Source organism: Alosa pseudoharengus, unplaced genomic scaffold (genome assembly GCF_046254945.1).
Source record: "Alosa pseudoharengus isolate Yale_2024_CS ecotype anadromous, Long Island Sound unplaced genomic scaffold, YU_APseudo_1.1 YU_APseudo_1.1_scf_12, whole genome shotgun sequence".
Classification (NCBI taxonomy): Eukaryota; Metazoa; Chordata; class Actinopteri; order Clupeiformes; family Clupeidae; genus Alosa; species Alosa pseudoharengus.
Genome location: NW_027468587.1, coordinates 18,562,495 through 18,623,442, shown reverse-complemented (window position 1 = coordinate 18,623,442; position 60,948 = coordinate 18,562,495). Strand labels below are relative to the sequence as shown.

Genomic DNA, 60,948 nt, shown 5'->3' with positions numbered 1-60,948 from the left:
ATCGAAAGTGACAGCTAGGCCTACTGTCTCATCAGGGGAGAGTGAGAAAAAAAGACACGCCTGTCCTAGTGACAGACGGCCAGGCTACAGGTAGACAGTAAGATGCAGCTGTTTTCTCATTGATGTTAGTTTGTGGTGCTTGTGTTCCTAGGCGATTAAATTCAACATCAAACACATCCTATGTGCTTTGGTGGTTGAAGTTAAAGTTCATGGTGCTGTGATGTCTTGCACTCTGGTTAAAGTGCAGGTATGAAGGTGGTAAAACGACTGACAGACAATACCACTGCCTTCTCTGTCGTTATCCCTCTCTTTCTCTCTGCAACTTTGCCTTATAGGTTTAACATGTTGCTGCTCTTCAACTTCTTGGTCTCTTTGCCTCACTCTCTCTAAAATTAGGGTTCATTTGCTCCACCGATAAATCAATGTTTTGGTCTGAGCTGTTAGTTGTGTTTAGCTTTTCAGTTGTTAGTGGCTGGCACTATGGTATGTGGTCTCACTGCCATAACACTCTATTCTTCACTCAACACACAACAAAACACATATCAAAATAAACAGCAGACCTTGCCAAATACAAAAAATATAAAGCCATTCTCAAGTAATTATTAGCCGAAGTTGTCCAGTTTTGAAATTGCAGCACATTTCTACATGGTCTCCAACATTGGGGTGAAATTCTAATGTTCTAATGTCTAATGTTGCTGCTTCTGTTTATCACAATAAGTTTTGGTTTCGTCTTCCCCTCTCATCGCTGATTGGCCTGACATTTTTTCTTGTCTGAGGGAAACAGTTATGAATTATGGTGTTCCAGACTAGATCTCCATGAAAGAAGATCTATGGGCGGGGCCAGGCTAGGGGCATGCTGCCCCGTAACAAAAATGTGAAAAAGAGCCCCTTAAATGATGACTTCTGACGAGTTTTGTGGAAAGAGAAGGGTAGAGAGCATAGTAGCGACTTCACACAGAAGCATGAGCTTCAGGGCCCCCTGACCCTGGGTCCAGTAGGCACTTTCAGTGATCTGTCCCTGGGGTTAAGTGCCTTGCTCAAGGGCACAACGGTGGAATCTGGGATTTGAACCCACAACTTTTCAGGGTACTACTAACCCAGATCCTTAGCCACTACACCACCACCGCCCCAATGTGACCAATTAACGCTATATTGCCAACCCAATATTTCTACCAGCCCACCTATGCTTGAACCAGCCCTGGTAGAAAGAATGCTAGTAAGTCACAATCTGAAATGGCTGGGATTAGCCTCGTGAGACCATCCTGATCTCGCGAGCTTCAGGGTTTCACTCGCAGATCAGTCTGGATACTTTCCGTTAAAGAGAATTTGGAGCAGTTCACCAAACGAACGTCCAATCAGCGTTGGCTTTGAGGCGGGTTGAGGTGTGACGCAACGAACAACATGACGGCATCCACAGAGATGAGCAGCTATCGCGCAAGTTTTATTCAAATTAGAAAGTATTCCTGGGTAAGCTGTGAAGCTATGAGTCTCAGCCATGCAGCTGGGAGGAATGAACGACACAGACATCCTCCACTGCTGATTCCAGTTCATAATGGAGGAATATACTTTCTTCAGAAGTGTAGGGCCTACCGTGAAAACTTGACGGGTTGTCGTTGATTAGGTTCATGTCACATACAAATGGTAAGTTAAAACATCTTAACGTTAGTCACGTTCCCTAACTTAATTGTATGTTAAACGAAGGCATTAGAAGAACACTTTGTTCATCTAATTGGTTGATTTGGCCCGTCGATAACCAACAAAGGTGGTGATAGACAGAGGGTTTATCCAATCAGCTATCCAGTATTTCCGCCCCTTCCCAAAAGTTCTTCAATGAAAAGTTCCCAGATGGATATGCGGAGCAAATCCATCTGGCGGAGTCAGGTTAGGAGAATATGGGAGTCAGCAAAAGTGCTTTGAATGGCAGGTATTGAAAATAAGTTGCTTCTTTGAATTTAATTGGTTCCATGCTGCAGTGACCTTTGACTTGTGTAATACTACTACTACTACTACTACTACTACTACTACTATAAATAATAATAATAATAATATTTATTGAATCTTTACTTAAAGATTATTATTATTATTACAGGTATCTCTGCACCCGAACCAGCAGGTTCAGAGGAAGCTTCTTTCCTGCAGCTGTCACTTTTCTGCAGCTACAGCTGTTACTGAACTCTGCAAACCGTTGACAACCAATCAACTAAGCCCCCAACCCAATTTATTCTGCTCTTATAAAGTAACTGCTAATACACTGCACATATTTATATCTAATTTATATTACTCTAAACCACCTTCTGTAAACCAACTGCATACTACTGTTGCACTATATTTCTTGTCCTGCCTAGACCGCCTGTCTATGCTTTGTATTGCACTTTTCTGCTTTTTTTGCATTTTTGCACTTGTACTCTGCACAATAACAATAAAGTTGAATCTAATCTAATCTAATCTAATTTAATCTAATCATCTAATCTAATGTAGTCTAATAAACGTTTACTATGGTGTTTTTATTCAATTGGAATAAAAACCTGTTCAATTAGTTTAGGGTCGAACCTTATTTTACCTGGACTAACACAATACAATGCACTAACACAGGGTGCGCGCATTGTGGCTCTTCTCCCTTCGCTCTTTTGCGCTCGTCGGCGGAAGTACGTAGGTTGGGGCGGGTCTTCCATGATTTTGATAGGTCAAGTGTGAGGGAAGGACGTGAATGCTTTCGAAACTCATGTAATCGACTTTCACAATGGAAGCGTCCCAATCAGGTATTTTTGAAAAGTGTTAAAAACGACACAAGCTCCGTGTGCTCGGCAATTTTGCGAACTGAAAGCTGTATGGTAGTAATTACAGTGAATGCATAATCAGTCCGCTTAAATTTGGAAGTTGATACGATAGCGTGAGCTCGTAGATAACCTAGCCAGTATTATCATTAGCGAACAGCTAACGTCAAGTGAACGTCCACCTTACTACAACGAGCTCTTTGAATGTAATGTGTCTCAGCGAAAACCAATAACTCCTCTTGTTATCTAGAAAATATAACGTTATCTAATGCCCTGTTGGTGTGCTTGATAACGTCATTGTAACATTAAGCTTTGCTAACACGTCCTTGTCATGATGATGTGTATTGATAAAGTTATAAAGGCCGTTGACGTTATAGTTCGCTTGGCATAACAGTGCCAGCTCGTTATCACTTTTGAGTGAGATGTGTTCGGAACTTACGAAGTGTTGTTTTGAAGCGGTATACAGTCTGGTCAGCATCGAGGCATTTTTCTATGTGTAAAGGTGGACGTTACACACTCGTCCAACAGTGTTGCACACCAAACTCAATATTTGAAACCATATGTGATTGTGTGGTTGAGTGAAATACAATATGAACAATATTGTATTGAAATACAATAACAGTAATACAATATTTTCCAATATGAACTTCATTAACCATGTCCAGTGCATCCTCACTTTTCATCATGCTTAGTTTATTTGCCTTAATATACTTTTGCTATCATGTTATTAACATCAATAATTGTCTTATTTCAGAAGAGCTTGTGTTGCGCCATGTGGAAACAGATGTTTTGATACCCAAGATGATGAGGGAGAAGGCAAAGGAGCGTTGTGGAGAAAATGTTGCTGGTATGTCTTAAATTGCTCTAATTAAAACTTAAGAGAGTGGGTCTGGAAAGGCTTCATTGACTTGCGGCTTCCAGGGGCGTAACCAGAAATTTAACTTAAATTGGTGTGTTAAAGTGCAGCAATCAAGTCTTTCTTGTAAACAAAGGTTTTAAATACAGTTGTTAACTCAATTCCAAAGAAAATACACGTCCATATCTGTTTAACTCTGTCACCATCAGCGCACAGCTCTATCTGTCATCATATGAAGCTCGCCATGCCAGATACGAGATTGTGATTGATTCCTGGGTTTTTGGAAAATTGGAAATGGGTGTCAATTGCCTCCTTGCCAGACTGACCTGCAGAGCAAATTCATATTTACTAACAGGTTCATCTGGGTTTTCTCTCAGGCTAGAGACCTACACAGCAATAATCAACAGCTTAGGGTATTTTCTACTGGGATGCCTTTTATCCAGCGGTCACTCCAGTACATGCCATTGTGTCTGACTTTGTGTCATACAAAGCACTAACACAGTTGTGTACTTGGATTACAATTTTCTCAGAAAAAAGCTCATCCACCACAACATTTTAAACAAATATGGAAGTAAAAAGAGAGATACGGCCTGAGTTTGAGAGTGATAAATCTCTACGGAAACAAACTTTACCATTTATTTATATCCATTGAAAGAAAAAGAAGTTAATTTTAGAAGATTAAATCTATTGAAACACTCGTCACTAGTCTTGTAAGAGGTAGGTTAGTTTTATTTTCCGATTTGAATTACATGCCCCAGAATCATTAAATGAGTGTCATTCATGAGATAAATACACAATTCATGAGATAAATAAAATGTTCTTGTTGTTTCTATTGATGTATTGTAGTGTAGCTAGAGTAAAGCAGATGAAGAATGTATTCTCCAGTTCTGTTTCTGTTTTCTTCACCTGCACAGAATGCAGAAAGAGAATGCGTATAGGGTCAAGTTCAGGAGTTTGCAACCTCCTTCCATAGACCAATCTCATTATATACAGCTCACTGCTGTTCCTGTTTTAGGAAGATCAGGTTTACCCCCTGTGACTGCTAAGTCCACAGACTTTTGAGTCTGTGTAAGTCTTGTTTTTTATATTGATAAAATGCAAATGCATGGAATTCAGAGCTATCATCCATCATTCAATAAACACATGAAATCATAGCTGTTATCCATAGGCATTTAGAGTGTGTGCATTAGTTTGTGATTCTGGGTGGACTGTAGGGGTGAAGGATATAAAAGTTATAAGGTATATTGGATGAATATTTATTTTTCACTGAAAAAGTTGCTAATATTAATGCCCAGTTCAATGGGCCTTTAAAAATGGCATTACCTTGTGTAGACGTGGTAGCACCACTGGATTCTTTCTCTTCTCTTAATGTGGAATACGTTTCTATACTTCTTCAATGAAGTCGTCTAACAACATGCTCTTTGGATCCCATTCCATCCACTCTTCTGCAATTCCTCCACTGTTTTGACAGCGGTCCTGCATGCTATTAATTCATCACACAGTTCTGGAGAAGTTCCTTTTTCTTTCAAACAAGCAAGGGTTACTAGCCTGGTCCTATCCACCTGTATCCAGCTCATTTTCATCTCACTGAGAAACAGGTCTGGCCCCTTTCAATGCGCTTACATTTCCCTCTGGGATGGAAAGTGGCAGTGGTAAACAGCAGTGCCTGCCAATATAAAAAATGCAATTGGTATAATGTGTTGTGTACATTTATGCAGCCAAGGTAAATATGTTGTTTCCTGAATATCGATGCTGTTTATTCTCAGTTTGTAAAGGTTAGGCTAAGTAGGAAGTAACGTTAGGAATCCTTCATCAATGTGATTGGTTAGGCGAGATGCAACGTGAAGAACTATAGACCGGTCTCCCTTTTCCCCTTGGCAAAGTTTCTTTAGAAAGTGGTGTTCAGGCAAGTTTCTGATTTCTTATCAGAAAAACCTACCAGATCCTAAGCAGTAGCTAAAGCCTCTACTCAGTCATCAGTTTTACTTGACTTATCTGCAGCTTGACACAATGAACCATGACATTCTCCTCTGCATTATCTGAGCTAGGAATTTCTGGGACAGTTTTTAGTTGGTTTGCATCCTACCTCCAAGGATGTTTATTTAGTGTGTCTTGGCAAGGACAGGTATTAAAGTCTCAAGACTTCACCACAGGTGCACCTCAGGGATCACTACTTGGGTCTCTTCTATTCTTCATTTGCACCACTTCTGTAGGTCAGAAAATTTACTCCCATGGTATGTCTATTACTGTTGCGCGGATTATACTCAACTTTACCTGTTTTTTTCCATCCTGATGACTCAAAAAGGTACACTATGCAAGATTTTCACTTTAATATAGACCTAACCTTTACAGAGCCAATTTGATGGTAAACAAACTTGAACTAGTAAACAAACTTGTACTAGTTCTAGTACTGTTTGTACTAGTACAAACAGTACTAGAACAGTACTTCTACTTGTACTGTAGAATTGTTCACCTAGCGTAGCCATACAGCACAGCCGTAGCGAGTCACTAACAAGAGAACCAGCCTTTCAACTTCAAGAATAGCGGGACCGAAGACATCTCGTGATAATTGTTGTCAAGTGTTTTCTCTTCTTGGCTGTGCTTAACCCTCACTTGATAGGGCGGTACCAATACTGAACTTTTAAACTGGGTTTCACTCAATAACCAGGCCTCTGTTCCATCTTTATCCTTTTTTATTTGTCTTCAATTTTTGCAGCCCAGATATTTACAGGTGAAAAACCTTAAACCAGAAAACATCAACCATTTAGCAATTTGCACATTTTCTGTAAAACAGACACACAGGACTCAAAAATGATTCATTATCAAACTTGACTCTAGACACATATGTACATATAAATCACAGATCTTCACATGAATTATTTCAGCTTGAATTCATCACGGACATTAAATCACGATCTAAACTACGGGAGGCACAATGAATTAAAAGAGTAACCAAACACAATGAATCACTAAGCATTTGAATAGTCAAGCAGTGAGTTTAGCACATTTTTCTCCCATATAAATATTTACAATACATATTCACTCCCATGAACTACAATTTAGGCAATTAAATATTTTTAGTTTCCATTTGACGGATGTTATAAGCAAATACGACTATGCACACTTTTAAACCATGTCTTTACAAGCCACCAATCCAGTACACCAATATCCCACGTATCAGAACACATATCAGGATTAAATCACTGCATTTAGCTTACAATTACATACAATGGAGCTTACAATACATTAAACTACAATAAAATTAACCAACCAATATCTGCGCAATACATTCCGTAAACTACCACATGAATATTTACAACAAACAGATACTACAGCTCGCAAACACAGTTTCTTTCCGCTTGCACCGCAACGCCTTGATAGCATACAACAATCACCAAGTGTCACTCGCAACAAAGTCTGATTATTTACGCAATCTTACCGGCTGTCTGTTCAGTCTTTGAATTGGTACCCGATCCTGCACAGTTTCAGGAAAGCTCAATGAGAATACGTATTTCTTTCTCATGCTGCACTAGCGTTTTGCCGGTTCAAACTATCCCGCTTGGATTGGAGACGTGCGTATCTTTGTTCTACTCGAGTGCACACAGGTGAGTGATAATTAGTCCCGCCTGACCCCCGACGAGAAGGGGCGTTCGCCGCGACACCTCCCACTCAACCTTTTAGTACTTGGACGGAAAGGTTGCAGAACTATAAGGCGAACTTAAACACTCCGGGGACTGCTCCTCTACAGGCAAAAGGACTACAAGTCGTCTAACATCTCTGTGCAGCATCACTCCATTAGACCTCTCTACCCGGCCATCAGAAACTGAGGACTGGGTCGCTGGCTTTTGATGCTGAACTAAGGCACAGTTGCCCGGTGTGACACGGATCTCAACATCTCTCACGATGCCCTTTGAGTCTGGAGCTACTGTGACAACTCTGCCAAGCCTAAACTGACCTCGCAGAGCGTTTTGGTCACAAAGCCAAACAACATCCCCAACAGCGACATTTCTTTCTGTGGTGTGCCATTTGGTTCTGATGAAGAGACTTGGGCCAGCAAGCTGGCACCACGCTTTCCAAAATTCGTTAACCTGGGCCTGAACTTCACGAAGGCGCTTGTAGGGGTAGTTGTTAAAGTTGAAAGACTTGAAGTCACCACTGGGAGATGCTCGCCCCAAGAGAAGCGAGTTTGGTGTTAGATACTCAATCCGGTCCTCCCGACTCTGGACTCTTGCATCAATAGGCCGCTCATTAGCCAGGTTAGCTGCCGAATGGAGGGCTGTGAGGAACTCACTGAAAGTAAGGTTTGCCGACTTGCTCAAACTCTGAAGAGCTCTCTTAGCAACCCTTACGGCAGCTTCAGCAGCTCCATTTCGATGTGGTGAATCGGCAGGGAGCACTTTCCACATCCAGCTGGTCCCATTTTTATAGCATACTCCTCCAGGCTTGCTGTATCTTGGCTTCGCAGAAAGGTATACAAGTCCTCCAGAAGAGGTCTTGCACCAATAAAATTAGTCCCAGGGTCTGACCAAACCTTACGGGGGTGGCCCCTGATGGCAACGAATCTTTGATAGGCCATTAGGAAGCTTTCAGTGGACATACTACTGGCAAGATCTATGTGTAGGGCCCGGCTCGCCATGCAGCAGAAGATGACCCCCCAAACTTTCATGGACACTCTTCTTTTGATGTCATCTCTCACCAGGTATGGTCCAAACAAGTCAACAGATGTAAACTGGAACGGCGCAGCGGGTCTTGACCTTTCTACTGGTAGATCACCCATCACTTGTTGGCATACTTGAGCTCTTGCCTTCCTGCAGTGGATGCACTGGTTGACAACTTTCTGGGCCAGCCTTCTACCTTGTATGACCCAAGCCTTCTGCCGTATCCTTAACAGAGTCCCAGCAACCCCTTCATGCCCTTCCTGATGACTTTGGCGTGCCAGTAGAGTCCCCAGCCAGGTGTCAAAGGGAATTAGTGGAACAGCCAAGCAGTCTCCTCTGAAATACTGGATTCGGCCTCCGCACAATAGAAGCCCACTAGCTTCGTCCTTGTACACGACCAGCCGGTCTGTTGTAGTGCTGGGGAAGGTAACTCCTTCTTGTGTTGCTAGACACAGATCTCTGAAGGCGTCCTCCCTTTCGGCCACAGTGACGATGCCAGCCAACGGGACTGCCTCCCACTTTGATCTTCCCCAGGCTTTGCCATGAAGAAACTTCTTTGCCGACCGCCAGACGAGCGCTAGTGACTTTATCATTCGTGTTAGGCTGCTGAACCGCTTGATATCCAACAGGCTTGTAGCTGCAACCCCAGCCGGTGGCCTATGCAGATCTACGGAGGTCAAAGTTGGATCCTGCCTGGGCTCTTTTTTTTCTCCAGCCCGGGTAAGAGCAGCAACAAAAGCCTTCTTTTGGATGCGTGTGAGGTTCTCTCTTGCTTCAACAGCAACATCCTTGGCGGACTTCACTGGCCACTCACTCTCCGGGAGACTTAGGAACTTAGGACCCAGCTACCACTCTGTGCCTTCGTCCAACTCCTTGGGGCTTGCACCTCTGGAGATGATATCCGCTATGTTGAGTGGCCCAGGAACCCACCACCAGTCTTGGACGTTTGTGCTGCCTTGAATTTCCCCAATTCTATTCGCAAAGAATGTCTGGTATCTGTAGCTTTCACGTTGGACAGCTCCCAGGACTGTCTGGCTGTCAACGAGGTGGTACCACCTCTCCACACGAATTCTGCAATGCTTCTGGAAATACTTCTTCAGACGGGCAGCATAGACAGCTCCACAAACTTCAGCCTTAACAGCGTCCCCCTTATGGTCTAAAGGAGTCAGCCTAGCCTTGGATTCGACTAGCCGTATGGTCACGCCTTGTGGCAACTTCCACCGTAGGTACAATACAGCGCCATACGAGCGTTCGCTACCATCAGAGAATGTGATACCGCAGGGCTCGGCGAGTGGGTCAGGAGGGGTCAAGGCTCTGATGAATCTCAGTTGGCCGAGATCAGCATAATCTTCAAGGAGGCAGACAGCATCTTCCCGGAGGCCCTCGGACAAAGGTACGTCCCATGTATTTTCTGATGGACTATATTTGACCTTCGCTTCTTGAAAAGCTCTCCTCACCAAGATGGCTCCCTTCTGCTTGACAGGTGTCACAAGACCGAGGGGATCGTACAGCCCAGAGACTTGACTTAGGAGCTCTCTACGGGTGAGTGGATTTGGCACTTGCGCCCTTATTTCATCTTTCAACAGATTTTCTCCCAATCTCATCTTCTTCTTCTTTTTGGAGAAGTTCACAGCTACCATCAAGCGAAGTTTGTCGCTCTCTGGATCATAACCAAGGCCCAGAGCTTTATTGTTCTCTTCGGAGAGTTGGTTTGGAAGGACCATCACCAAGGGTTCTTCCCTCTCCAGGTCTCTGGGTCCTGGCCTCCCACTTTGGCCTGAGTAGACCCACGGCTTCATGTAAAATCCGCCGGCTTCCAGGATTTGCTCAACATTGGCTGTTATTTGCTTGAGCTGGCTCAGGTCATTGTGCGAGGTCAGGATGTCGTCCACATACGCATCTTGTTCCAGCGCACGGCGCTCTTCTGAGAGATGGTTAAACATTGGCAGATTCGCTGTCTCACGCATGGCGACTTGTGCGATGCAGCCCGCTGGTTTATCTCCGATGTTGACCCTCGTAATTGCATACTCCTGAATGTCCTCCTCCTCAGAGTCTCTCCATAAGAAACGATGAAGATGTACCTCCTGGTCCTTAAGCCATACGGAATTATACATTTTTTTGATGTCCCCTAGCGCAGCGAAAACACCTTGCCGGAACCGTAAGAGGACAGCACGGATGTCATTGAGGACATCTGGACCCTTGATAAGTAGGTCGTTCAGGCTCTGGCCCCTGAATTTCTGACTACTATTCCATACAAGGCGGACCGGCGTGGTAACAGAGTGGGGGTTTGGCGCATTTAGGTGGCTAATATACCACACAGGTCCAGTCCAGTCCAGCTTGCCAGCTCTTCTTTTGACAGCTTGACAGCAGCGTTCCGCTCAACCATGTCATGGACTTGCGTTTTGTAGGCTACCTTCCACTCCGGCTCTCTTGCCAACTGCTTTTCAGTCCTCAGGAATGTTGCTTCGACAGCCCTCCTATTGTTGGGCAACGTTACCGGATCCTCCATCCAGGGGTATTTTGCATGCCAATGCGGCTTCTCACTGTGACGATCTCCGGTTACATATGTTAATCCACTCTTTATTTGCTCCAGCTCCCGCTCCTCAGAAATGGTCATCTCCTTCCCCCCAGGTTGACAATTTCCACATCTACAACCACCACACCTGGGTTCACAGGCAGCCCCGATGCTATCCCACCTCCACCAGTTCATGAAGTCTCGGCCGGCAGCACACGTAGTGGCTTGGGTGAATGAAGGCAGTTGAGCTGAGCCATTACAGATGACTTCTTTATACTCCGCAGCCGCTGTCCGCATGGAGCGTGCAAAATGCGTTCTGGAGCCATGGGCCGTGACTGTGACATCTTCCAAAAGATCCGGATGAGAACCGCCCACTGTTTTCCCAAGGGGACCATCCCACAAGACTAGGTCACCGACGGAGCGCACCTTCTGAGGGACGAGCTGGCCTTCTTTATGACTGATGAGGAGCTTGATTTTAGTGGGACGGACCAGTTCATGGAGGGGAATGTCGGGAAATATTTTTTGTAGTCTCTTGGGTGACACATGCTGATTGATTTCCGCGATGCTATCCAGCCCGTAACACACAAGCTGGTGGGGTCTCAGGGTTCCCTTTGAAGTTGTGACCCGGATCTTCAGTAGATACCGCTTGGTCTCAACTGTTACTTGCATCCCGCCAACTCCATGGACTGTGAGCGTGACATCCTCACTCCTCAAATTCAGCTCACCTGCTGCCTCATGAGTGATGTAATTGGTATCGGATGCCAAGTCTATCAAGGTACCGATCTTCTGCCCAGCATTCGCAGTGACTTCAAGGATCATCATTATGACTGGGAACTCCTCAAGGCCGTTCTCCGTCAAGGCTGAACTAAATGTTTTTGAGACAGAGTTACAGAACACATTTCGACACCGCTGAGCCAAGTCGGGGGCCAGGCTTGTCAGGAACTCCTCCTGGGTCTCTGTGTACTTTTTTACTTCGCCCCTTCCTTCGCCCCTTCCTGGGCTGGGCTTCAATCTCCTTAGTCCATCTCCCTTGCTTCCAACCTTGGGACAGAGGTAATAGTGATGACCCGGGCCTTGAATGTTCTTACACCAATCGCTTTTGCACAGAAAGGTTGTCTTGCATTCTGCATCGCTGTCATGAACCTCAAGACACCTCCCACAAGCACCAAGTTTCCTGACTGCTTCTTTCTTTTCTGCTACTCTGAGCATTTTAAACTTCTTGCAATAATACAGCTTCCTCCCGTGGCCCCCCTCTCCACAGACAACACACGATGCTTGGGAGCTTGAGGAGTGGGTGGACTTTGTTCGAGCGTGCTTTTGTGGGATTCTTGTCTCCCTCTTGCTGGGGTCATCATCCCTTAATTGGTCTAATTGCTCGTAAATTTTCTCCTGACTTCTCAGAAACTTAAGGAGCAGGTCGAACCTGTCTTCAGGTGATCCGGCTTCCTCCCCTTTTGATACATAGACCAACCACTCCTTTTTTAAGCTTTCAGGCAGCTTGCTCTCCAGGGACTTTGTGACGAGTGGATTTTTCAGGGCGCCCGTATTTCCTAACCCGCTGAGGTCATACAAGGCTTTTTCAACAACCTGGATCAAGTCCACGATCTTCCTGGGTTGGTGACCTTTCACCGGTGGCAGCGCCTGCAGCTCTTCAACAATTTCCAGGGCAATTGCTGTTTTGTTTCCAAAACGGTTTTCAAGGACACGAAAGATTTCGTCCGCCGTTCCATAAGTTGACAGGCGAAGGTCCCTTGCTACCTTCTCCTCGAGGCTATCCAACAGCTGGAATTTCCTCACCTCCTTGGAGCGGGTAGGTTCCCCTTGCTGTTGGAGTGCCTCCCATTCTTTTTTCCAGAGGTAGAAGTTTCGCTTATTTCCATCAAACTGCGGGAGTGCTGTTGGGCTCAATTTGATAGCAGGTGACCGGTGTGGGATTTCTCCTAGGGACCCCTCATTTTCTAGCTTCGACTGTAATAGGGTGGCTTTGCCTGAAATCAAGTCAAGTAGCTGACCTTCCACACCCCTCATGCGCTGCTGAAAATCAGGCCGCTCTTCATCTGGGACCCAGCGAGTCCATCGCCGGGTGGCTTCTTTTGCTGCTTTCACCAGCCCCTCAAGGTTGCTAAGCATTAATTCATACACCTCCAATTTCAGGCCAGATTTATTCTCCTCCAGCCGCTCGCACTCCTTTTCCGCTGCCTCCAATGCTAGGGACAGTTCTGGGTAGCCAAAATTTTGCCATAGAACCCTCTGAACAGCCGTCTCCACCTCCTCAAGCTTTTGCTCACACTCTTCTGTTGTCTTTTTACTGTCTGCACTTACATCCTCTTTTGTTGTCTTTTTAACGTCTTGTACTTCGCCCTCTTTGGGGGTGGACGCGAGCTCCACTTCCTCAGTCCAGACAATTTCCAACTCCTCATTTGCTTCCATCACTCGGTCAGCCTCCAGCACAACCTTGCTGAAGCATTCCACCAGTTCTTCCGCCGACATTTTCTTGCAAGACCTCAGCACTGAGTTTGCCAGTCGGGAAAACCGCTGTTTGGCAGTCGTTCTCTCTTTCTTTAACTGCTGCAGAGACTTTGACTCAGCCATTTTGGGCTTTGGAAAGAACTTTAAATTGGCACGCTTGGCTTGGCTTGACAGGAGTTGCGGGCGGGCTCGGACTCAGCTGCGGGCGGGCGTGTGGACTCAGCTGCAGGCGGGCGTGTGGACTCAGCTGCAGGCGGGCGTGTGGACTCAGCTGCAGGCGGGCGTGTCAGGCGGGGTGGGCTTAGTAGGAGCACTGGGTGGGCTCAGTTTCGCAGGAGCTCTGCCTCGGCTTGGTAGGTGTTTCTTCAACCAGCTCATAGCGGTTTTTCACTGCCAAGTGTTTTCTCTTCTTGGCTGTGCTTAACCCTCACTTGATAGGGCGGTACCAATACTGAACTTTTAAACTGGGTTTCACTCAATAACCAGGCCTCTGTTCCATCTTTATCCTTTTTTATTTGTCTTCAATTTTTGCAGCCCAGATATTTACAGGTGAAAAACCTTAAACCAGAAAACATCAACCATTTAGCAATTTGCACATTTTCTGTAAAACAGACACACAGGACTCAAAAATGATTCATTATCAAACTTGACTCTAGACACATATGTACATATAAATCACAGATCTTCACATGAATTATTTCAGCTTGAATTCATCACGGACATTAAATCACGATCTAAACTACGGGAGGCACAATGAATTAAAAGAGTAACCAAACACAATGAATCACTAAGCATTTGAATAGTCAAGCAGTGAGTTTAGCACATTTTTCTCCCATATAAATATTTACAATACATATTCTACAATTTAGGCAATTAAATATTTTTAGTTTCCATTTGACGGATGTTATAAGCAAATACGACTATGCACACTTTTAAACCATGTCTTTACAAGCCACCAATTCAGTACACCAATATCCCACGTATCAGAACACATATCAGGATTAAATCACTGCATTTAGCTTACAATTACATACAATGGAGCTTACAATACATTAAACTACAATAAAATTAACCAACCAATATCTGCGCAATACATTCCGTAAACTACCACGTGAATATTTACAACAAACAGATACTACAGCTCGCAAACACAGTTTCTTTCCGCTTGCACCGCAACGCCTTGATAGCATACAACAATCACCAAGTGTCACTCGCAACAAAGTCTGATTATTTACGCAATCTTACCGGCTGTCTGTTCAGTCTTTGAATTGGTACCCGATCCTGCACAGTTTCAGGAAAGCTCAATGAGAATACGTATTTCTTTCTCACGCTGCACTAGCGTTTTGCCGGTTCAAACTATCCCGCTTGGATTGGAGACGTGCGTATCTTTGTTCTACTCGAGTGCACACAGGTGAGTGATAATTAGTCCCGCCTGACCCCCGACGAGAAGGGGCGTTCGCCGCGACAATTGTGAAACATTACCTTGTCAGTAAATATAGCTCTTGGGAGAGAGTTTTTGCCTGTTTGCCTTCACCTTCACAACAAAAGCATTTTCATTGTGTACAGGGGGAACAAGCCACGAGAAGTTCCAATGGCAGAGTAAAATATAAATATATCGTGACTCTAGGGGTAGCTCTACAGTTGCCAAAAATACCTGACCCTGCATAGTATACCTTTTAATATTTTGCTCAGATTTCTGCATGCCTCAGGGATATTTCGATCTAGATGAAAGATTGACACCTTCTGCTCAATCCCTCCAAAACTGAGACTCTGGCTTCAGCCAGCACAGCTATTCCACAGCAGATCAGCATACAGCTTGACTCATCTTCACAGACCCCAGCTAAAAAATGTGTCCCAATTGACTAAAACCCCCCACCAACTAAATTTCTATGAGCATGTAATCACAGTCACAATGTCATGCCAGTTTATCTTATACAATGTGCAGAAGATTAGGCCTTATCTAACACATTATGCCACACAACTTCTTAAGCAGGCCATGAAAATAGACTATTGCAGTATATTGTGAGCTGGTCTACTTGCTTTTAAAGCGAGACCATTACAGATGATTCAAAATGCAGCAGCATATCTGGTCTTTATTCGGCTAAAGAAGACACATGTAACTCCTCTGTTAGTTACTCTTCACTGGCCTTTCTATAGCAGCCAAAATTAAATTCAAATCCCTATCTCTGGCCGATAGGACACTTACTAGATCTGCATCTTGCTATCTTTATTCCATGATCCAGCTCTACTTCCCCTCTCATCCACTGTGGTCCTCTGATGAGCGTGTGCTATGTCGGCCATCAGCAGTAGAGGTCATAGTCAAGACTCTTTTCTTAGTGATTCTTTCACCTAATCCGCTTCATTCAATCAATAGTTTGGGGATCTTCAAAAGCTTCCAAAAGAGGTGGTGATTCTTGTGTTTCATAATGTAAAAGTCTTGCATGTTAGTCCAATTTTATTAAATATAAATGACATTCTAATTAGAGAAACAGTATATGGTATTTTGCTTCTACCTGGAAGAGTAAGTAGAAGAGTGAAGTGTCAAGTAGGGCTACACCTTACCATTGTTTTCATTGTCAATCTGTTCATTATTTTCTTGATTAATCTGTTGTTTGATCTATAAAATATTAAAACATGGTGGTCAGTGTTAAAAAGCCCAAGCCCAAGATGACATCCTCAAATCCCTTGTTTTGCCCACACCCCATGCATTCATTTTATTGACATAGATGAGTAAATCCAGGATTTTTTTTGTTTTTTTTGGCAAAATCAAAATGGTTGGAGATTAATATAATAGTTGGCAATGAATCAGTTAATTAATTAAATGTTGCAGCTCTTGTTTGCGATAATAAAGGGGCTATCCTGTTCATGAATTGCTCAATTTAAATTTCATTATTCGGTTCTGCTTATCGGTTCTGGTTCTTTCTTTTGTAATATTTCAGTTCCCAAGGCGACTATTTGGGCTGCTTGATTATGGCAAAAATCATAATTGTTTTGTTCAATATTGAGTTATTATGTAACACAATTATCAAATAATTTTGGTAACATCATCCATTTTCTTAACTTGAGAAGTAGATTAAATGAAATGTTAAATATAAATCAACTGAAAAACAAATAAAAAAATCAAAGGCAAAAACTATACAACAGTTACCACTGTAAAGCAATGGAGTAAACTGCATTCATAACTCAAGATGACAAAACGAGAGCATTGTTGCAAAACAGAATGAAGCCAAATAATCGTTTTATTTCAATAATGTTTTGTCATAATTTTTAATTCATCTATTATTTTGATTAATTGCATAGCCCTACTGTCTATTGTTGCAGTTGCAGAGGTCCTGCCATATGTTTTCTGCTTTGTGTAGCAGGTACACTGCACGTTTTTCTGCTGTTGCCATGGTGTGAAGGTTGTGGTCACAATCTTTGAGTGCTGTTTATCTTGTCTGTGCCGTCAGATACCACACCTGAACATGACAGCCAAGAGCTCACGTTTTGCAGGGGAGGGTGTGGTGGAGGTAGGGGCTTGTGGATGGAAACACCCCCACCCCCTCCTCACCCATCAGGCAAAGCGGCCCCCTCGTTTTCACACCTCTGTCTCTGCAGATGCTGAGCTCAGTGGTTGATTGTTCCCTATTACTCGGAACAAGAATCTGACTTGCGTAAAGGCAGAGACCGTTTGGTACGAAAGTTACCACGATCACTGTTTTATTGGAGGTATTTCCTACTACCTCTGTGAAGTAATGGTTTCACCCATGCCATTTTACTAGCCTATAGTATAGTTTCTTTGAAGTATGGCCCTAGTGTGTGGTCAAATTTGTTTGTTTGTTGTTGTTTTTTTTAGGCATAAAAATGCAAAACTTTAGCTGTGACCCTGTATTGTGTGCTGGATATGTGTGCATGCAGAGGTATGTCACTTATAACCAACCAGAAATAAAGGACTGTTATCATTCCTGCCATTTTGTAAATGCACTGCAATTGTCTTTTCAACCACAGCTAATGTGTGTTATTTTTTTGTTAGGCAAAGTGCGGGTGGTGGTAAACCTTTCACCCCTAAGGTCCCATGTGAGGCGTATTTCAGCTTTGCTGCAGCTTTTATTCTGGCATTGCTCTGTAGTCAGTCTTCCTCTTAGTTCTTGGTCTTTGTTGTGAGCCGTCAGGCTTGCTTAATCTTCGAATCGCATTTGAAACATGAGTTTCTGCTCCAGCGAAGACATGATTGAGTTTGAATAGCTGCATGCGCATAATCAGGTAGGAATTAATTGACTATGGTTGTGCAAGCTATCCCTCAGCTGCTGGCCTGCTGAGCCATCAGAGAGCCACAGAAAGGGCGGAATGAGAGAGATTTCAGTGTTTGATATACCGTTGGATCACTTGAGCAAAAAAGGAATTATATTCACTCATGCCTATTTCCACTTTTGTAAAATATCTGTTTTGGGGGGGTGAAAAGTGAAAAGTTGTATAACTATGCTCTAGTGTACGGGCACATCCTGCAACTGATCAGCCTGAATAAATACTTGGCATCTGTGTGACTTGAGGTTATAGGCTAACTGTCTTCTCTTTATCTACTGTAACACACAAACAAAATCAGATTTAGAATTGTCATTTCATTAAAAAGTACATAGTGTTTGTTTTTTATGTGTAACTGCATTATGTACAATTACTTTGCTCTCACAGAAGGTGCATCCTCGTGTTATTTTTTTTCTACTGTTCTTTTTTTCCATGGTATTTTTATTTTGTGGAATAGAAAGAAAAGCATATAGTTTTAATACAACACACTCATTGCTCATTTGACTAGCTTTGTATTTCAATGTAGGTTCATATGTATGAGTGGGATAGGTCAAGTGTAACATGCCGTTGCTTGTATTTGCTTGTCTGGGGAAGGGCGATATTAGATTTGTTATTAGATTAGTCTCAGGATCCTGGCTGCTGAAATTGGTTTTGCTCAATCTCGTCTGCATACAGATGAAAAGTATCAGCATAATCACTCAGATAAAAGTAATTATGGGATGCTGTTTACGCTAGCTTTGAGATGCAAGGTCCTAATTAATGATCAACAGAGAGCTCGCTAATAGGGTATGGCCCCGGAACTCCTCAACAGCTCTTTCACACTACGACCTACACCTTCCATCTAGAAAGAGCTAAGTTTGTGTGAAATCTCACTGGTGTCACCTTTTTCTAACACCAATGTTAACTTTGCCCAGGGGAGTTCTCTTAACAATGTGACAAGTGTGGGGATTAGAGGTCTGTTTACAATGACCTGGTCAACGGGTCAGGATTTTTCTTTTTCTCATATATTTATAAGCATAGGTTTGTGAAAGTGCTTCTTAGCAGTGGAAGCTATTTTTGAAGACCTGAAGCAGATGCAATAGGGAACTCGGCTGGCGGGCCCCTTTTATTTCAAGCAGCCAGGGGAACACAGGGCCTCAAGAGATTAGACTTCAGTGGCCAATTATGACCATCAGGCCATATTCTGATCTAAAGCAATATGTGAGGGCGCTGCATAACGTGTGTGGTATGCCAATGGTAGGTGGTTCTTGCGGTTAATTCACTGAAGGCCACAATCAGATAAGGGTTTTGAAAGAAGACACACCAAACTATTGGTTATGTTGAGACTTCTGTCGTTTAGCTATAGGACTTCCTTCCCTCATTAGGCATTCTTTTTGTGGGCTAGTGTTTCAGTTCCTTTGTGGCCCCCCATCATATAGCCCCCGAATGTCTCCTATTAACAATAGTTGACATAAAAAGGGAAGTAGCTCAGGTTGAGACCGTTGTTCTATTTGTCTCTTAGTTTCTCTTTTGTCCAACACTTTTTTAAACATAGTTACTAGAGGTACTGAACATTGTATCTGTTTCTATTGTATTGTTCATAAATCAAAATATAAGAAGGACTGGTAAAATGAATACCTTCTCTATGTGTTCATGTAAAAGGGAAAAGGCTCCCTTTGAAGAACTATTTTTAAAGTTATATGTTGGGGCTTTTTAGCCTTTATTCACAGGATAGTGAAGATCAAACATTGGATCTGGAAATTACCTCAGGCTGGATTCGAACCTGGGTCTCTGTGGGCACTTGACCCGACTGTGGTATTGCCCCTGAAGAAGTGATTGTTGAGTAAACCTTTTGGTCACCCTATAACACCCCCCCCCCCCCCCCACCCCCATCTCTCATTCCAGCCTTTTCTCAGTGTTGTAAGGAGAGCGGATTCTTCATGGTGTTCAAATGCAGGGAGGAAAACGCAGCCCTGAAGGAGTGCCTGACAAAGCAGTGAGTGGCGACTTATCCATATTGCTTCCCACTGACACAACACCAAGTTAGAGCACAGTAACACAGTTTGGCTCTCTGCTACATCTATCTTGTGTATGAATTAAAGCTATTTTGTCGTGTGTGTGTGGAACATTGGTCTGACCCACTGATGTTTGTGCTTAAGATCTTGCTCATGGTATTAAATTAACAAATAGATTTAGCCTTGCTATTAAATTAGCTTTCATTAGACCTTACACCGGGTCTGCAACTAAAGCGCTCCATTTGTGGAGCATAAACATTGTTTTAGAAGACTTGTCTAATTTTCGGATGTATGCGGTACTTTCACATCTGGTGTTGCCAGTTCCATTAATTATAGTGTACACTAATTGTTGCAGCAGACGCTGCACAAATGGAATGCTTCAATTACGGTGTAGCCTCCCTGTTAGAATTGTCACTCTGCCCACTATCTGAATTAGGGCCCTAATTTTTACCTGTATATTTTTAATGTTGTTGTTATAATTACTATTTTTTACTGTTTTTTTGTTTTGTTTTGCCAACAGTTACAAAGACCCTGCCTTCTTTGAAGAGTGTAAGCAAGAATACATCAGAGAGAAGCTTGAATTTCAGAGAACAGGCATTCCAGCCAAGAACAGGATACAGAAGCTCCCAACCAGCATGTAGATTTCACATGTCCTGTCTAAGGGACAAAGATGATGAGAAGGTTAATATATCCAGGAATGCCTATTGCTCACTGTTTTGTACTCTGCTGAATATTTGTTAAAAACCACAGAGCAGACATGAAGAGGAGTGTATTTCTGTTTGCTTTGAGGGACTTTGATGTGATTTTGCTTGTATTGTATTGACCACTGGCTTGGTTACATGTGCCGAAGGCAATCTTTTCTGCTGGATAGCCATAGACGTCATAATCATATTTGTTTCAAAATGCAAAGCAGACTGACTTGACATAATCAAAATTCATAGAGACCCCCCCCCCCCTTCAAATCAGATGACTGATATTGATGTTGTTTTCACCAAAGGGCGTCTTTGTAGCATTGTTATAACATAACTGTCCTCAGAAAGAAATGATTCACAAACTGCCAGACACTGTTGGGAGTACCGAGGAGGCATTTGAAATCTGTGTGGTTCACCGATGGTAGTGTGATCACGGAAAACATGAGATGTTTCAGGAGTAAGAGTAAGACCATAGTTTAAGTCGAAAACTCTTGAAGCATATTGTTGGTCTGTATAGGGAGAGCAATCTCATAACAAAAATGTTGGATTGTAAATAATCAGAGTATGAGTCATTTGTGGTTATTTTAAAAATAATCTGCCTGTGATTAGTAAATATCCATATTTAATAATTTGTGGTCATGTCTCTGTTCTGTACCTTTACGCAAAACTATTATAGTGCAAAAAAATCAATCATAACCTATCCTATCTAGCCATTTCATTGCAAAGCAGTTGACTTGCTATTGACTTTCTAATGTTTGCATTTGAATTGCAAGTGCTGACCAGAATGTTAGTTACGTACACAAGTACACCTGACCTGTGGGCTCTCATTGTATTGTTTGTGAGTAAACGTGAGAGATGGGCCGTTTTTGATCATCACCCTACCACAACAAAAGAAAACAAACAAACAGCTGGCAGCTTTCAGACATGAGCTAAGAGATGCTGTATTGACTGGGGGTCGTCTGAGGCATTTCCTTTCAACTTACAGATGAATTTTCAGTTTCAATTTTCCCCACGCACCTGACATTTGCCTTACAGTAAATAAATGTAAATGTTTGTGTTAAAGGTTCAGTCAGTGATCGTATGCGATTTCAAGCCCATAACATATTTTGTCACATTCAGCAATCATCTTCTCATGACCTACTAGCTGGCCATTCTGTGAGTACACTGTAAAAAAAAAACGGTCTCAGTAGGCAGCCCAGGCTCTGAAAACTGGAAACAAACAAAGTAGGCACAGCCTGTCCCTTAAACAGAAACGGAATCCTGTGTGGAGTTTCTTTAGGAATACTGAAGGGAGGGGTAAGCTACCTCTCTGGTGTATTTCGTTTGGTCCTTGGTTAGAATATAGTGTACGTTATTTTGAACAAAAACGTCTGCTTATAAATCTAAATATAAACAAATACATGACTTTCTGTGCAATCGGTGACTGTACTTTTAATGTAATATGTTCTATGTTCTACTCAACGATGCAATATTAAGGGTTAGATAATATATAAACAAATTATATTAGTCTATAAAAAAGGCATTTGTTTCATGTTGTGAAAGGACTGCAAAAAACATGCTGACATTCATTCATTTATTTAATTTAAATCATATTTACAAAGTCTCCGGAGTGGTAATCCTAAAATATAATAATCCTTATCTACTGTACATTGCATTTTGGTTTGCAAATCTTTTGCAAGAATATTGTATATTTTACTGCTGTTACTGTAAAAAAACAAACAAAAAAAGGTCCTCCTTTGACTTCATCTTGAACTGAATATAAATGGTAATATTTTCAACTGCAGCCAGTGCTTCATACATTTCTGACTAGAAGAGAGAACTCCAATCACAAGAGGTGAATTTGCTTGCCGGAATGATAATAACTTTGGTGGCGATGCATGATTTCAGTGTCTGTATGGGCAGCCAACTTTCTGTCTCCAAAATAAGCCCACATACCCTGCTACTCAGCCTCAGTAAAGCAATGGTTTTAGGGACAAATTGTAAGTCTAACTGCCATGCCATGACAATTTGAAAAGATGGTTTAATAGACTAGTTGACAGACAATGAGGCTGCAGAGGAGTTTATAAATGATGGGCTGTACAGAGCCAACAAATTCCTAGCTTCAATTTAGAGATTTTTTTTATACACCATGGTCACCATTTATGTGATAATTTGTAGTTTGTATGTAATGAGGCCTAACATGCATCACATGTCATTTGTGAGTAAATAATTGTATCCTTTACACTACACTGAACATACAATATGTTCATTTGTGCATTTCAAATGGTGATTTCAGAGCAGCAAAGAAAGTCAGATAAAGAAACAAAAAGAAAAAGAACAGACAAATCAATACCATACCTTCAATAACACACCACAGACCTTCACATATATAAGTACTATCTTTGTTACGGGCCACTGTAGGCACATCACACTTTCTACAGTGGTCAGTCGTTACACTGCTCTGTCCCTTTTACAACCCGTCACACAGCAGGGTTCTTTAAACAATTGTCTTGAATCAATTCACATATTCACTATTGATATTGTTGCTGATAAAAACAACAGTTTGTGCATTTCTTCACAAAAGAATACAAATAAATTAAAATGTACATTATTATAGGGAGAAACCACTTGATTTCCATCTTTCTTTCCCAAATATCCAGTGATATTTTGTCAGTGTAGATCGGAAACTTTGCCAGGAAAAAGCATTTTTGTTTCCACAGCTTTTCAAAAGGGGTCAGCTTGTATTTTCTAAAATATTACTTAAATCATCTGGTTCAGATGAGTTTGCTCAGGGCTGGACCTACAACACTTTCATGAACAATTCAAAGATGACGATATTCATGATCAAGACTAACTGCGTTTGTTGAGACTTTCATAAATATCTCCCTTCAGGAAACATTCATCTTCATCTTTAACATTTGAGCTCCATAATGGTTGTGGACATTAAAGACACTTGCTAACTGAACTCACAGAAAGGTTCATGTTGGAGCTGCTGTTAGTCAGTAGCCTGGAGTCATCTCTAATTGATGTCCTCAAGGAAAGTAAACCATTAAAACCATTCTGGGGTTTCAGATATAGTTTTAGATATGCTTGTGTCTTTTCTAGTATCTGATCAAGATGACCAGAAGTAGGTATACGTATGTAGCCTATTAATTGGCAAGAGTTCAGAGATTCCTACATTTCTTTTTTTTAACAGCAGATAGGAGAGCTTTTCCCTTTGAGTCCACACAGAAATGGTTATTAAGAAGTAGCCATCATTACAATGTATGGAAACAAATATTTTACACACACATACATACATACAGTATTTACACACAGTGATGCACACGTGAAAGTGTGCACACAAACACTACTATTCAAAAGTTTGGGGTCTCTCAGAAATGTCCTTGTTTTTAGGGGAAAAGCTTTTTTTGGCAATTTAAATAACACTCCATCAATCAGAAATACAATGTAAACATTGTTAATGTTGTAAATGACTATATTGGTAGGAAATGGCTAGTTTTCCTCTGAAAAAAAGAACAAAAAAAGTGTTATGGACAGGCTAATCTAAGGTGCATTGTGGCAGTAATTTAGTACATTTCTACGGGATAAAAGGAATCTTGAAGAAAGAAGGCCGTCACATGTTTTCAATGCTATGCCACACCATGTGGTCAGTGTTTGACTGTCCTGTGATTGGAAGAAACTGGCTCCAGAGACACAAAGTACAGCTCCATACTATGCAAGAGCCACGGAGTGGAAGGGGAATTTGTAAGAGACCCCAAACACTTGAACAGTAGTGTAAAAACGCATCCATACTCTCTCTTAAACACACACACACACAGATATACACACTGACGCACACATTCACCTCTATGTCCTCACTGTCAGCACTGAAAAATCCACAGTCCTCTCAAACTTGCTGCCCTTTGGTGTGTGAGATTTCTTGTCATTTTCAAGTTCTACAAAGCCGTCACTTTTTGCCCCAGAGTGGGAGACCAAGAAGCAGGGTGAGACAGTTTGGGATGGTTAGAGGTGCAGGTGTGTGTGTGTGTGTGTGTGTGTGTGGTTGGGGGTGGGGGTGGGGGGGGGCTTAAAGTTCAGAGTGTCAGAGGTATGTCTTCCCTAATAGTTCTGGGAGTTCAAAGAGGTGAAGATCTTAAGGCAGGCTGGGTGTCTCTAAAATGGGAGTGGGGGGCATGTTGGTGGGTGGTTGGCCACGGGGGCCATGGCCTCTCAGTAAGGCTTGGCCCAGTCAGCAGTGGTACTCTTGGGCTTGGTGCCTTCCCAGAAAAGGGCATCAGCGGGCCTGGGCGGGCTGGGGATGGACCAGGAGCTGTCCTCCAGGGAGCTCATGCGCTGGGGCGGTGGCAGCGTCACTGCCGGGCTGCCCAGTGGAGCGGGCCGGGGGATGGGGCACGGCCTCTGCCAGCAGTCCTCCCGCAGGCCCTCCAGAAGGACAGGGGGCGCCGCGGTGGGGCTTCCAGCAGGGGGACAGGGGCGACCGGCGCTGGAAGGGAGCGGAGGGGCACTGGGGGGGCGAGGCACGGTGACCCTCACCGTCTGGGTCTTCTCCACATCGTCCAGACACTGCACGGGCACAGTGGAGGCAGCTGATTGGGGCAATAAAAACATTACACATATTGTTATGATGTGAAACTAAATGGCACTTTAACTTAGACCTGATGTTATTGGTTAGTCCCAACATTATATTCCAACAGTTTTAATCGCGCATATCAGAGAAGTTGCTCTGCACTTTGCAATTCAGTCACCCAATCTTTCAGGTTCAAGGCCAAACAAAATCACAAGTGATTGGCATGACAAATCAACTTAACATCAGATTGTCTATGTGCATGCATACAAACTGAAATGGAAAGATAGTCTATTTCAATGTTGGATGCTGCTGTAGCGATGAATAAAAGAGGACAGGGTAAAAGCCTAGATGAAGCTAAAAATGTGGCACAAAAACAGATGGAGAAAGTCCCAAAGGCTTATGGAACTAATTGGCTCTTTCTGATGGGAAATGGTGGAGAGTTGAGTGTGAGAGAGACACAGCGAGAGAGAGAGTGAGTATGTGTGTGTGTGTGTGTGAGAGAGAGAGAGATCCCTGGATCAGAGTCACACCTCAAGCTTTCCTTCACGAGTCCCCCACTGCTCCTCCAACACGACCCACAGGAACTCACAGCTCATTGAGACGTTTAACTCGGGGAACCTATTCTCAACAAAATGTCATAACTAAAACTGTCTGTAGTCCGTGGATTCTGCAGAATGACAGCGACACCTGGCCTCCAGAAAGGATCTCTGTACGGTTACCTTCACCTTCGCCGCATTTTCTACTATTACTAAGCTAGACGTAAGAAACCATCAATTCATATATACACACAGAAATTAGCATTCTCAACACATTGCTGTCTCTCTTTGTCCTCTGCCGAGTAACTTCATCCACCCCCCAATTGCATTCATCTATCTTCCTCTTCTCTGAGCACATCAGTCTCATTTTAGAAGAGGGGGGCAGGGGTGGGGTGGGGTGGGGGTGAGGTGGGCGCGTGCAGAAGATTATGAAGTCCAACTCCCAGAGGAGAAGGGATATTCTATATCTCAGAATAAATACATATCAAGCATTCCATCTTGTACCACACAAGCTGCCTGTCAGAGGCATAGGAACCTACTCACAAATTTGCTGGAATAAATATGAAGCCAATGTGTTTTTTTTCCCCCTGCTAGTTCTAATTTACACCTCTTGCCTATCCACTGATGTCATTACAGGCGTACTAACAAACAGATTGAATGGTATCAGCAGGACCTACATAATAGACGGGAGATAGAGAAGGAATCAGATTTTTTTGTATTGTATTTTTTTATGATATAGACCAGATATTAATACTGCATGGCCCAGTGGCTGCAGTGAAAAATGGGAAACTGAGATATCAGAGCAGTTTTGTATAGTACTTCTCTTTCAGAGCTGGTAGTCATTTTGGATATAAATTTAAACACAGGAGTCAATTTAGGCACGATTAAGTTAAAGTGTGAGAAGTGAGAGTAATTGTGGCTGGGTTGAATTCAAACCACTTGGTCACAATACAAGCGAAGAGAAGAAAAGGGACTTCCTTTTTTCTGACTCGGGTTCACACTGCTAATTCAAAAGTGTGTACATGGGAAGTGTTGCCAAACCAAAGTGTCAGACACAAAAATTAAGACAATGCAGCTTATTAAAACTTTAACAAATCATTTCCTATAAAATAAAACTAAACAACAACAATGACAACAAAAAGGCTGGTTTTGCGCTCTAAACATCCAACGTGATGATAGTGTGATAGAAACCTCTTTTGTTTGCTTGCAGAATAGGTTTTTCTTGGAGTGTCTTCAGCAGTTCAGACTGTGATTTTAAAACCGAATGCAGGTGGGACATCTCACTGCACAGGTCTGCATATGACTTCATAACACACGACTCCCTGTAGGGAGAATAAAGACAGATTCAGTAAATCATGGTCTTAACGGTTAGTGACAAACACCTGTAGTTGTGCAAATGTAGTCTAATTTGAAAGATACACAGCGCAAATGCCATATCATTATTGGAGCTTCCTAGAGCAGACAAAAGGATTTGCAGTGCCATCCAGTGGAGAAAAAGTGGTTACTGCAAGCACGGGAGGCAGATCTTTAATTCTAGCTAATCACTAGACTATCACTAAACACAGACTCATATTGAAAGACACAAACTGGTTCACTGGGTAACAATTAACAACTTAAAAAACTGACTTTTTTTGGGGGGTTTATTTATAGAACATCAATTACAAGATCATTATTTACAAGACATTATTCCCATCAAACTACTAAACAAACCAGTGGCGGTTCTATCTTATGGCGTCCTGGGTGAGAAAAAAAGATATGTGAGACTACACGCATTAACAATATTATGAATGAAATGTGCTGTGTTTGGAAGCCATTTGTGGTGTGATTGATATTGCTAACTGCATTGCGTACTAAAGTTATTGTTTACTTTCATCTGGTTCAGATGAGTTTGTTTCAGATGTAACTTATTGAAGCTATTTGATGGATTCCCCACTTTCCTCCCTCCTTCCCCTTCTTCTCCAACTTTCACGACAGATCAGATGTCTGCACAAATTAGAAAGGATGCTTACTCTGACCAAAACAGTGACATAATTTAGGCGACATGCAAATGTGGAAATGTACATAGTAATCTTATGCCAATAAATTACTTCAAACTGCTCATAATCCTAAAAGAAGAAAATACAGAAAAATCTGCCATGCTGATTTAAATTTATGTCATAGCTCCCTCTTGTGGTTCATCACCCTACCTGCATGGTAAACAACAGTCAAACACATACAGCACTACACACACATGACCACACATGTATGACCACATAGTATACTACAGACATAACCATCTATATGACTCCATGAACAGGTGAAGTCAAGCAAATGCCTCACCTGTTGTTAGATGGGCCCTCTTCAATCTGATCACAATCAGTGGTCGATTTACCAGCGCTGCTCTGTTGGCAGAGAGGCAAAAACAGCACCGATCAAATACTGTCTGCGCAAAGTGTACACATTTGAAAAACACTAAAGTAAAGGTACGTTCAGACTAGGCGTATTTTTCGCAACTGCCGGCATCCGTTTTACATTATAATCCCATGGAGTACACCGTGTTTTCAAAAAAGTCCTCGGCTTCTTTTAAAACGCGACCACAAGCATCCTTTTCTGCAGCTCAGAGCTGTTTTTAAAGTTGCGAAATGTTCAACTTCTAGCGGTAAAATGCTCTACGTCACACTGTTTTTTTTTTGTCAGCTGGCCAATCACAAGCGGATAACCAAAAAAAAAAGCTCTGGATGCTTTTTGGAATAAAAATGATGGCAGATTTTTTTTAAAAACTGAAAAAGCGGTCTGCACAACTTCTCTTCAAAAAAGAAGCCAAGTCTGAATGTACCCAGAGTTAAAAACTGTGCAAGCCTTAAAACGTCAGGGCATAAATGTCATTATGTGAGAGGCACTCACACATCAGTTTCCACTGATTTCTTATTTAAAGCCTTACAAGTTTGCTCCACATATATGACATTGTTTGACATTCTGAAAGAAAGAAAACAAACAAACAAACAAAAAAAAACCACAAATAAACAGGAAAACAAACAAGGGGGTCTATTTTCTCACCTGGCTTTTCTCCTGCAGCCGCCTGCACTCCAGCTGCGTCCTCTCCAGCTCCTCCTGGAGTGTGTGAATCTTCAGCTCACTGTTGACTTTATCCACCTCCCAGTAGTCGGGTGCATTCTTCAAGCTTTTCATTACTGCAGGGGATGTACAAGAACAACAAACCAGACTTAATTCATCTATATATTGCAAACACATTAGTTCCATATCAAGAAAGGAGCATTTTGTTTAAAAAAATGGGCCCCATCCTGTGACGATTTGAGTGGTTTTAGATCTAAAAGTCTGGGGGCCAGAATTTAAATGCTGAGCTAAGTGCAAAGTCTAACTAAAGCTAGCTTCAAAGCTACTCAAAATCTATTTGCAGAGGTGGAAAAGTCCAGCTTCAGAAAGTAAAAATCAAACCATGTATTGGTTCTACCTGTGCATTTAAAACAGGTGATCTCACCAATTAGCTGTTCTACCCAAAAATGTATTTTGGGCACTTATCAGGCATCTATTTCGAGCAGAATTGCGCGTGCACAAGTCTTCATAACACCAGCCTCGCTCCAGTGATGAGATCACGACACATGATTGGTACAATGTATTCACAACACATCACATGATTGGCACGATGTATTCACATGTCAACTTGGCCGCAGATGGGGTGGGATATGTGTAGACAACTGCCATATTGGCGTTACGAACTAACCCCATGCCTTTCTATAGAGGATTTTTTGACTGCTGTGTCTCCTCATTAGAAAGTCTCTACTCTACCTTGCTTAAGAGTTGTGCTAATTAGAATCAACTTGTTTAAGTGAATGGTTGGCACAGATGTGTGGTAGGACTTTCACTTTCTGAAGCTGGACTTTTCCCACCTCTTTCTATTTGCAATTTTAATGTCATTAGCAAGATCTGAAGCACAAGCATTGTTGGGTCAGCTAAAAGCCGCCACATGGCTCATAACGGTTTTAGTTCATGCACGAGAACTTTACTCATAGACTGACTTTGCACTTTGCCGAGCATTTAAATTAGGGCCCTAGGCGGACACTGGCCACTGACCCTGGCTGGTCTCCAGCTCCGACCTCAGCTGCAGCAGCTCCAGCTCTTTGGCCTGTAGCTGGTCATTCAGCTGCTTCTCGCTCTCGCTCTTCTCCTTTATCTGATCGAGGCAGACAAAGAGATGGTATGTAAGACATGAAAGAGATGTGGCTGGGACCAAAATGAGACAACACACACACACACACACACACACACACACACACACACACAGATATAAATAAATCCGGCTGTCTTAGCAGTTCCAGTTCCTTTGAATTACTGAATATACACATTTACGTGTCATGTTGTCATGTGTGGCAAAGAAAAGTGTCTAAACACACACTAAAGACTAGTTTCTTGTGTTTGTCATTTATTTAATAGGTAGAGTAAATCCAGGGTTATACCAATTTGTTTAGCTCCATCTGCAAGTCCTCCTTCTCAATGTAAATCCCCCGGTATGCACTGAACGCCTTGTTCACATACTGTGGTCCTTCTGTTGAGGGAGCCTCAGGCTTGAACATCTGTCAGCAGAGAAAAAGAAACAACATCAAGGAAAATGAGCAAACATACATGACCTATGAATGTTTACATTACATGCCACGTGCCTGTAAAATGATGGACTGTGACTGAAACCATGACACCATTTTAAAGGAGCGACTACCAGCTAAGGAGTAATATCTGCACAGTAAAGTATGAGATCAAGGCACTAGCAGCACTTCTGGGAATCAACTTAGAAGCATTCTCAGTATTTGTAGAAGATGCATAGAGGGTGTTTCATACCTTCATACCTATCTGACTTCTTGTGCTAAATATGCCCCACAAAACTGAACTATAAACTATTAAATCAAAAACACACAGAGTAAGTAAATAAGTAAGTAAGTAAGTATTTATTTCTAAAGCGCATTTTTCATGCAACAGAGTGCACCTCAAAGCGCTCCACACATAAACAAGCATGCCAGACGGAGCGACAAAAGACCCCAGCGTACCCGTTACTAGGCAATCAGCATGCGTGGTAGGCCCACACTGAGTGTCTCGCCACTTTGTTCTAACCTTATCTTCCAGCTGTTTGACTCTCTTGCGTAGGAGCGAATTCTCTCGCTCCGCATCCCGCAGGCGCTTCTTGATGTCCTCGTAGGCTGTGACGAGGGCGAAGTGGGAGGCCACAGACTCGTCCCCTGCACATACCGACACAGGGCTCTCCACCGGCCCATAGGTTTCATGCTTTAGGATGCAGATGTCATCATCCACTGCAAGGGGCTCCATGACAAAGCTGAAGTGAGTAAAACATTTCTCAAGTCATTAAAAAAACATGTTGCTTACACAGACTATTCCAAATAAGACAGTGAACTGGACCTAGACCCCCAACCATTAACTAACGCGATCCATTCTAATAAACCCTCTATGCCAGTAGTTTAGTCATTTTGTCATGATTTGTATGAATAACCCACTGTGTTTCTACTAGTGGATGTCGCTTTAAATGCATGCCATTCCACACAATGACATTAAATAGGGGATGTCAGTTACGAACTTGAAATCGCCTTCGATGTTTACCACACTGTTGTTACAACCAAGACTGGCAAATAGGGTAATCATGTATGGTGTATAGGTGTGGTTTGAATGCGAATTAATTTCCCCAAAATGTAAATCAATGTAACGATCTTGTAACGAATGTAACATGTCTTGTCCTTCCAAGAAGCGAAAGAGAAAGTAACTTTACATGTAACTTTGCATTAGGATAGCAAAGCCTTGAGGTTAACCTTACCAACACAGAAGCAGAGCAGATCTGTTGCTAAGACCTAACGAAGTGACAAATGTCATTCCGCAATTCACATTGGTGTGGACAGAATTGTCCACTCTACCAAAGACTGTTGTGCTAGCTGCGACATCTGACTGATATTAGCTAGCACACCTTAGAGTGATGACAATGCTAGCTAGCCCTGGACAAAGAGATCCATGTTGTTAGCCCAGAAAACCTTAACTGACAAATTTGTGGTTCAGCTATTATTAACGAGCTACTCTCTCCTAATGAAAAAGCTAGTGACACTCGGTACTACGGGAGATTTTCAATGACACCTTGATAACATACGGAAATGTGGACAGGAATGTGTACGTAAAAGACTGAATCAAGTCAGTGATGACTATCGCATGGAATCTGGTTAGCATAACATACTAGCTTGTTACTACCATGTTGTTAAAAAGCCACTGTGGTACATACCGTATGGAAGTTACTTGCAGAGGTAAAACGAATGATAACCGTCAAACATCCTTTAATGAACCTGTCACAAAATGAATTTTCAGTAAAGCGAAAGTGATTAACGCTCTTGGTTGCCAATGCTAAACACATCCACAGCTGTCATTTGACAAAACACAAACCAGGAAGTACATTACTTCTTCACTATTTCCGGCGGAAAGAGCTCATGATCTCGTTTCTCTGTCTTGGCCGTCTTGGCCCAGACAGAGCCCGTCTACCCTGACATTCTCTGGCCCAGACTAAAGTCCTTTAGCTTAAACCCTATCTTTTCTGGGAGGCTTAATTTTCTTCTTCATTATAATTAAAATAAATGCGAGCTTACTTTGGTTTGTATAGGCTACAATAACAAGTTTTTCTCCATAACATATTTCATTCAAGAATAATAAGAAAACTTTATTCTATCAAAGGTTTGGAAAAAAATATCCTTGGTAGAACTTTTTGATAGAAATTATGGGCTGTACTTACGGTGTTGAGTCGGCACTTTTCCAAGCTTCATTCTATTTCATTTGTGCAGATCAAGCTGCTGCATTCTGGACTTGCACAGTGCAAACTTAAACTCTTAATTGTGCCAATGTTGTAAACACAATGTTTCAGGAACTCAAGGAATGTGCTTCAAATTTAGTATGAATGTTTACTTGGACTCTAAGATGTACCCATTTGATTGTGGAGGTCAAAGGTCAAAGTTCAAGTCGCTGTTACCATAGGCTCTTTCGACTTGATACTGAGAGGGAGTTAAGCATAGACAATAGGCTTGTTTGACTTGAGGCAGATCTGTGCAGATCTGACTTGATGTGATGCATGCTGGGATGGACGCAATGCTTACTGGTTTACAAATTCTGTCCGACTTCTGTCAGCCGGGGAGGGACTTACCCCAGCAGGAAACAGAATATCCAAACGTTTTCAGTAGGCTAGCCTACCATTGTTGCAGAAATCACGTATAAGAAGGTATCCCTTCGATTTCTGTTTATTTTCGCATATTCCAACATAAGGAAGCAGCATGAGACTCCCGTCAAAATCGTCATGAGGAGATTCCACCCAAATGGCCCTATCACTGATCACTCATGAGGACGTGTTTCAGCTCGTGCAGCTCGTGGAAGGCAACTGCAAGATCTGTCTGCAGGCTAAGACTCCCGCATTATTTTAAGGTCATGTGACATGGTGTCACGGTGGTAAGTCCCTCCCCGGCTGACAGAAGTCGGACAGAATTTCTAACCAGTAAGCATTGCGTCCATCCCAGTATGCATTGTGTTCAACCCAGCATGCATCACATCAAGTCAGATCTGCACAGATCTGCCTCAAGTCGAACAAGCCTAATTTCTAACCAGTAAGCATTGCGTCCATCCCAGTATGCATTGTGTTCAACCCAGCATGCATCACATCAAGTCATATCTGCACAGATCTGCCTCAAGTCGAACAAGCCTAGAGTCTAATAAGGGGAGAACCGCCACTCTCGGGAAACTTCCGGTTTCTGAACTGGTTGTAGTTCCTTTTCTGGTTCCACATGAGGGCGCTCACGAATAAGTGCAGAATGAATGGAGATCTATGGAGCTGTACCCCTCAAATCCCACTTGGATATAATTTTTTGCCCAGAAATTTGAATGTTGCATGCGAAAGAGGGGGCAGAGAATACAGACCGCTGAGTATTACATTTTTTGAGTCACTTATTTGTTCTAAAAAGCCTTTCAATGACGTCATTCATTAGCAGAAAGCTAGTGTGTTGTGGGCAACAACGACCCAACCTGTAAGAAATCGAAAGAACGTAAGTACTCGTTCATTCAACTTTTGACCAATAATCCATATTGAGCTTGCAGAAACCACAATCAAAACTTCGATTTTTCAACGACAACCAGGTGACAGCAAAAGAGCCGGCTCTGAGTGCAAAAGCAATGGGGGTCTATGGAGCTTGCCGCACCAAAGTGCTTCACAATAAAGTGCAATAAATAAAAACGTTAACACTGTATCGTCATGTTCATTAAAACATATGTAGCCTGATCAATGTTGTCATCCTTCTTGCTGGACCCTCTGCTGGAGCTGTGATATGTGATAGATATCCATGGTGTAGCTCCGCCCTTCTGTTAGTAACGTCTCAACCTCAACTCTGTGAGCTGGCTAACAAACGGTAACTTATCTGGTATCTGGACCCCAGTCCACTTTTTCCTGACTAACCTGTATTGGTAACTTAAACATTTTGTGACAAGCAGGAAACATTGAAGTCTTGTCGTTCCGACAGATAAACCAAGGCAATGGTGACATTATTTTAGGAGCTGTCTATAATATTTAATTCAATTATCGATTAGCTGGTGTTGCTAGGTGGCTAGGGTATGTTAACATAACTATGCTAACAGTGATGAGTGTGCTAACTGATTTTAGGAATATTCTTGCAAAGATAGTTTAACTTACCTGGCATTTTAGTCAATTTGTAGAGGCGTTAATGCAATTAAAAGTATTTTAAAGGTTTATGAAAGTGTATGTATGGTTGCAATGACGTGTGCTTGCTGTCACTAATGTAGCTTAGATCACCTGAATGAAATGGCAAGTATTGAGAAAACTTGAATGACTTTAGTGTACTATTCACTCATTACAGGGCTGATTGAATAAACCTGGTCTGCAAAATAAGGACTGAATGGATTATCCCGACCAGACTGTTAATGAAGATGAAGCAACATTCCTCTCAAAATGGATTTGGGTGCAGTGTGAGTCTCCAAACTGTCTGAAATGGAGGCTCATTTCCAAACATGATAAATTGGACCTGGATGAGCCATGGTTCTGCCACATGAACCCTGACCCGTGTTTCAGCCAATGCATAGTACCTCAGTCTTCAAACTACAAGGACTCCACCCTCAGACAAAAGGGCCTCAAGGTCATCTACTCCAAATTACCTGCTGGAAGCTTGGTTCTGGTAAAAGCCAGTAAGTGGCCATTGTAAGTAGCCTACAACAAAACCTAAAGAACTGTTTCCTCTGTATGACTTTTTGTTTATTGTTATTTGTGTTAAATTGAGATTTATTTTTGTGCAATGCACAGGTGGCCAGCAATACTGAGCGCCGACCCGTCTTATGATGAGTATGTGACTTATGATGAAGATGGGGACGTGGAGCAGTACCATGTGGAATTTCTTGGAACTCCACACTCAAGATTTTGGGCACTAGCACCCAAAGTAGAGCCCTTCCGTCCACTACCAGCTAATGTGAGAGTCATCGAAGTGAAAAGCTGTATGTATGTCATTTGCCTCATTGAAGAAGGAGACACATGTTCAGTTTATTTGTTTTTTTTCCTAAGGCCAAATGTTTGAAGGGTGCCTTAAAGCAAGCCTATAAAATTGCTATGGAGGAAGCAATGGGCATTCAAGACATGTCTTGTGAAGAGAGGCTCCAGTTGTGTCACTTTAAGCCAGAAGAGTGTAAGTTTGTTCAAATCTTATTATATTTCATATAATTGCCAAAGAATTTAGGACAGCCATAGGCCAAAAGACTTATCAAAATGTTCACTGTATACCATGTGATTGCCATCATGAGGTAATGTCTTAGTTTGATGTGATCAAAATGATCAAACCATCTGGTGTTTTGGGATTGTATCAGTTTATTAGTCACAAGTTAAACCTGGCACATCATGTCATTAAGGTGGGATCCAGTTAATGAAAACCTGTGTTAGTGCAGTACTTTTCCAGGCCAAAGGATTAATGCAGTCAATAGAGAAGATGATAACAGATTGCGCTGTGGAGACCAAATCAAAGCACAGTAGCACCACCAAGAGGCAAGGCAAGGTACAGTCCCCAAGCTTTAGTGTCTACTATTTAGTGCTCTGGTGGGCCAAACATGACGAAAAAATAAATATAGGGGTTAAACATGACGAAAAAATAAATACGAGATTAAAGTCGACATGTCGACAAAAATATTTTTCATGTTGACTTTAAAGTTGACATGTCGACATTAAACTAGAAATTTCGAGAATAAAGTTGACATATCATATCGACTTTAATCTCGACATTTCATCTTAGTTTGGAGAGAGCGACTGCTCCATAGTAGCTGCCACTGAATCCGGACACTAATTAATCTCAGACTCAGACAGTTGGCCGACGACTCATACTAACTAATTTTGAATGTCGAGAATAAAGACGAAATATCAAGATTAAAGTCAACATGATATTTCAACTTTATTTTTGAAATGTTGAGTTAAATGCCGACTTTAAAACCTACATGTCGAGTTTAGTCAAGTGAAGTTTATTTATATAGCGCATTTCATACACAGAGGCCATTCAATGTAGCCTGACGTAGCCATACTCAATTCTAATCAGAATATGAGTCTGATACTGCTCTATTGGGACGTAATTATGGGGCGTGTTTCAACCGATACAGGGGGGGACACCATTTAGCCTAACGTGACTTGAGAGGGACAGGATTCTAAGACAGGCCCTAAGACAGGCCCATCTTCTGTCTGACTCACGTCAGGTTAACCCATGCATTAAACCACATTGTCACTTGAACGCTTGAACATACCGGTAGTTCACGTTGACAATGGAGAAACGCTTAGCTTACTTCGTTTATTACAGAAATTAAGTTTTGTGCCAAAACGTTGTAAAAACACAACCGCGAGTGCATACAAAATGTTTTGCAATTTACCTTCGTTACTACCAACAGTCGTTGCTTTTTTACTGCGTCGATTCGCAATTGAGTGCGCATCTAATGTAACAGCGGTGTCTTCGCGGAGACATCCTCTCCAGTTTCATTTTTGCTGTTGTTGCGAGCGAGCTTAAGCCTATAGACTACAATACTTTATACGACCAGCTTCAGAAATTAATGGGTTTTCCTTGGCCTGTGCTACACCTTTCCACCAAGTTTTGCGAAAATTGTAGTTTTTGCGATGTTGACAAACATGCGTAGCACATGGAAGCTCTTGATAGCGCATGCCACTAACGTCTATAAAAACAATATATTTATGGAATAAAACTAGACAGGTACCTTGGATTAGCATTGCTGTTTATTCATAAACTGCAATTTTCAGCAGCCAGCGGAGGGCATTTAGCCTATGCTTCCGGACAATATTTTGCGTCTCCCCTAATTCTGAAGCTGTGGCACCGCTAAATGAAGAGGAAACACTGAGAAGAAAGTTAAAGGGGTGGTTCAGGATTTTGGACATAAGACCTCATTTCCAAGTAAGCAAGTGTGATATTTATCAGTGGAGACCGTTTTCAACACGTTTCATCCAGTCCTTGTAATTGCAGAGTTCGCAGGTGCTAGGCTAGCGCAAGTCAACGGTATGTGCTAGCCTGCCACTAAAGACAGTCTTACCCACTCCAAAGTACACCCGAGGCAAATTCCAGACAATCGATGTAAATGTCTGTGTTGATAGAATAGTGTAAGAAATACAACTACCCTCGCATCGCGTTGCAATAGTTATACTTTGGTCCCTGAAGTTGGTAGTAGTCATTTTGCATCTCAGCAGCGGACTGATATTACCAAGGCTACTACTAAGTATCCCCATTGGAGTGCGCTTTACTGTTTACTTTTCGGCGCAGTACTACTAACCGGAGCAAGTATAATTCCGTCGTGGTAAGAAACAAGTCCCTCAAAATGTAATGCGATCGTTGAAATGCAAGGATAGAATAACGTTAGAAATAACAGTATCAATACAGACATTTACATCGATAGTCTGGCGTTATAATTGATTTGCCTCGGGTGTACTGTGGAGTGGATAAGACTGTTTTTAGTGGCAGGCTAGCACATACCGTTGACTTGCGCTAGCCTAGCACCTGCGAACTCTGCAATTAGAAGGACTGGATGAAACGTGTTGAAAACGTTCTCCACTGATAAATATCACACTTGCTTACTTGGAAATGAGGTCTTATGTCCAAAATCCTGAACCACCCCTTTAATGCTTTAAATAGGCTACATCAATACAATATATAATATGTGCAGTGTTTCCCCTACAATCTATTCATCAGCGGCGCAGCACCACTCCTGGAATTCAAGCGCCACTGCAAAAAAAGTTGCCTAATTAAAAAAAAAAAAAAAAAAAAAAAAACACGCAACTGAACTTCAGGAACAGCTGCCGTTCGTTCAGGTTTGATGTCAACAAATAATAGTAGGCTAACGTTGAAGGCGCAGTCAGGGATTCCACAGGAGATCACGCTTGTTTGTGTTTATGTTTAAGTTTATTAGCAGACGCAATTTTGTGCAAAAAAACGTAGCCTACATTATGTTAACCAAGGAACCAAATTAAACACGCCAGCGAGATAGCTCGCCTAAGTAGCCTATTCCCAGATAAATTCCACGCATTGTTTCAATTTTGTTTGTGATACAGGCAATGCTTTCAAGCCCTGTGTTGCTAACATACCTAGGCTGTGAAACTAAGGTCTAGCTAGCCTATTGGTGGGTTTAATTGAATTTCAGTAATAGGATACGCAATCATTTACATCTGGAGATAGTTTGTAATTCCTGTAGAGCTCACCAAAATTATAGAAATGATACAAGACACTTATCTCCTATAATCCAAGATAGAATTTCCTCGAGTTTTTGAGCATTTATTTTACCAAATGACATGGAAAACATAATTCATTTCATCCACATATTCTTATGCACCATGCACAACAACGCTACTAAGTTAGCTTAAAACCGTGAGAATCAAGCAAGCCTCTCGGGCCGTCACAGCATTAAAGTGACAGGCACTCAATTCGACTTGCACAGCACCAATACAGTGTAATGACATGAAAGAGAAGTCTATATAGTTTATACATTGCTGTGCCAAAGTTAAGACACCGCATAGTTGCTCCACAACGGAGCAATGACAGACCGAACTTCCCGACCTCAAATGTTGTGGGCGGGACTAAGTTCGGCTGGCACCCAGGCTACATTCAATGTGCTTCACATAAACAAAGAAAACAGTAAAAGCAAATAAAAGCATAGAAGGGCAATAGTCAAAGAATAGTTGAAAAGGTAAACATCATAATAAAAAAGAAAACATAAAACATACAAGGTAAAATCATTTAAAAATAAAGAATAATTAAAAAGACAAAAGGTAGAATAATTTAAAGGCAGATTCAGAATTTGTAACTCAGTGTAGTTAGCAGAAGGCATTTGAGAACAGTTTGGTCTTAAAGGACAATTCCGGCACAAAATGAACCTAGGGGTTAATAACACATGTGTACCGAGTTCGACCGTTCGCTGGGATTTGTTTTCATGCTAGTCGAATGTGACCAGTTTTATTGCAAACCGCTAATTAGCGTTTAACGCTAGCCTTCGGGGCACACGTACAGTAGAAAGAAATCGCTATTTCTATACCACTAACAAGGCTCAAAATAGCACCTACACAGTAGCATAATTAGGGTCTCTACATGTAAACCGAAGCATTGAGAACTTTGTAAGTGTACAGGCAGTTTATTAAAAAGAAACACATTACCGTTCACGTCTGGTTCACATACAGGCAGGCGCCTTGGGAAAACAGAACTCTGGAATGTGAAGTGAATCTCACGTGAAACGTTGTTGCCGAAAGAAAGGACTGTGCAAAAGAGATGCACTGAACGCAACAGGAGACATAAGAGATGGCAGGTTATTTGAATGAATTTGAAGACATCGAGGATGAACCCTAATTGGACGTCGAAATATACCAACGAAGAGCTGCGGGAGCTCCGTGAAAGGGCTATGAGAGAGAGAGCTACCTGTAGTCAATGCCGCACACAGCCTCGCACTTCTGGAAACTGTAGGCTACCTGCGGACATTGGAAAGCTATGTCCACCGAAGAGGAGTGCCTGTGTTGCATGGAGTGGGACCTGTTGTGTCGCGACCCGCAAGAGACGCAGTGTTTTGTAGAGTCTGAAGATTCCCCCTCATTGATAAATAGGGCTGTAGTTGAAACTTTTTTCCATGTCCCGAAAAGAAATTGGAGGTGGCGATCCATACCAGAGGGACCAGATAGACATCCACTAAGTAAGTACACTATACAAGTTATGTTACATCGGAGCAATTATTTCTGATAGGCCTATATTGAGCAAATTACGTTTGATTTTAGTTCACATCGCCTGCCTGTATATGTGAACCAGACGTGAACAGTAATGTCATTCTTTTTAATAAACTGCCTGTACACTTACAATGTTCTCAATGCTTCGGTTTACATGTAGAGACCCTCATTATGCTACTGTGTAAGTGTGGTGCCATTTTGAGCCTTGTTAGTGGTATAGAAATAGCGATTTCTTTCTACTGTACGTGTGCCCCGAAGGCTAGCGTTAAACGCTAATTAGCGGTTTGCCATAAAACTGGTCACATTCGACTAGCATGAAAATAAATTCCAGCGAACGGTCGAACTCGGTACACATGTGTTATTAACCCCTAGGTTCATTTTGCGCCGGAATTATCCTTTAAGTCTAGATTTAAAAATGGCTACGGTTGGGGCCTTTTGACCTGGTTCTAACAGCAGGTTTTACTAACAGGTTTTTCTCCTTCCATTTACTGATTTATAAACAACCAGTAGTGCTTTAAAGTCAATTCTGTGACTTACTGGAAGCCAGTGCAGTGAGTTAAGAATTGGAGTAATGTGGTCAGTTCTTTTAGCTTTTGTGAGAACCCTAGCTGCTGCGTTTTGTATCACCTGAAGCTGTTTGATAGTCTTTTTAGGAAAGCCTGTGAAAAGCCCATTGCAGTAATCAACCCTGCTGGAGATAAATGCATGAATGCACTCATGAATGAGTTTTTCTAAATAATGTTTTGACATCAGCCCTCTAGGTTTTGCAATATTTTTGAGGTGGTAAAAAGCTGATTTAGTTATTGCTTTCATGTGGCTGTTGAAATTTAGATCACTGTCAATTAATACACCAAGATTTTTAACAGCCTTTGCTTTCAACTCTTTTGTGTCAAGGAGAGTGGCATCCCTAAGTCTTTCCTCCTTTTTACCAAATATAATTACTTCAGTTTTTTCTTTGTTCAGCTTTTGAGACATCCAGTTGTTGAATTGTTCAATACACTGACAAAAAGGTTCTAGGGGACCATAGTCGTTTGGCGACAGAGCTAAGTAAATGTGTGTGTCATCTGCTATGATATGAAATCAAATTATTTTTAATGATTTGTCCAAGTGGGAGCATATAGAGGTTGAATAATAGTGGCCCCAAGATTGACCCCTAGGGAACACCACAGGTCAAGGACGTTGGTGTTGCGGTACAGTTGCCGATGGCAACAAAGAAGCTCCTTTCTTGTAGATATGATTTGAGCCAGTTGATAATTATGCCTGTAAATCCAACCCAGTTATCTAGTCTGTGTAATAAAATATTGTGATCAACAGTGTCAAATGCTGCACTAAGGCCCAGTAGGACTGATGTTTTACCTGAATCTGTATTGAGGTGTATGCCATTGAAAACCTTAATAAGAGCTGTTTCAGTGTTGTGATTTGCCCGAAAACCAGACTGAAAGTAATCAAAATACCCATTTGATGTTAGGAAGATGGTTAGTTGATGAAGTGGCTTTAGGTTTTCAGTGACTTAGGAAAAGTGCCAGACAGCAATGATATATTTACAATGTGAAGGACATCTTCCAATATAAGGTGAAAAACAGTTTTGAAGAAATTTGTAGGCAGAGTGTCTAAGCCACACGTTAAAGAGCTGAGATTATGTACCATTTTTTCAAGTGTTATGTAGTCTATCAAGCTGAACTCTGACATCAAGTTAAGTTTCCCTCTATTTATAGCTGGAAGTTCCGGATGTTGAATTAGTAATTGAGCAGATATGTTGAGTCTGATTTTGTCAATTTTACCTTTGAAAGATGCAAACTCATTATTAGTTGAGAGAAGTTCAGGCGCTAATTGTGGGGGGGATTTGTTAACTTCTCAACGGTTGAAAATAGTACACCAGTGTTATTTGAACTTCTACTGATGATGTTAGAGAAGAAAGACTGTCTTGCTTTGCATATTCCAAAGTTATATGTGCGGAGCATCTCTTTATGGATTTCATAGTGGATCTGAAGTTTGTATTTACGACATTTTCTTTCAGAGTTTAACCGCTGGATGGTGCTTTCTGTTTGTCCTTAACTTTCTTGAATTGTGATGGAGCAGTGTCATCCATAATATTAGCCATTTTTGAATTAAAATGATCCAATTAGCAGGGTTCCTACGGAGTATGGAAAACCTGGAAAAGTATGGAATTTGATTTTAGTAATTTCCAAGTCTGGATAAGTATGGAAAAAAGAAACAAGGGTATGGAGAAATATTTGTGTTTCCAGACTATTGCATCTACAGTTCTAATCACTTCACTCAGGTCATAATGAACCATTCCTACTGTTGTGTAGCTGTCAGTACACATCAAGATACAATTGAATGGGGGTCCTCAGAAAGAAATCTTTCCCACAAGGGGACCCTGGTACAAAAAACAAATCGAGAACCCCTGTTCTATGTACATGCTCTGCACCATTGTGCACTGATTTGTTTGCGTAGCTCTGCTATTTTCGGCTAAAACACTAGTAGACTTTTTTTGATTTTGTAAAAGTTACCAAGACATGGAAACTGCATTATCTGATAAACTGTTATTGCAAACAAATAATACTGTTTACGGTGATTTCTGAGGCCTCTGCCAGCAGTGCACTAGTCTCCAACATATGTAGGCTATGCTGTATCAAATGTGAGTGCACCTTCCATTTCAGCACATCCCCAACGAAAAGTATCCAACAATGGGCAAGTGTTTTCTGAGGGCTAACAAGTTAATAATAAACATTAATATACAGCTCTTCACAATGCTAGTAGAACACTCCATTGACAATGTCTAGAATATGGTCAGAAAAATCTACTGAGAAGTTTGAACATTTGAGTATGGAAAAAGTATGGAATTTTGAAATGGAAAATGTGTAGGAACCCTGAATTAGTCTTCTACCGAGTCTGACAGTTGACTTGACGTCTGTGAAAGTGCTTGCTCAAAGGGGCACTTGTTTGATCATTTCCTTTTTACCATCATAGATGTGTAGAGTGTGTGGGGACATAGACACATCAAAGAACATGCAGAAATGATCGGATAAGGCCAGGTCTTTAACACTTGTAGAGACATTGAGACCCTTTGTGATAACAAGGTCGAGGGTATGGCCAAGAGAGTGTGTTGGCCTCTGTACATGCAGCGTTAGGGAGAAAGTATAATTGTTTTCAGGATTATCCGCATGCAAGTTTAGATCCCCTGATATAATAAGACAGTCAAACTCTATGCAGATGACTGACAGCAGTTCATTTAGTTCTTCAAGAAAGACTTTAGCTGAATGTTTTGGAGGCCTGTAAAAGCTTAATTAAGAATGATTTGTTTGAAAGAGATCTGATATTTAGTGAAGTGCTAGTTTTACTGTAAGTGTTGGGGAAATATGATCCATGGGGGAAATCTGAGGTCATTGTGGTACGGGTAGGAGATTTGACTGGTTTACCCTGTAAGCTTGATGCACTTGTCTTCTAATCCTTGTCAATACAGGAATAGAGAATGACATAGGCTTACTGGGTCCCGACATGTTCGCAAAACTACTGGCAGTACCATTTCTATTGCACGGACCCTGAGAATATCATACAAGACAGTCATCATATAATTGTCCCCTGCTGCTGCCATCAGTATTTTCCACTACACATTCCATTCTGTATGCCGGCTGAGAATATAAACGAAGAGGTTGTTGCTGCTTAAGAGATCCTTCTGAACGGGGAGGGGGTGGAGGTGCCCTGCGCTTTATACTTTGGTACTAAAGGTCTCGGGCTAGTAGAACACTGTCTGTCTGTTGACGGTCTTGGGCTACTAAAAAGCTGCAAGGCTACTGGCAGCAGTCTCTCCATTCTTGCAGGGAACATCATGTGCTTGGGTGGGGATGGTGATGGGTATTCAGGGGATCCTGGGGAGTTTGATTGGGTAGTGGGGTGATAGGGTGGGGATGGTGATGGAAGATTAGGGGGGTTTGGGTGGCTTGGGGAGTTTGATTGGGTGGGGAGATGATTGGGTGTGGATGGTGATGGGAAATCAAGGAGGTTGGGGTTGAATATTGGTCCAGAGTCTCCATCTGACTTTGAGTCAAGACTTTGAGTCATTTCAACAGCACCCTCCTTATCGTGTGCAGTGGACGTGGCTGGGCATTGTTGAGCGGGTTGTTTATGTTTCTCCAAGGTCTGCATTTCAGTGGAGGCTACTGGGTGATTATTACAACACAGCAGGGGGGTTCGGCATATCTGTTTCAGCTTGTGCAGCGTGTTTGGTTTAGCCAAGTTGTTGATGTCATCAAATTGTTCCGTTTGTGTGGCTACTGAGCGCTCATCAGAGGCTCGGCTCAAGGTTGGCAGAAAAAAATGTTGGGTGCAGGAGAGAGAGGTGATAGTTTTCGGTTAAGATCTTGACCCCAGTCCAACTCAGCTTTATGATGTTTGGTCTGAAATATTCCCTGCGATTCCAGAAAAGGTTAAAATTATCAATAAAATTCATCCCAACTGAAAAACATGTTTTTGCGAGCCAGGTGTTTAAAGTGAATAGTCTGGTAAATACAAAGCTTCCCTTGTGCTGGGGAGTGGGCCACTGAAATCTTCTTGGACATACGAGTTTAATCTTGTCATGGCAAAAATATTTTTTTCTTCATGTGTGGCCCTCATACTCTGTCGTACAAATCAGTAGTCCTCATCCTACCACATCAGTGATTTATGACATAGATAATGGAGTGTAACGGTACACAAAATCACGATTCGGTGTGTACCTCGGTACGACGGTTCGGTTAATTTTTGGTACAGTAAGCCTGTAGGTAATTCACTGACAATATTTTTCATGCGCAATGAGAATAGTATTTTTAAAAGGTGTCAAATATTTTTTATTTTAATTGACTAAACGTGTGGTCAACAACTTAATATGTTTGTGTGGGAACTCAAATTTGGAACATGGTCCGTGAGCAAAACCGCCTTACCGTTAAAGACTGCATTTGGTACATATGGTACGCATCTGTATTGAACCTAACGTCCTGTACCTAAATGTTTTTTTTTTTTAGATGAAGGTTAATCAGGAAACAAGTGACGGGAGCATTGTGGACATTGGTGACACTTTGTTCATTGAGGGATTCAGATTTGAGAGTGCAGCTTCTGTGGAGGAATTAAGACAGCTGAATAACAGAGATCTGAGTAAAGAGCTATATGCCCGTTATTGAAACCCCAGAAAACCAGTCTTGATTTAAATGTTTTAATACTCATCTTAATGTCAGTCTTGATTTAAATGTTTTAATATTCATGTTAAGTTACACACATTTCCTTGATATATTTATAATTTATACTGTAGTACACCCTCTCGTTATGTTTCCAAGATTACATACATTTGTTTATTACATTGGAAAATGGTGTCATTATACAGCTTTGGTTAAAGCAAACATTTAAAGTTTAACTTTATTTTAGCTATTTCTGATATGTATATAAAAAAGCTGTGTGCTCTATGACTGCATTTCTATGATGCTCAATATTATTTAGGCTATAATTTATACTGTGGTACAGCTCCTTGTTATGTGTCCAAGATTACATACATTTGTTTATTACATTGGAAAATGGTGTCATTATGCAGCTTTGGTTAAAGCAAACATTTAAACTTTTACTTTGTTTTAGCTATTTCTCATATGTATATAAAAAAGCTGTGTGCTCTATGACTGCATTTCTATGATGCTCAATATTTAAATTCTTTACCTTTAGGAATTTCATCTAAATTAAATTGTTTTACTTGTTTTACAGCAGTGTCTCCCTCCAGAGTCTAAAATGCTTAATACTATTGTGCATTATTGTAGCACTGTATCTGCCATCACAAGTTGTTATACTTTATTTGTAGTCATTCTTCCACAGAAAAAGTGAATATTAAAGTTGTTTTATATAGAGAACACATCATCTTGTGTCATTTTTTCTTTCTTTTTTTTATGACAGAGCAGTGGCAGTCAGATGTGTGCAGCACTAGCAGCCCCTAGTGGTAAAAGAGAGAACTTGTAACAGGCAAGCCTGTGCAGAAATTGTATTGGTATCAGTATTGTATTGTATTGGTATTGGTAAACATTTTTTATATCTTATGTGCCAAAAGACTTTTGAAAACCACAGTAGCCTATAGTAGTGTTGCACGGGTCTGGGTTTTTTATGACCCGCACCCACCCGACCCATTTTGGAGATCCTATCCGCCTCACCCGACCCAACAAAATATGCCTTTAACATCGACCTGAACCTGACCCAACCTGCAAATTCCTAATTTTAACGATTCAATCAATATCATGTAGCTATGATAATGTTACCTTATTTTACAAGACATTCATGTAGGCTAACAAATAAATAAAAGCTGCCTCTCTTCCTCCCTCAAGCACACACACAGGCATGCGTGCGCACGCACACTCCAATACATGCCTTAACATTTCTTATTTCAGCTCTCTGCAGTAGGCTAACATCAAACTAACATCACCGCGGTCTCTCACCGCTGAACTTGCGGAAAGTAGCATGCCGATATTCTTCTTCCTGACCATCAGATATGATTCAATGGTGTAAGCTGTGCTGAACAAGAAGAAGGCTACCGACTGCCACCATGAATACTTTAAGATCTATTTATAATGATCTTAACCCAGTGGTACATGGCAAGATGTGCAACCCCTTGTTAAAAGACTAAGACTAATGTGACTCAAACTCTAGCTTTTATGGGATTTTATGGGCCCTGGTATCAGACGGTTTGTTAGGCACTGAATGAGTCATTTGGTGGAAACACCTACCTCTTGTAGCCAACCTAGAGGCCCATAATTTTAGACCTGTCATTAGTTTTGCTTTTAGACAATGAGCTAATACTATGCCAATTGCAAAGTCAGTGGATATTTTAATTAGTGAATAAGTTTTCTAGTAGTTTGGTTAATTGTTAATACTTTATAATCTTTTCACTGTTGAGACAGCAGATGAAGAGAAGAAAAAGAGTATTTTGAACTTAAATTAGACTTGGGCTGAGACTAGACGAAGGCTATTTCTGAGATCAAATTAATGAGAAATAGGCTCTCATATTGATGTTACATTGAGCTCAATTATGTCAAGGAGAAATAGACAAAGCAGAGATCTCAGTTTGAATTTTACTCTCTTATGAGTACCTTTTATGTCCAGTAGATGTGCAATAAGAGGAAATGAGACATACACTCATTGTTATCAGGATCTCCTTTTATTTGGATCAATAGTGCTAACACTGTAAAACATTATACAGGTAGACATCACTAAAGGAGGATAAGGTATAAAAATAGAATTCCTGGACTGAAACCTCATCCAAGGAATGCTTTTAAATAATCCATAGAAAATGACACACAGGAAATGCACAAGACACATCTACCGACAACCTCAGTGTGGAAAATAAGTATGGGAGTGTAAAAAAAATCCTCAGATCTTTTATCGTCAGCTAGCTAAGGCACCACTGGAATTTAGTGCAAAGTAGACACAATTGTAGTGTGCAGTGGTTCCAGAAGTGAGTAGTAACCCGCTTCGGCCTCACAGTTTATCGTTACTGTAAGGTACCTTGAGGGATTATGTCTGAACATCTGGAGAAATCTGGAATATAAAAGGATTTGATGTTACGATGCCCTGTCAGCTCTCTTCTGTGCTCAGCTGCTACAATTGGCATGTCCAACCAGTGGTTGCAGACAACTTAAAAACACGGCTGAAAACCCCCTCTTTGTGTTCCGAGTTAGTTTTGACAATCATCATCTCAGTCTTTTAGTACTATTCGCAGTCAGCAACGTTGATAGTGATCTCTGTTCTCACTCGAACGTCCACACCTCCAGTTCCCGCACGACAAAGTCTTGGTGGGTGGAGAGAGGTTGGTTGTGAAATGTTTGGCATGTATAGCTGGAGCCACGGCACAGATCAGCATCCAACCAGAGTCCAAAAGGCCCTCTAGAGGAGATTAGGAGAAAGGTAAGAGTGAAATATGATCCAAAAAGCTGTTAACAGGAAATTCCCATTGCCACAAAAACTGATGAGATGAATGAATGACTGTGTGGTATGTTGTTTCTACTGTTACTCACCCGCCTCCTCCTAACTGTAGAGAGTCCATGAAACCCTTCACAAAGTAGGAATTCTTGCCTGTCCAGCTGAACATCTGTATGAATATGAAAGTCATGTTTATGTCCACTTTGAACAAAAACATCTCCGAATACTATAATAAACATGAAGCAATCAGTGTGTGAAAATAAAGTCAATTGTGATAAAGAATGTAGCTTCTGCATTTATGCTACCTTAAACTCTGGACTGAAGCTGTAGAGGAAAGTCTCTCCTGTGCCATAGCAGCTGTTGCTCACTCGGAACGGATGGGAGGAGAAAGCACCAAACACCTGCGCAAAGGGTGCACACATTCTTTACCCAAACAGTTGATACATGAGAGAACACTAGGATTTGGATATTCTTTGGTGTTGCTGTGTGCTAAGTAAATTATTAATTATGTGTGGATGAGTAAAGCAAAGAGTACAGGTAATCATTCAGTCATAAGGGCGGTACAGATGCAGCACTGATTTGTAACATAAATTCAGTTGAAACTTGAAAGGGTAAAGACGAGGTTGATAAAGTATGGAGATTTTTACCTGGTTTTCCATGTCCTTGATGACTAAGAGCACAGGCCTGTCTACGCTCGCCATATTCCTGTAGAGCGTTCTGAGGCTGGTGCCATGCACAGCTGTACTGTACACCAGTCGCCATGGATAGCCTTGAGTTCGAGCAGGTAGGTGGGCGACCAGCTAAAGTATAATAAAATACAGTCAGTTCATTTTTCCATAAATATCTGTGAGATTTTAAAATGCATAAATAGATGCCAATAGAAAGATGTCAACACATCTGAAAATAAATCTAATAATAACTGACTTGATTCATAACCTCTCAACACCTCAGAGTAGCCTATAAAAGTAACATTCTAGTAGCATTCCAGATGACCAAAACCTGAAAGGGAGGAATAACTTACTCTTTCAAGGTGTTGATCCTGTAGTATTTGGCTGTGCTCTCTAAGCTGGGGCAGTAGATCTTCAGGCTGTTCATCTTCTGAGCTACATAAGCTTTGTCTGCGCTTCTGGTCTTTAGCAGTGATGATCTAGAGAAAACAGTTACAGTAACAGCGTCTTGGTTTTACAACAATCTATGATATAATACACCAAACAAAAGAAAAGTCTATGCTTATACATTTTTGGTTACCAGCATCTGTCTGTATAACTAAGGAGACGCTATACTGTAGGCCTATATAACTGAGATGACAGTAAAGAGAACTTGAACTTGAAACAGCATAAGCATACACTAGTTAAATGATTATTTAGTTTAGTTAAACTAAAATGTAGATGTAGATAAAATGCATTCACTTTATAAATGTTTTGATACATATACAATTGTCCTGGCTACTTATGTTATATTTCCCCACATGACTAGAAGCAGTCAGCACTCTTAAAATGAGAATAAATCAAAGCATGCTTCGCTCAAAAGAAAGGATTATTTTGTCGACACTCACCTGCACAAATGGCTCGTCACCATTCTTTGCGAAGTAAATAATCCTAACATTCTCCACTTTTGGTCCCATGGTAACTGATGCCTCGGTGTAATACTAATGAATACTATAAACCTGGTATACCTTTTGTTGATAGGCAGCATGTGTGAAGGGCTCCCTGAAACTGCTTTAAATATGCCTGGCAAAATACACACCGGATATCTCTCTACCTTGTTTCGTCAGAGAATCTATGTGGTTTACTTTCATTTCTTATGAAAGAAAAAAAAAGGTTGGTGTAGACCCAAAAGGAAGTACCATGTATGGACTTCCCTAAAAGCTGTGTTGCCCTCATTAAGTCTCTCAGAGTTTTTAGAGGAATCAAAACTACTCTGGGCAAGTTGTAACAATAAAGCACACTTAATGCAACCTACCTCCCAGGTTTTGTGGATAGATTTCTTCTGCAGTATGCTGTCAATCACTGCAAGCTGGTCATCCTCCACCACAATGAAGCCCGGGTTTTTGGAGCCCTTGGTGTAGATATCTGGTGACCACTGTACAAAAAATGTGTAAAGATGGTCCACCCTGTGACAAAAGACAAAACATGGACTGTTTAAATCCATAGCTAACAAAAACACTGTTGAATGGAAGTACAAGGCGACAGTTTCAGTTTCCATTTTTTGTTCAGTTCACATCAGATACAGCATTTGGATGAGGTTCAATTGGTTTCCAGTAAATTGCACAACGCTAAAAATAAATCCATCATCCTACCCCAAAAGGGATACTTCTGGGAATAGTTCCCTTTCCATTTTTTTCTCACCATGATAGGACATCATATATAAAATCCTGTGAGGGTTCTCCCAACGGCTTTTGTGATGATTAAATTATAGGGTTGCAGTTTTAATGCAAACAAGGAAGTCTCATACAATGCTTCAGAACCACTAAGCTTTTCTCTACTTTATAGACCAGCTCACAGGCATTTCACCAATCCCAGCTATACAGCTATATTTGGTGCAACTTACTCTCCAACGCTGTATGCGACACCCATGTTGAGTAGATGTAAGGGTAATCCACAGGGAGCTGCAGATGGGAAAAAGGAAGGGGGACAGGAAGAGAAGGAGGAGGAGGAGAAGGAAGAAGAAGAGGAGGAGGAGGTTTTGAGCAGGAGGTCTGGAGGATCAGTGCTGTAGCAGCACATCCACTCTGTCTCGGCTGCTGGCCCTTCTGTTTTATACCAGCCCGTTAGCTGAGATAAGCCAAAGCCGAGCCAAAACCCTCCCTTCGAGGTCCTTCAAGGCTGCACTGCCCAGTTTTTAGCAATGTTTCACAACTGGGTTAACGAGCCGACTGGGTGACATATTAACTTGACCTGCTGGCCTCCCCTGGACTGGATGGGACTCGGGGAGTCACTGTGCCATCAAATGTCACTGGAGGCCATTGACTGTATCCTGCCTGTGAGGACATGTCCTGCAGAAATGGCATGCAGCCTACACCCATGCTCTAAGATCTACCAAATATAATGAGAAACCATGGTGATTTGATTAAGGATTATACCATTTATTTTACAACTCATAATATAAAACAATTATGTTTTTATTTATTGCACAGTTTTGCCTTTTTTTCTAAAGGACAGGGAAGACTGATAGGAAGTAGGAGAGAGGGGTTGGGGTGACCAGGAAATGACCTCGAGTGGGAATCCATCCAGGGTCCTGAGAGATTGTGCAAAGCAAAGTGATTTCTTTATGTTCTTATGTTATGTCATATACGTAAAAGTAGGTCACTAAGAATTGTTAGACCAGGGGTCTCCAGCCTCCAGCTTTTTTCCTCCAAGAGCTACTTTGACAAAATGGACATGGCCGAGAGCTTTTATGTTAGTAGTAGCATCCCATGTATTCACATAGCAGATCTCCACCCATGTTTTTTAAAGGTTCCTTTCAACTCATTTACCTTCTCTCTTTGTAGACTGTAAATTTGATTTCATAGGAATTTTAACATGTTTTCCAAGTCACTGGGTAATCAGATTTATGAGCATCTTCCTCTTACCTTTTAGAGAGCTACAAACAGGTGGGGAGCTACTGGTAGGTGGAGACCCCTGAGTTAGACCTTCTGAATTTGCCTTCTGTTCTCTGTGTCCCTTCACTATCACATGTGTGTACCTTTATGTTCCCATGTATGGACAAGGGAGGCATCTGTTCAAATCATTATGTCCTCTCATTACTGTGAGTGACTTTCATATATCACTAGTGCCAGGAAGCACATTGATTAGGATAGTCTGAATATCTTCTGATTCAACTACTCAGCTACAAATATAAAGTGAGAAATGCCTTGTCATGATAGTGATTATAAACTTTTTTGTCTTGATGTCTTCACTTCACTCGGTGACAGGGTGTGTTGCTTTTTCCACTAGTCACTTACAGAAATAGGACCTTGTCATGATGAATGATTATCTTGCCTGTTTTGCACTGCATTTGCACTTTGCAGAACTGTGACTCTTTTTAAAAAATCTATTTTTATACTGCATATGTGACCTGTCCATGTGTACTGTATGTGTCGGTATATGGTTCTGTGTGAGAGTATGACGTGAGTGAGTGTATGAATGTATTCTTCTATGCACCAGGAGTAGTGGTCAGGATGCTGCCACATATGCCACAGCTCCCCCAGTAATGTTTAAGGGATCCCCACTGATCCCACAATAATGTTTAACAGATCCCCATGTCCCCCATAATGTTTAACAGATCCCCATTGATCCCCAAATAATGTTTAACTGTACGTACACACCACCGCCGCCGTAAGCTTGGATTGACCTGTCAAGGACGCTTGTCAAAAAATTACAGGGAAGCTTTGGACGCTTTGGCCGGTCTGACGTGGCAACTTTCTACGTTTCTACGTTTCTACGATCACGTTCTATCTTACTTTATTTAAAGGCCGTCTATTCCGATTGGTTGCTGCCGTTGGTCGCTGAACTACATCATAGCTCATTACCATAAAGTTGACTTACTTTCAACTTTCTGCTTGACACTCAAGATGCCCAAAATACGACACTGACAGATTTGCTGCTTCTTGCAGCTGAGAGAATCCGGCTTCCATTGAAAATGAACGACTTCCTGAATCTGTGGAAGCTCAAGTCTGCGGTGGTGTGTACGTACAGTAAGGGATCCCCACTGATCCCCCAATAATGTTTAAGAGATCCCCATTGATCCCACAATAATGTTTAAGAGATCCCCACTGATCCCCCAATAATGTTTAAGAGATCCCCATTGATCCCCCAATAATGTTTAAGGGATCCCCACTGATCCCCCAATAATGTTTAACATATTCACATTGACCCCCACTCTCCACTGAACATTATTTATTGTCTTTACAACTACCGGTATTATTTACAACCCCAAAACAGAAAAAATTGTGACGTGTAAAATGCAAATAAAAACAGAATGTCACAATATACAAGTCTCATAAACCCATGTTTAGCAGCAAAAAGGACAAAGACATGTAAAATGTTGAAAATGAAACTTTGGACTATTTCATGGAAAGTATAATGTTAATTTTGAATTTGATGCCAGCAACATGTTTCAAAAAAAGTTGGGACGGGAGCATGTTTACCACTGTACTGTTTCACCTCTTCATTTAACAATATTCTGTAAATGTTTAGGAACTGAGGAGACCATTTGCTACAGTTTTGAGAATGAAATGTTGTCCCATTACTCCCCGATATAGGATTTCAGTTGCTCAACAGTATGGGGTATTCTTAGTTATGCTTTTAATTCCATTATGCACCTAATTTGACAAATCTGGACTGCAGACAGGTCATCTTTAACCTGACTCTCGACAGATGAATTTCGTTCCGCTTAGCTCCGCCTAGCTTCACTCACATCCATCTGGGACCTCTTCCATTGAGAGTGATTTCAGCACAAGATTGTATGGTAGAGCCAATCAGGACGCAGGGCGGGAGTTTCATAGATGTGACATAGCGTAGAAGCGACTGTGAGACTGTTATCAGCGTCACAGGTTGGCTTCGATGTGAGTGGTTGAAGTAGCACATCAATAGATGACGGACAAGTGGCTTATTCAATCATATGCAAGCATTTTTTGATTAGGCCCAGCCTTCTGAAACAACACTCCAATGGATTGGTCCCAGATAGGCGGAACGAAATTCATCTGGCGAGAGTCAGATTAGGTCATCTTAGCATTTCTTCCTCTATGGAGAAATACTATTTAAATATGTGTAGAATTTATTTTGGCATTGTTTTCCTGAAATATTCAAGGTCGTCCTGGAAAAGACATTACCTGGATGGCAGTATATGTTGCTCAAAACCAGTATACATTATTAAGAATTGATTGTGCTTTGCCAAATGTGCAAGATGCCCATGCAGGCACTAATGCTCCTCCACACTGTCATAGATGTGGATGTTTTGAACTGAGCGCTAAAACAAGTTAGATAGGTTGAATACTTGGATAGGCCCTCTCCTCTTTAGTCCATGATTTCCAAAAAGAATGACAAACTTTGATTGGTCTAACCACAGGACCTTTTTCCACGTTACCTCAGTCCATTTTAAACAAGCTTAGGCCCAGATAAGAGGGTGGTATTTTCTCAATACAATTTTTGCTGTTACAATTTTGGCTGCAGTTTTCAAACTGGGCACATAGACAGTGGTTATCAGAAGTTTTCCTGAGCCCATACAATGACAGGTCTGGAAACAGGTCTGGTGTTGATCATGTGAAGAAGCATTAGAATTACATTCTTTCATCATTTGTGCACACAGGTTTACACAGAGGGATGAATACCCCTACATCTTTACTTCTAAGAGACCCTGCCTCTCTGGGATGCTCTTTTTCATACCCAATCGTGTTGCCAGTTACCCTAATTAGTTGTGAAACATAAAACATGTCATTTTAAATATTTGATATGTTGTCTGTGTCCTTTTTGCAACCAAATATGAGTTTAATAAGAGATTTGCAGATTATTACATTCTGTTTTTATTCACATTTTACACATCGTCCCAACTTTTCCTGTTTTGGGGTTGTATATCTGTAGTGAGGGGAGAAAGCTGTCACCTCTGTTTATCTGACTGGTACAGACTCAGATGTGTAGCCTGGTTTCCAGACTCATTGTTTTGTAGTGGTTTCGTAATTGTCCTACCACCATGGTGGCTGAGAGAAACGTTAGTGTATTGTCAGGTGCCAAACCATTATCTCAGTAATGTAAATTAAGAGAGATATTAGACAGGCGGGGCCTGGCTATCAGACGTGCGTATGCACACACGTGTTTCATCACCACTAAGTGTGTCTTTTAGGAGAGGAATGTATCGAAGCTTGTCTTTTCACAGAAAACTAGCACTGTCTGGACATTTTGTGGTCAAATGATACTGGCTGAAGATATGGAGTCAGCAAAAGTGATAGACCGATTCAGGTAGGCCTACAGTATGTTTTGAGCTCTCTAACATTCTTAAATGAACAAGACAGATCATGTAAGTTACATCAATTGATCTGACGCAGGATTTCAAAGATATTTAAATACAACCATATCGTGAATACTAAGGTGCAAAGTATGAATCATATTCCCCATCCATTGGACAGTAGTAATTGATAATAAACGTGCATGAAAGACAATGAAATCAACACAATTTATAGACAGAGTATATGAATAAAGATTATTAAAGCTAAAAGGCTGATAGCATCAACCAGGATCCAGTCAAAAGTGCCATAATGTATTCCATATAACAGAAAAGAGACTGTACGGAACCATGGTGTAAGTCACTTGTTCTTTCTGAGCCAGATATTGTTACAGAAAGATTTTCTGGTTCAATCCGGATGAACTTGTTTTCTGAACCAGGGATTGGCAGGCACATTTCACTGTGGCAGAAAGATCAGTTGCAAGACCTTTCTCTACTTTTCCCCAGAGACCAAATTATATAAATGTGACATCAGTTTTTCTCAATTGCTAACACAATTTCTGAAACCTTGCTCCATTCTCTTACAGTTTTTTCTGATTGGTTAAGCACATTTTTTGTAACTATTGACTATTCTTGCCAAACTCTACACACAAATAGGAAAACCATTCACCAAATCAGCAAAACATTGTAGTTCTCTTACAAAAGCTAATACACCTTGCTTAACTCTTCACACCTTCGTAAAAATGGTTTTTCGTATCAAACAGTAAACGCAAGCCAACACAATAATAAGCACACAATGTGCCAACTACACACTGATGGTATGAATAAAAAAACATATCTGGCTTTTGCTTTCTCTGTGCACAGGCTATGTCAGTTTGAGGTCATACTTTTGACATAGTTCTGTAAACATATCCAAACTTTAAGTATTGGTGTTTATTTACACACATCAAAACAAACACAAGTTTCGTCTACATCACATGCAATGTCCTCTAGTCCAAGGCACCGGGGAAAATAATATATTCGGGAATGCCGTATCCAGGTCAATATCCCCACATGTATAGATTGATTTTTTTTGGCCTGTAAAAGGGCTATTTCTTACTTTTCTTACCCTTCCTCTTCCCCCTCCTCATCCTCCTCTTGCTCCTCCTTGTCCTCTTCCTCTAACTTCACCTCCTCGTCCTCTCCCTCTCGCTTTTTCACTTCTGCGTCCTCTTCCTCCTCCTCCTACTTCTTCACCTCCACGTCCTCTTCCTAGGCCTCCTCTAATTCTCACTCTTCTTACTCTTCCTGCTCCCTCCATTGTACTCCACACGGACAGCTTACCTGTGGCTTATTTACACTGCTTAGGCTGATTACAAAGTGAACTACAGTTTTTTTCAACTGCTTACACACTAAATCTTTGCTTGTCACACAATTTTCTAAACATGTCCTCCAAACATCATAACCCGACACCAAATCTGCAAAACCATACACTAATTCTCAGTGTTTGACTCAGTTTTCAATTGACTAAAACACATTTTGCAAAACACCACACACAATTTTCTACCTAACACACAAAAATCTAACAGGAAGTAATTTGATTTCGTTCTTCAAACACAACCCATCAAAATGCCACACTAAATCACCAGTGCTTCACTCTCTCTTTTCACATGTGTAAACACTCATTACTTTACTGAACACCATCCAATCATTGCCTTAGTATAGGCCTACAGTATGAATAGATATACTCTATATGTAGGTATGGACCCTTTCAATCTGCTCCTAGAGGATTTGCGGTTGAAATGTTCAGAACCAACGCAGATACTTTGAAAGGAAAATCAGTAATCTGACTTTAGCTTACAGTAATGTTCTACAAAAAGTCGACTTTATGTAAAACTTGTATTTTTTACTCTATTTTTTGTTTCTCCCCAGTTACCCCAGTTACTGTAAAATTGCAAACAGAGTGCAAAGCAGTGTTTGTGTTTTTAGTTTTGCAAACTCAGTGAGTGGTTTTGCTGTACAAATTAATAGTTTTATAAATTGTGCTATAATCATGGTTAGCGTTTAAGCATTCAGAAAAAACTGTAATAGTTTTAGAAATTGTGCTATAAGAATCACGGTTAGTGTTTAAGCATTCAGAAAAAACTGTAAAACATTACACAAAACCTCATCTTCAAGCACTATTTACAAAACCTCTGATTCCTCTTGCAAAATCAAACTTTCGCCTCAAAACAGTTTTACCTGTGCTCAAAATCAAACTTTCGCCTCTATTTTTATACAGTACTGTACTCTCCATCTGACAAACTTGTCTTTTGTCTCTGTGATACTTTAATTCTTGTTCTTTGATATGAACCTGCAACCAGTCAAAATCTATTGAGCAGTCAGTAGGCTACTGTAAACAAATGGAAAGCACAATGTTTGGGGCCATAGAATTTGTGCTATATTCACAATATAGAACGGCCTCTCGGGGCTTTTAATAAAGCAGTCCTGCACTGGGACCTAACAGTGACCCAGGCATTGGCCATCATGCTAACAAAAAAGTTACAGTAAATCCAGGTCAATGGCCACTGGCGACGACATTCACATCTATAAATTTGCTGTCAAGAAATATAACAATTTTCTAAATGTTGGCGTTGACGCACGTCAGATGCCGCCAGTGGCCTTTGCTCTGTTAAAAGTAATGTTACTAAACTGTGGCGTTACTCGATGCACATCAGACTCTGCCAGTGGGAACTGGCCTTAAGAGTAAGGCCTACTACTGTGTGGCATGATCAGCTGGTCTCTTTTACACCCCCATTGAAGTGTGGTGAAATGACTGGAATAAAACAGGTCCTTTATGCTCAGCTGAAGTGTAACTGCTTTGACCTGGCTGAACTGAGCTGACATACTGTAGCTGTTGAGTGAAACATCTGTGGTGCTGTTGTTCCTCCTGACCTAGTTTTGCATTGTACACAGCGTACAAAAGTGACAGTTGATGCTCATCACCCACGGTGGTTCATTTTCCTTTCCAGTATGAGCATCACTGTCTCTTTTTTGGGGTCAGTCTCAACCCTGTTCTTTCATTGGGCTTCCGTCTTCTGCGGTCTTCTGCGGTTTTGTGATGTATTTGTGATGTCTAAGTTCTCTTACTATGTCCTGAGGTTTATGATTTTTGTTGCTGATTAAACCTAAATCTAACTAAATCCCCAAAACTAAATGACAAATTTCATAACATCCAATACTTGGAAGTTGGAAAAGTGAAATGACACCAACACAAACCACCTTGAGGGTTTCTGAAAGGTCAACTGAAAAGGTCATTCATATAGGCATTGTGGAAATAACATCTTTACCTTTCCACATCTTTTAGCTTTGTGCTTTTTTACCCCATCGTGTTTAGAATGATTATCTTAGCCTCTATTACTGTGCTGATGGGATATAATTTTGTGGGAACGTGGCTTGAGGTGGTCTTGTAACTTTTTCAAAGACAAAAATACTTCACTCAGCTACATTTCAGTGTTAAGACCAGACCATTCTTGATTTTGAGCTATAAAAACTGATACAGCACATCTGCAAAGGACAGGAAGACAAAGACAATGAGACTGACATGGGCAGGGAGTAAGAGAGAGAGAGAGAGAGAGAGAGAGAGAGCAAGAGAGAGAGCAAGAGAGATACAGGCAACATGTCTGCAGGATAAGGGCAAAGGTATGCAGGCCAGTTTGAGATTTGTGTTGCTCAGCACGTTGGCTGAAAACCTGGCTCTCAACCAGCATGTGGATCCAAATGAAGTTCGCTGACTTTGACCATGCCATCCTGCACCGCAGCAAAAAGCTTTGTGCAGGAGCTCACACTGTGTGGTAGCGTGTCCTACGTGATGGGCTCAGATGTCATGGCTGATGTTGAAAAAACAATAACGTCTGAGGTTTTTTACATAGGGAGTTCCTATGAATTCAGTACCAAGCTGTAAAACTCCCTCTATACCAATGTACATGTCAACAACAACCCACAGGATTTTTTTTTCTCTGAAAGGAACTCTGAACTGGTCTACAGTATGTACAGTACTTGCCTGCAGCTCTTCAGCATGCAATATTATTTATAGGGTTGAATGCCCTCACATTTACAGGTTTGAGTTTTTCTCGGCCTAAACTCAATGGTTTGTGATTCAAAACAAGTTCTTATATGGTGTGTCATAGGCAATATTTGTTTTGGATTCTACTGCAGCGATTTCATGGTTTTGAGGATAAACATTTTCACCTTCAAAAGACTCTGCTGCTATGGGTTGTTGATACAATCAGTAAAACGGGATATTTATTAATAATAATAATAATAATAATAATAATACAGTTTTTTACAATTGGTTACACACGTTTTCAAAACTCTGTGTCTATTTTTCAAAACTCCACACACAAAACCCACAACTGCTCACACAAAATGCAAAATGCCCAAAATCTCCAGCAAAATGACACACAACATTCAAAATGTCAAAAACACATGTTTAAAGCAAACATTCGCCTCACATTACAAACACTTTTGTCATAATATGACATTTTGGATACATCATGTACACACTGTTGCTCAAAACCGAAAGCTCTTCTGTCTTATGCTTTCTATATGTATTTCCATACAAGAGTGAAAGTTACGGTATCAACAAAGAGAAGTTGAAATACACAGTAAAAATGCAAGCAATATTGAAACCAAAAATAGTGATTTTTCCCAAATAATTTGCTGTTGTGAATACAGTATTTTACAGCAAACAAGAAAAAAAGCAAAGAAGAATACAGTGACCACCAGATGTACATGGAGTTTTGAAAACACTGATTTAGTTTTTTTCTAAAGACAAGTGTGTGTGTGTGTGGGAGGGGGGGGGGGGGGGGGTCATGTACAGTATGTATTCATAGGCCTATAGACACTTTCAACTGCAGAAACAAACAATCCTACAGTAAGCGTTCCTAAGGGATTTCTGGAGGCACAGAAAAATGTATTGAGCTAATGGTACTGTAACATGGGGACAAACAAAAATAGAGTAAAAAGACAAATTTTACATAAAGTCAACTTTTTGTAGAACATTACTGTAAGCTAAAGTCCGATTACTGTAATTTTCAAAGTATCTGCATTGGTTCTGAATATTTCAACCGGAAATCCTCTAGGAGCAGATTGAAAGGGTCTATACCTATATAGAGAGTATATCTATTCATAGACCTAATACAGTACTAAGGCAATGATTGGATGGTGTTCAGTAAAGTAAAGAGTGTTTGCACATGTGAAGAGAAAGAGTGAAGCACTGGTGATTTAGTGTGGCATTTTGATGGGTTGTGTTTGAAGAACGAAATCAAGTTACTTCCTGTTAGATTTTTGTGTGTTAGGTAGAAAATTGTGTGTGGTGTTTTGCAAAATGTGTTTTAGTCAATTGAAAACTGAGTCAAACACTGAGAATTAGTATATGGTTTTGCAGATTTGGTGTCGGGTTATGATGTTTGGAGGACATGTTTAGAAAATTGTGTGACAAGCAAAGATTTTGTGTGTAAGCAGTTGAAAAAAACTGTAAATGTAATTTTTATAGCGCTTTTCAAGACACTCAAAGATGCTTTACAGTTTTCACATAGGTACATGACAAGCAAACACGGTAAATGGACAAGGTTATATAAACAGAGAAAAAACATAGATACATGGACAAAGCAGAAGACAAACACTAGCGAAATGGGCAATGGAAAGAGACAAGCTGGGAAAGTCAATTAACAGGAAAAGGCAGGTTTGAAGAGGTGAGTTTTCAGGGCCTGTTTGAAGGATGGTAGGGTGTTTGACTGTTTGATGCGGTTGGGGTCGCATTCCAGAGGGAGGGTGCAGCAGCTGAGAAGGCCTCGTCGCCTCAGGTCCGGAGCTTGGTCCTGATGGTCTGGAGCGTGATTGAATTAACGGACTTGAGGCAGTGGGTGGGAGTGTGGTGGATGAGGATGTCGGAGAGGTATGGAGGGACAAGGTTATTGTATTAATGTGAGTGTCCGAGCGGATGGAGACTCAGGCAACGAAACTTCCGTCAAGGATTCCCGGGACACTGAAAGACCGGGGTACACGAAACTTGGTGGGCATGTAACCCCACATGGATAGCATTGAACCATCGTTTTTCGTTTTGATCTGTAGCCCCCCCGCTGGACTGGATCCCCCGAAAGGAGGGTAGGGCAGACACAGTTTTCTGTGAATATCTCGGGAACTGTAGGGTTTAGAAGGACCACCTTTTTTTTGTATGTTGATCTCAAAGGGCCATGTCAACCCATTCTATAACCACTCATTTAATGTATAGAGCCACCTAGTTAAACACAAAAAAGTAAAAATGAGGTGTTGTAATCGCAGGTATCTGTGACCTAACAAAGTCAAAACTGCACGAAATTGGAAGTGTAGGATCATTATGACACCCTCTGAATGCACGCCAAGTTTTGTGGAATTCCGTTCATGGGGGGCCACACAATAAATTAATTTATGTTAATTTCCCTCACGGGATCAAAAGAGTATATAAAACTATATACCAACTGGCCTGTAGGTGGACGGAGACAGTTTTCTGTGAATATTTCGAGAA

The 60,948-nt window shown here is 41.3% G+C and overlaps 4 protein-coding genes across 6 annotated transcripts in view; 2 read left to right on the top strand and 2 right to left on the bottom strand.

Annotated features, from left to right (window-relative positions):
- Positions 1-2,665: 2,665 nt before the first annotated feature.
- On the top strand, positions 2,666-20,868 carry cmc1 (C-x(9)-C motif containing 1). Its single transcript, XM_076280335.1, has 4 exons — positions 2,666-2,759; positions 3,529-3,621; positions 19,438-19,528; positions 20,068-20,868. Exons 1-4 carry the CDS (start codon positions 2,741-2,743, stop codon positions 20,186-20,188), a joined length of 324 nt encoding a protein of 107 aa, XP_076136450.1. The 5' UTR covers positions 2,666-2,740; the 3' UTR covers positions 20,189-20,868.
- A 930-nt stretch (positions 20,869-21,798) lies between these two features.
- azi2 (5-azacytidine induced 2) lies at positions 21,799-31,730 on the bottom strand. The gene is made up of 8 exons (XM_076280334.1): positions 31,590-31,730; positions 30,425-30,644; positions 29,779-29,895; positions 29,396-29,495; positions 28,361-28,494; positions 27,644-27,705; positions 26,516-26,646; positions 21,799-24,807 (listed from the first exon to the last, which is right to left on the bottom strand). Exons 2-8 carry the CDS (start codon positions 30,635-30,637, stop codon positions 24,431-24,433), a joined length of 1,134 nt encoding a protein of 377 aa, XP_076136449.1. The 5' UTR covers positions 30,638-30,644; positions 31,590-31,730; the 3' UTR covers positions 21,799-24,430.
- A 14,991-nt stretch (positions 31,731-46,721) lies between these two features.
- ncoa7a (nuclear receptor coactivator 7a) lies at positions 46,722-50,095 on the bottom strand. Of its 3 annotated transcripts, XM_076279452.1 has the most exons (7): positions 50,055-50,095; positions 49,467-49,617; positions 48,526-48,651; positions 48,152-48,304; positions 47,810-47,905; positions 47,600-47,673; positions 46,722-47,468 (listed from the first exon to the last, which is right to left on the bottom strand). In XM_076279452.1, exons 1-7 carry the CDS (start codon positions 50,078-50,080, stop codon positions 47,333-47,335), a joined length of 762 nt encoding a protein of 253 aa, XP_076135567.1. In that variant the 5' UTR covers positions 50,081-50,095; the 3' UTR covers positions 46,722-47,332. The 3 variants fall into 3 exon arrangements, with proteins under 3 accessions (XP_076135567.1, XP_076135566.1, XP_076135568.1); XM_076279451.1 differs by lacking the exon at positions 50,055-50,095 and having other exon boundaries at positions 49,467-49,681; XM_076279453.1 differs by lacking the exons at positions 49,467-49,617; positions 50,055-50,095 and adding an exon at positions 49,060-49,269.
- A 4,244-nt stretch (positions 50,096-54,339) lies between these two features.
- The window catches only part of cndp1 (carnosine dipeptidase 1), a 22,761-nt gene continuing 16,152 nt past the window's right edge, over positions 54,340-60,948 (top strand). Inside the window, exon 1 of the mRNA XM_076279450.1 lies at positions 54,340-54,439. The gene's annotated coding sequence lies outside the window, so the exon portion shown is untranslated. The remainder of the gene's footprint in view (positions 54,440-60,948) is intronic.

Bases quoted from the DNA above. Each gene is read 5' to 3' on its own strand.
- cmc1 (XM_076280335.1), top strand. The intron at 3,622-19,437 runs GTATGTCTTAAA...CTCTCATTCCAG, and splicing joins TTGTGGAGAAAATGTTGCTG to CCTTTTCTCAGTGTTGTAAG. The intron at 19,529-20,067 runs GTGAGTGGCGAC...TTTTGCCAACAG, and splicing joins AAGGAGTGCCTGACAAAGCA to TTACAAAGACCCTGCCTTCT.
- azi2 (XM_076280334.1), bottom strand. From the start codon at position 30,637: ATGGAGCCCCTTGCAGTGGATGATGACATCTGCATCCTAAAGCATGAA. The intron at 28,495-29,395 runs GTCAGTGGCCAG...CATCCCCTGCAG, and splicing joins GGAGCTGGAGACCAGCCAGG to TAATGAAAAGCTTGAAGAAT. The intron at 27,706-28,360 runs GTGAGAAAATAG...CTCTGCCAACAG, and splicing joins GGCTGCAGGAGAAAAGCCAG to AGCAGCGCTGGTAAATCGAC.
- ncoa7a (XM_076279451.1), bottom strand. From the start codon at position 49,655: ATGGATTTAAACAGTCCATGTTTTGTCTTTTGTCACAGGGTGGACCAT. The intron at 48,652-49,466 runs GTAGGTTGCATT...TGTTTTCTCTAG, and splicing joins CTATCCACAAAACCTGGGAG to ATCATCACTGCTAAAGACCA. The intron at 48,305-48,525 runs GTAAGTTATTCC...ATTATACTTTAG, and splicing joins AGGATCAACACCTTGAAAGA to CTGGTCGCCCACCTACCTGC.